The following is a 72089-nucleotide window of genomic DNA, read 5'->3' on the forward strand; positions in this document are numbered from 1 at the left end:
AGGTGCTGTAAGTCTCAACATCTGCTGGTCATATAAAACAAAAGAGCTAATGGACAGTGTGAAAATGTAAATACACCAGTTATTTTGTTACTCCCCCTGGCATTGGTCATATCAGGGTCAGGTGCTTTCCCTATTGTTTTATTTTTATTTTAAGCAAAAATATTTTAATAAATAGAATAGTCAGATCAACTATCATCCTAAGTTTAACATAATAATATTGAGAAATCATAATATAGAATGCCCTACACCAGGGCACATATCAAACACAGTAGTTTTGGTAAAACCGATGGGATTCATCTGCCAGTGAAAGATTTAGAGAAATAAGCAAACCACTTACACTGATCCAGTCAACACTTGAAGGGAAACAAGATGACAAATATCCACTGCCTTTTGACTGTAGAGAAGTCCAGTGTAACAGTTAAAGATTCAGGCTTTTAAGTCAGTAAGATCCGAGCTCAAGTCTCCAGTCAGTTGTTTACCAAGTGTTTAACTTTTCTGAGATTCAGCTCCTCTCCTATACAAAATGGGAATAAAAATGCCTTCCTCACAGAACTGTGGGCAGAATAAAGAGTTTTGTTAAGGACTTAGAACAGACTAAAATAAAGTGAGCATTTAATAAGTGGTACCTTATTAGTATTATTGTTGTTATTCTTGTTAATATTGATAATTATTTTATTTATACCCTAATTTGTCCAAAAATAGATTTAAGATGGTTTATAAAGATAAATAAAACAGAAAACTTACACAAGTCAGTAGATAAATAGATAAAGAAAAATAAGGGAAAAATAAGGAGTATTTTTTTCATTAAAAATGCATTTTTGACTTTGTGGTTCAATAAGATTCAAATTTGTATTTCTTCTTCATGAACCACATATCAAATGCACAGCAACTAAAACTAAGGCACAACTTAGCAACACTAAAAGGACGCCTGGGAAGGCTAAAAACTTAATTTTTATTTCACTTCAGGTCACAGGCTTTTGCTCTTGTTCCCATGAAAACACTAGTTACCAGGCAATAGGCTACTATAAACTTTAGTGGTTGGGGCACAAGTACCAAGAAGCAGAATAATGTGGCCTCCAGCGATTATGGCCTAAAAGATCCATCCGAACTTCTCTTTTACTCTTCCCTTAGGTTTTTCCACTCCCACCCCCTTCACTGATTTCCAGTCTTATCAGGACATGTAACACTACACTGTTATTTAGTAAGACCTCATAAAATAAGATCCTATAATAAATTTTATTTTAGAAAAGATATACCAAATTGCTTTCAATATCAGATCTCTAGGGAGGTGAAGCATCTTGGCATGTAAATTTACTCATCTACTTTTGAATATTAATTGTGTATCACACTACCTCCTCACATAATTATTTCTGCTATAAATTTTGCTACAGCGAGCTGTAGGATTAGCATTTTAAAGACTTACTGGAGATGTGAGTTCAATCCATAAATAAAAACACTGTTGGCCTCCTGATGAGATACACTTTAATGTGTAACATTCAAGCCCTGTTTATTCCAACAGGCTGAGAATTAGGAAGACTGCATCACAAATATGGTAAGAAAACAGGTTTCCTCTTGAATGCAAAGTCCAGTTGGAAGGCTGTGGTTCTCTGCAGCCCTGTGTTGAGAAATACCTCGGAGCAGGGTGTAAGCTCAATGGGGAAGAATTCTGCAACCAACTAATAGCACCTATCATGGGAAAAAGAAGGAGGAGGTGAGGATATGATGGCGGGTATTAGCCTTTCTTGCTATGTCCTTGGGCCTGCAAACCACATCTATCAATTTAAAGCCATGGAAATTTGCTTGGTAGAATTTTAAATGCTAACCCAACCCACGGGCCTCTTGTAACTCTTTCAAGCTGCCATACCCAGTGAAGATTACTCAGATGAATCCTAAACTGGGGCTCAGCCAAAGGAGTCAGTTGGAAATACTGTTGTGTTGAGCAGAGGAAGTCACCCTAGGAAAGCACGAAAAGGTTAAGAGGGGAAGAGGTTGTTACTACAGCTTACTTAAATGTGATTTCTCCTATAAAGCCAAGAGTATTGCAAAACATGCCTTTGGCAACTGAAGCAAAAAGGATATCTGATTCAGACTGGTCACATATAATTGGTCCTGAAGAGCGATGCTTCCTTTTCAGGAACTCTGCACTTCCACTCCCACCCACATCAATCTGGGCTAGCCTGACAATGGGCTGTGCCTATAATCACCACTAGAGAACGTTACCACTTCCCTCTCCCACTGGCTACTATCTTTTTTTTTCCCAGTGACTTTTTACAGTATAATTTACTCACTTGTTCAACAAATATTTGAGTGCCTAGAGGACAATTTTCAACTTATGTGTCATGGCAGGCACACTGGCATGCCACAAGAATTTTAAAAACGTGCAATACTTGACTATTTAGTCAGGGGCACAAACTGCTTTTCTCTTAAATTGTCGAATAAAAAAGTGACAACAGCCAACACAACAATAGCTATCTGTTGCAGATGAAACAAAATTATACCTACTTTTTTGTCAGATTGGCAAAAAATATATTTTTTGGTGTGCCATAGAATTTTAGGAATTAGTTTATGTGTGCCATGAGATAAAAAAGGTTGAAAATCACTGGCCTAGAAGGTGCAAAGCCCTGGGATCTAATGACAAACTAGATTATCTTACTTATTTAGATGCATAACATTTCCTATAATTTTCTTTTAGCAGAGCACAAATTAATATTTTTAGGAACTTTTTTATTTTTTTCACATTTTTTATTGTTGTTCAAGTACAGTTGTTTCCATTTTCCCCCTACTGGTCCCTCTCATCCAGCCATCCCCACTTCCCACCCTTGATTCCACTCCCACTTTGGTTTGGTCCATGTGCCCTTTATATGTGTTCCTGAAAACCCTTTCCCCTTTCCCCCCATTATCCCCTTCCACCCTCCCCTCTGGTTACTGTCAGTTTGTTCTTTATTTCAATGTCTCTGGTTGTATTTCACTTGCTTGTTTGTTGTGTTGATTAGGTTCCACTTATATGTGAGATAATATGGTGTTTGTCTTTCACTGAATAACTTATTTTACTTAGCATAATGCCCTCAAGTTCCATCCATGCTGTCCCAAAGTGTAGGAGCTCCTTCTAATTTTTTAAAATAAATTAAATATATTTATTTAGTCCCCTTATATCCACCCCCCAGCAATCACCACATCGTTGTCAATGTCCATGAGTCCTTTTCCCTTTTTGCTTAATCCTTCCACTCCCTAACCTGCTCCTCTGTAATGTCCTCCTGGTCTCCATCTATGAGTCTGTCTTGCTTTTTCTTGTTAGTTCAATTTATTCAATATATTCCATATGTAAGTGAAGTCATATGGTATTTGTCTTTCTCTGGCTAGCTTATTTCACTTAGCATAATATTCTCCAGGTCTATTCATGCTATCGCAAAGGATAAAATTTTCATCTTTTTTATAGCCAAGTAGTATTCCATTGTGTAAATGTTCTGTAGTTGTTTTATCTACTCACGTACCGATGGACGCTTGGACTGCTTCCATATTTTGGCAATTGTAGAAAATGCTGCAGTGAACATAGGGGTGCTTTTATCTTTTTGAATTAGTGTTTTGGGTTCTTTTGGATATATTCCCAAAAGTGGGATTGCTGGGTCAAAAGGCAGTTTCATTTTTAATTTTTGAGGTATCTCCACACTGCTTTCCACAGTGGCTATACTAATCCACATTCCCACCAACATGCAAAATGCCTACCCTTTCTCCATATCCTCTCCAGCAGTTGTTATTTGTTGATTTATTGATGGTAGTCATTCTGACAAGTGTGAGATGATAGGTCATTGTGGTTTTAATTTGCATTTCTTTGATGATTAGTGATGCTGAGTATCTTTTTGTATTTCTCTTGGCCATCTGTATGTCCTCTTTGGAAAAGTGTCTGTTCTGTTTTTTTTCCCTTTTTTCAATTGGGTTCTCTAATTTATTGGTGTTGAGTTTTATAAATTCTTCATAAATTTTGAATATTAACTCTTTATCAAAAATATTGGCAAATATGTTCTCCCACTTTGTGGATTGTCTTTTTATTTTATGGATGATTTCCTTTGCTGTGCAGAAAGTTTCCAGTTTGATTTAGTACCATTTGTTTACTTTTCATTTTGTTTGCATTGTCTGTGATATATATATCATAAAATATTGCTACAAGAAACATCCAAGATTTTGCTGCCTACGTATTCCTCTATTCTTGTGGTTTTGAGTCTAATATTTAAGTCTTTGACCCATTTTAAATTCTTTCTTGTGTACAGTGTAAGAAGGTGGTCTAGTTTCATTTTTTGCATAAATCTGCCCAATTCTTCCAACAGCATTTGTTGATTAAACTATCAACAAGCCCATTGTATGTGGTTGCTTCCTCTGTACAATATTAATTGATATAAAGGTGTGGGTTTATTTCTGGGCTCTCTATTCTGTTCCATTGATCTATGTGTCTGTTTTTATGCCAGTACCATGCTGTTTTGATTTCTATGGCCTTATAGTATAGTTTTTTATTATGTAGGGTCACTCCTCCAATTTTGTCCTTCTTTCTCAGGATAACTGTTGCTATGTAGGCCTTTTTGTGGTTCCATGTAAATTTTGGGAATATTTGTCCTAGTTCTGTGAAATATGCCACTGGAATCTATGTAGAAAGATTTATTTCAGTAGCATGGACATTTTAATGATGTTAATTCTTCTGATCCATGAACACAATATGTACTTCCACTTATTTGTATCTTCTATTTTTATCTTCAATGTCTTATAATTTTCCTAGTACAAGTGTTTTACATCCTTGGTTAGGTTTATTCCTATATTTTTTTCTAGGAATTGTGAATGAGATTGTTTTCTCAATTTCACTTTCTGTTAGTTCATTACTGGCATGTAAAGGTGGAACTAATATCTAGATATTTTGTATCCTACTCCTTTGATGAATTCATCGATCATTTCTAGTAGTTTCTTAGTGGAATCTTTGAGGTTCTCTACATACAGTATCCTGTCGTCTGCAAATAATGACAGTTTTACTTCTTTTCCAATTTGGATGCATTTTATTTCTTCTTCTTGCCTGATTGCTGTGGCTAGGAGCTTCCATACTGTGTAGAATAAGAGAAGTGAAAGCAGGCATCCCTGTCTTTTTCCCAGTCTCCAAGGGACACTTGCAGTTTTTGACCATTGACTACAATGATGTCAGTGAGTTTGTCATATATCACCTTCACTATGATTAAATATGCTCCCTCTAATCCCACTTTGCTGAGAGTTTTTATCATAAATGGGTGCTGGGTTTCATCAAATGCTTTTTGCTATCTCTATTGATATGATCATGTGGTTTTTATTCCTCATTTTACTGATGTAGTGAATCACATTTATTGACTTGCAAATGTTATACCAACCTTGCCTCCTAAGATAAATCACACTTGTCACGGTGTATGGTCTTTTTGATGTGTTGGCAAGTATTCTGCTGTATTCAGCTGTTCAGCTGTATTCAGCTTGCCAATATTTTTTGAGGATTTTAGTGCCTTTGTTTATTAGGGATATTGGACTATAACTTTCTTCGTAGTGTCTTTATCTGGTTTTGGAATTAGGATAATGCTGGTCTCATAAAATGAATTTGGGAGCCTTCCCTTCTCTTGAATTTTATGAAATAGTTTCAGAAGGAGAGGGGTTAGTTCTCAGAATGTTTGATAAAATTCACCTGTGAAGACATCAGGTCCAGGGCTTTTGTTTGTTGGAAGTTTTTTTTTTTTAATTACTTCTTCAATTTCATTAGGTATAATCTGTCTATACAGATTCTCTGATCTTCCTTATTTAGTTTTGGAAGATTTTATGTTTCTAGGAATTTATCTATTTTGTCTAGTTGTCCATTTTGTTGCCATAGAGTTGTTTGTAACATTTTCTTACAATCATTTGCATTTCTTTGGTGTCAATTGTTATTCCTACTCTTCATTTCTGATTTTATTTATTCAAATCCTCTCTCTTTTTTTCTTGATGAGTCTTGTTAAAGGTTTGTCAATGTTGTTTATCTTTTCAAAGAACCAGCTCTTGGATTCGTTGATCTTTTGTAATCATTTGTTTAGACTCAATTTTCTTTAATATTCTAATTCCTTTAACTGTGAAGTTAGCTTGTTTATTTGAGCTTTTTCTTATTTTTTGAGATAGGCCTGTTATGCTATGAATTCCCCTCTTGGGATTGCTTCCTCAGTGTCCCACATATTTCAGATGTTGAGTCCTCAAGTTCTTTTGTTTCAAGGTATTTTTTGGTTTCCTCTTTGATCTCGTTGTTAACCCATTCATTGTTTAAAAACATGTTATTTAGCTTCCATGTATTTTTGTTTTCAGTGTTCTCATGATTGATTTCTAGTTTCATAGCATGGTGGTTAGGGAAAACACTGATGCAATCTCACTCTTCTTAAATTTCTTGAGACTTGTTTTGTGTCCTAATGTGGTCTATCTTAGAAACCATTCCATGTGCACTTAAAAAGTGCATAAATTCTGCCTCATTTGGGGTGAAATCCTCTGAATATATTAATTAAATTCCTGTGATCTAATGTGTCATTTAAGACCGCTGGCTCCTTATTGACTTTCCATCTGGAAGATCTATCCATTGAAGCATTGAAATCAATAGGGTGTTAAAATTCCTGGCTATGACTATATTTCTGTTGCTCTCTCCCTTTATATCCATCAAGATTTGCTTCACATAGTTAGATGTTCTGTTGTGTGTATAAATGCTTACTAGGGTTATATCCACTTCTTGGATTGTTCCTTAACCATTATGTAGTTTACTTCTTTGTTTCTTGCTGTAACCTTGGTTTTAAAGTCTGTTTTATTGGATATAAATACTATCCAGATTTTTTTCATTTCCATTTGCATGAAATATCTTTTCCATACCTTTACCTTTAATATGTGTGTATCTTTTGATCTGAGATTGGGCTCTTAGACACAGCACATATCTGGATCTTGTTTTCTTATCCATTCAACAACCCAATGTCTTTTGGTTGGAGCATTTAAGCCATTTACATTTAAGATGATTATTGATAGATACATATTTAGTGCCATTTTATTGTTATTTTCTTCTGCTTTTTTTCTTTCTCGTTTTCTTCTTCTTTTTAATAAAACAAGCCCTTAGCATATGTTGTGATACTGGTTTGGTGTTATCAAACTCCTTTAGCTTTACTTGTCTGGGAAGCTCTTTATTTCTCTTTTGATTTTAAATGATAGTCTTGCTAGGTAAAGTAGCCTTGGTTATAGGTCTTTGCTTTTCATCACTTTGAATATTTCACACCACTCCCTTCTGGCCTGGAATGTTCCTGTTGAGGATCAGGTACTAATCTAATAGGTGCTTCCTTGTATGTAACTACCTGCTTTTCTCTTGCAGCTTTTAGTATTTTCTATTGTGTTTTAGCCTTGAAATTTAGTTATGATGTACCTTTGTGTGGACCTCTTTGGGTCCAAATTGTTTGAGACTCTCTGAGTTCCTGGACTTGTGTGACTTGTGTGTCTTTTTTCTTTCACCAGATTAAGAAGTTTTTGGTCATAATTTCTTTGAATAGATTCTTGATACCTTGCTCACTCTCTTCTCCTTCTGGTATTCCCATGATGCATATGTTGTTAGACTGATGTTGCCTAAAATATTTCTTAAGTTCTTATATTTTTAAATTCTTTTTTTCTTTTTACTGACATACCTGTGTGTTTTTTCCACCTTTTCTTCCAAACCACTGATTTAATTCTGTGCTTTATCTAACCTCCTGTTTATTCCTTCCAGTGTATTTCTTTCGGATACTGCATTCTTTATTTCTGATTGGTCCTTTTTTATGGTTTCTGTATCTTTTTTCATGCTGTTGAGAATCCTTATAATCATTCCTCTATCTGACAAATTGCTTGCCTGTCTTTCATTTAATTCTTCTGAAGGATTCTCTCGTTCTTTCATTTGGAGCCTGTTTCTTTGCCCTCCCATTTTGGCTATCTCTTTGTAATTTTTGCTATGTGTTAGGTAATTCTGCAAAGACTGGTATAGCACTTTGTGAGATGCTGCCTGTTACTGGCCCTGGGCAACCTGTCTGGAGCTATCAGTCATCCACAGCGTATGGCCCCCTCTGCTGGTCCTGACTCTGTGCAGAAAGAACCAGGCTCCCCACCAAAGCTGACTTTTATTTTTTTAATCTATCTTGATTTTTAAAAAGATTTTATTTATTTATCTTTAGAGGGAAAGGGGAGGAGAGAGGGAGGGAAATATCAAAGTATGGTTACCTCTGGTGTGTCCCCTCCTGGGGACTGTCCTGCAAACTGATTGGGAATCGAACCATGATCCTTTGGTTCACAGGCCCGCGCTCAATCTACTGAGCTATACCAGGCAGGGTAAAGCTGACTTTTAATAGCACTAGGCCCAGGGGAGGCTCAGCTAAATTATCAGAGTTCCCAGTGATCCACTTCTGCCTGCAGGCTTTCTGTTGAGCTTAAACACTGAAATTGCCTCCAACTATACTCCTCTGCAGCTCAGCTTAAGCTCCACATGGTGAGTCATAAGAGATTCCTCAAAGGGGAGGGGGGTGGCTATTGCTTCCCCTTAAGCTGATACTGCTTGGAGGAGAGTGCTCTGCCCCAGAAAGATGTTTTCTGCAGAATGGGGAATGACTGAGCACAGGGATCCTGTGGCTGTTCTCTCCCCAGAGCCACTAGCCCCAGCCTCTCCTCATTTGTCTCTAGTCCACTCTGTCCTCCCTCTTCTGGAGCCTATTGTAAATGGTTCCGTGTAAAATTCTGTGTGTTGATCCTTTAAGAGTCTCTCTGCATTTGTAGCAATCTCTCCTTCATGGACAGAAACCCTGCTGCTTTTAATTGCTAGATGTTACTTGTATGCCTTTCCTGGTTTTGGTGCTTAGGGCTGAGGAGACTATTTTGGGTTTGTACCCCACACTTCTCAAAGGGAACCCCTCTGATTGCTGAAACATCCCTCCACAATTTCAGCTGTCATGTGTGGGAGCCCAGCCAGCCCTCTCATGCCTACTCTGCACTCCCTACCAGTCTCGTGGTAAGGTAGTTTTTTCTGTTTGTCCTTGGTTATAAGGTTTCTCTCTAGCTAGTTAGAGTTCAATTGGTTATTCAGTATAATTTTTATATAATTTAGTTCTAATTTCAGTCTTGTGGGTGAAAGTTCTATCTATTTACCAGTATCTTCTCCCTTTCTCCAATCAGTATTAACCTTTTTTGTTTGTTTGTTTGTTTGTTTGTTTGTGGTTTTTTTTGGTTTTGGTCAATCTTACCCTCCATGTCTACTTTTTTCAGCAGTTATTTTTTTGTGTGTGCTGCTTTCAACGTGGTCTTTGTGATCATTTTTTTCACTTTTTTTCCTGAGGTCTGTCACTCATGTTCTTGTTTTTATTTTCTTTTTCAATATCTTCCTTGATTTATTGTATTTCTGTATTGAGCTCTTCTTTATATAGGTAATCATGTTATTAATTTTTTTAATTTAGAGCAATATATTTGGTTACAACTTTTATAACATCTAAGATCACTTTTTTGTGTGTTTCTATGTTAGTATGCATTTTAAAAATATCTTTCTTCCAGATGAGATATAACAACAAATACCACATAAATACAAAGAATTATAAGAAATTACTATGGACAACTAGACACTAAGAAATTGGACAATGTGGGTGAAATGGATACATTTCTAGAAATATATAACCTTCCAAATATGAACCAGGAAGAAGGGAAAACCCAAATAGACTGTTAACAAGTAGCAAAACTGAAGCAGGAAATGAAAAACTCCCAGTGCACTGGATCCAAGTTAGTGGCAGAGTAGCTGGCAGCTCTGTCCACTTGCTCCCAAATGCAGTCTGGACTTGCAGTCAAAACACAGCAAAGAATGAGTGAGAGCATCTGTGAATGAGTGTGTATGTGGACAACAGCATGGGGAGTGCACAACAATGGGCAAGAACTAGCCTGTCTGCAGGACACCTGTGAGCCAACAGCCTGGACTTTCTAAGTGAAGCTGCCATGGCTACCTAGCCCAGCCCAGCACTTCTTGCTGCACAGAGTCTGGGCAGCAGTGAATCTGCTCAGTGGCTGCAAATTACCAGAGTGGAGAGAGAAGGCCTAGGAGGCACAGGCTGCAGAAACAGCATGACAGGAGCAGGCCTGCCTGAGGCTAAATATCTCTGGAGGGAGCAAGGTCAGCACTTCACCACCACCCTGTGTTATAGCATAGTTGAGAGGCTTTTCCCAGCACCATCTTGGAAAGACCTAGAAAAAAACTTTATCTAAAACTAGCAGAGGCTCTGAAAGGAGGTGGCCAGCCCTGACCATGATACTGTGTGACTTTGGGGGAGAAAAGTCTGTGGAGAACGGGTCCCCCCAAGGACTAGTGCTACAGCATGAAGGCTACACAGAAACTATTTTAAAGAGGGAGCTGAAGACCTATGGCATCCATTCCTGTGTGTGCATCTGTGCATGTGGGCACGGCAATTCTGCTAACCAAAAACTCAGAGGGATAGCATACACTGGAAGAACAGTAGAACCCAACCCAAACAGCTTGCAAACAGAAGGCAGTCCAAAGTGGCAAAATTGGGTCAAACCTCTTGTGAGAGAACAGCAGGTGTGAGACTGAAAGGCAGGAGCTGAATGCCTGAGACTTGCTGTAGACAGCCAGATCCCCTCACAGACAGGTGAGCCCAATCCTCACCTGCGGAATTACAGACTTTGTAGAATAGTAAGGCCAGGCTCAGGAGTTTTCTGCTGGGTACATTTCTGCAGGGGGAAAAAAGAAAAGGCTCTGAAGGAGCCCTTCAACAGAACCTTTTAGCTACACAGTGCCTGATCTACTAATGCCAGCAGAGCAGAGAGAATAGAGACAAATAAAACAAGGTGCTATCTTCTCTTCTGCATAGCTGTTTAGCATTCATTTCTCACCCTTCAAGTTTTGGCCTAATATGTTACCAGCTTTTATATTATAGTTTATTTCAAATCCCATATTGTTCTCTTCCCTTCTCCTACTCCATTTCACCTTCTATCTTCTACTTCTTATTTTTGTTTTAAATTCTATTTACTCTCTTGCCACAAATTTTTTCTATTCTGCATTCTTACTATTTCTCCCCACCTAGCCTCTCAAAATCATTTGTAATTGTCATTAGTAATCACACATTCTTTTTTGCCTTTTTAAAACACCCTTATTCTCTCTCCACCTTTATCAGTCTTTGCTCATTGGCTGTGTACAGGATGGTTGTTGTTGCATTTTCTCACTCTTATTTCTAGATAGTCATTATTTTTTAATATCAAATCTCAAATTTTACCTTTCCCTTCTCATACTACATTTCACCTTCCTTTTGCCCTTGCTTTTTTGCTTTAAAAGTTATTTAATTTTTCCTTGTCTTAACCTGCATTCATTCCTCACTCTTAGCATTCCTTTTCCCTCTAGCCTATCAAAATGACTCTCTTTCCTCTAGACATCTCATATGCTTTTCTTTCTATCCTTTTTCCCTCTTATTCCCATTCCACCTATATAAATCTTAGCTCATTTGTTGTCGATATTGCTCTGGTGGATCTTTTATTCCAACTAGGTCCTTAATTTTTTATATGTATTATTTTTTGTTGTTGTTATTGTTTTTCTCTCACTATATATATACACATATATACGTGTGTGATATATATATATACATATTTCTCCACTATATACATATAGTGGAGAAATATGTATATATATATTCACACTATATATATATTCACACTATATATATATATAGTGAGAGAAAAACAATTTACACATGTAGGAATTTATATATATAAATTCAGCTTAAATCGAATACTTCTAATACAGCTTCCCTTCTTTTACTTCATTTCATCCTCCTCCCTTTTTGATTTATCATGTAAATCATATTTTTATCTTTTTGCATTGTCTCTATTACCTACTTTTTTTAAAGATTTTTTTAAAGTTTATTTTTAGACAGAGGGGAAATGAGGGAGAAAAAGAAGGAGATAAACGTCAATGTGTGATTGCCTCTCATGCACGCCCACTGGGAACATGGCCATGTGCCCTGACTGAGGATCGAACCAGTGACCCTTTGAATCACAGGCCAGCACTCAATCCACTGAGCCACATCAGCCAGGGCTATTCCCTTTTCTTATTGCTCCTTCCTCTACCCTCACAAAATCACTTTTCACACAGTTAGTCATCTCATATTCATTTTTCCTTTCTTATAATAGTCTTAATCTCTTTACACCTTTATTGACTCATCTGATGTTGATAGTGCAGTTCTGGGTTGGGGTTATTTTTGCAGGCATGGATTTGTTTCTTGGGCTGTTTGGTTTGTTCCAGCAGCACCTGTACAATAACATACAAAATGTGGTCAATGGAATGACTCAGTCACACAGCCAGAGGGAAGGACCCACCAAAGAATCACCCCAAAACAACTAAAGCCCAGTTACAACCAGAGAGCTGACATGAACAACATAAAAAGCAGCACAAAAGCATCAAGCTCAGGTGATGAAGGAGATGATACCACTGAGTCCCATATGTCTCCAACCACAGAAGGCACACTTTGAAGACAGGGAGTCAAAGCAGATAAATCTAAGAAGCAGAAACAAACAAGAAGAGTCACTTAAGATGGGGAGATAAAGAAATAACCCCAAATTGAAAAATAAAAAGAAATTCCCAGAAAAAAAGTGCTAAATGAAATAGAGGCAAGCAAATCATCAAACATCAAGTTCTAAGTAATAGGTATAAGGACACTCAAGGTACTCAGTGAGAACTACTAAGAACTCCAGAGAAGTTACAAGGAACTTACTATGAACTACACCATCATGGAAAAGAACATAGAAACTATCAATAAAATCCAGGAGGAAATGAGAAAATGAAATATTTGAAATGTACAACACAATGGAAGGAACTAGATCACATTAGATAAAGCAGAGGAAAAATCAGCAAGCAGGAGGACAAGGTAAAGAAAAAATCCCATACATAGCAACAAAATGAAATAAGACTCAAAAGCACAAAGAGAGCTTAAGGGAGCTTCAAGAAAACATTAAACATAATAGTATCTGTATAATAGGGATACCAGAAAGAAAAGAAGAGGAACAAGACATAGAAAACCAGGTTAAAAAAGTAATGATGGCAAACTTCCCTAACTTGATGACAGAAAAAGCTACACAAGTCCAGGAAGCACAGAAGGTCCCAATCAAGATGAACCCAACGAGGCCCACTTCAAGATACATCATAATTAAAATGGCAAAATTCCAAGACAAAGAGAGAATCATAAAGGTAGCAAGGGAGAAACAGTAACATACAAGGGATCTCCAGTAATGCCAGCAGCTGACTTCTCAACAGAAACACTACAAGACAAAAGGAAATGGCAAGAAGTATCCCAGTAATGAAAAGCAAAGGCCTACAAACAAGACTACCAGTAAAACTCCCACTTAAAATGGAAGGTGAAAGAGGCTTCCCAAGCCAAAATTTTAAAAAAGGCTAAGAGAACACATGTTCAACAAAACAGCACTACAACAGATGTAAAAGGAAGTACTTTAAGACAATGAAGGAGAAAGAGAGAGAGAGAGAGAGAGAGAGAGGAGCACAGGCACAAAGGAAGAAAATGGCAATGATTAAGTACCTATCAACAATAAACTTAAATGTAAATGGATTAAGTACTCCAATCAAAAACATAGAGTAGCTGAATAAATAAGAAAACATGACCCACATATATGCTGTCTACACGAAATCCAACTCAGAAGAAAATATCTACACGCATTGAAAGTGAAGGGATGGGAAAAAGTTCCAAGCCAATGGACATTAAAAAAAGCCAAGGTAGCAAAACTTTTATCAGACAAAATAAATTTCAAAACAAAGTCCATGAAAAGATACAGAAAATTATACTTCATAATACTTAAGGTAAGAATCTATCAAGAAGATATAACTCTTGTAAACATATATGCACCCAACATAGGTCCACCTAAATATAAAAGGAAAACCTTGGAAGGCTTCAGTAAAGATATATACAGGAACATACTTATAGTAGAGGATTTTAAGATCCTATTGTCAACAATGGATAGATCTGCCAAACAAAGAATCATTAATGATATTGTGGCACCACATGACACTCTAGATCCTAGGGACTTAACTTATATATTTACAGAATCTTTCACCCCAGAGAAGGAAAATATACATTCTTTACAAATGCACATGGAATATATTCAAAGATAGACTACATAGTAGGACACAAAACAAGCCTCAACAAATTCAAAAAAAATGGTCACATCAAACATTTTCTCTGATCACAATGACTTGAAACAAGAAACCAACCTCAAGGAAAAAACTCAAAAACTCTTTGTTCAAGGAGATTGAACAAAGAAGAAATCAAAAACTTTCTGGAAACAAATGAAAATGAGGAAACAACAGCCCCAAACCTATGGGACACGGTGAAAGCCGTTCTGAGAGGAAAGTTTATAGCAATACATGCCTACCTAAAAAAGATAGAAACATTTCAAATAAACAACCTAATTCTACATCTACAAGAACTATAGGAACAACAAAAAACAAAGATGGAGCAAGTAGAAGAAAGAAAATAATTAAGATCAGAGCAGAATTAAATGACATAGACACTGAAAGAGCAATTCAACGGATCGATAAATTCAGAAGCTGGTTCTTTGAGAAGATAAACAAAATGAACAAGCCTTTAACCAGACACATCTGGTTAAATCAGAAATCAGAAATGAAAGAAGAAAATTACAACCAATACCACAGAAATATAAAGGACTGTCAGAAATTACTATAAACAAGTATATGCCAAGAAAATTGACAACTTGGGTGAAATGAAAACATTTCTAGAAACATATAATCTTTTAAAATAGAATCAAGAAGAGGAAGAAAGCCTACATAAACCAATAACAGCTAGTGATATTGAAGCAGTAATCAAAAAATTCCCAGCACAGAAAAGCCCTGGACTGGATGGTTTCACAGGAGAATTTTATCAAACATTTAGGGAAGAGCTAACTCTTACACTTCTCAAACTCTTCCAAAAAATTCTTGAAGTGGGAAAACTCCCAAATACTTTTTGAGGCCAGTAGGGTCCTAATTCCAAAACCAGGTAAAGACACATCAAAGAAAGAAAACCACAGGCCAATATCACTGATGAATATAGATAGTAAAATCCTCAATAAAATATTGGCAATCCAGATCCAGCAATCTATTAAAAAGAACATACACCAGAATCAATTGGGATTCATTCCAGGGATGCAAGGATGGTACAATATTAACAAATCAATGAACATAATACATCATGCTAAAAAAATGAAAGACAAAAATCACATGATCATGTAAATAGATGCAGAAAAAGTATATGATAAGATACAGCACCCATTTGAAACACTCAGCAAAATGGGAGTAGAGGGATCATACCTCAACATAATAAAGGCCATATATGAGAAACCTACAGCCAACATCATACTCAATGGGAAAAAATTAACAGCTTTCCCCCTAAGATCAGGAATAAGACAAGGTGTCCGCTTTTACCACTTTATTTAAAATAGTACTGGAAGTTCTAGCTACAGCAATCATACAAGAAAAAGAATTTTAAAAGTCATCCAAGTCTGAAAGGAGGAGGTAAAACTATTATTGTTTGCAGATGATATGATGGTGTACCTAAAAAACCCTATAGGTTCCACCAAAAAACTACTTGCCCTCATAAGTGAATTTGCCAAAATACCAAGGTACAAAATCAATATTCAAAAACTGAACTCATTTTTATACATCAACAATGAAATATTAAAAACAAAAACTAGGGGAAAAATCCCATTCACCATAATAACAAACAAAATTAAGTACCTAGGAATAAACTTAACCGAGGAGGTAAAAAACCTGTACTTAGAAAACTACAGAATACAGAAAAAAGAAATTGAGGAAGACACAAATAAATGGAAGCATATACCGTGTTAATGGATTGCAAGAATTAACATCATTAAAATGTCCATATTACCCAAAGCATTCTATAGATTCAGTGCAATTCCTATTAAAATACCTATGACATATTTCACAGACATAAAACAAATATTTCAAAAATCTATGTAGAATAATGACCCCAGATAAATTCAGCAATTTTGAGAAAGAAGAACAAAGTAGGACAGGTCACAATACTTGATATCGAACTGTATTGCAAGGCCACTGTAATCAAACAGTCTGGTACAGGCATAAGAACAGACACATAGATCAATGGAACAGAATAGAGAGCCCCGTAATACACCCATGTCTCTATGGTGAATTAATATTTGACAAAAGGGATGGAAGCATACGATAGTGTAAAAATAGCCTCTTCAGCAAATGGTGTTGGGGGTTCTGGAAGGGTACATGCAAAAAAATGAAACTAGACCAACAGCTTACACCATACATAGAAATAAACTCAAGATGTATAAAGACCTAAATGTAAGTCATAATACCATAAAACTCCTAGAGGAAAACACAGGCAGAAAAAATTTCAGATATCCCATGTAGCTATATTTTCACCAATATATCCTCTAGGGCAAGGGATATAAAAGGAAAATAAATAAATTGAACTATATCAATTAAAAACCTTCTGCACTGCTAAAGAAACCATCATTGAAATGAAAAGGGAACTGACTGTATGGGAGGACCCATTTGCCAATGATACATTGGACAAAGGTTAATCTCCAAAATATATAAAGAACTCATATGACTCAACACTAGGAAAACAAACAATCCAATTAAAATACAAGTCAAGAACCTGAATAGGTACTTCTCCAAGTAAGACATACAGATGGCTTATGGACATATGAAAAAATGTTCAACATCACTAGACATCAGAGAGAAGCAAATTAAAACCACAGTGAGATACCATTTCACACCAGCCAACAATGACTCTCAAAAAACAAGTGCTGAGGAGAAGGTGGAAAAAGGAACCCTAGTGCATTGTTGGTGGGAGTGCATACTGTGGAAAGCAGAATGGGATTTTCTAAAAATATTAAAAATGGAGCTGCCTTTGACCCAGAGATTCCTTTGGTGAGAATATACCCTAAGAACCCTGAAATGCAAATTCAAGACTTATGCCACATTTGTTCCCAGAATCACCATTTACAATATTCAAGATTTGGAAACAACCTAAGTGCCCATCAGTAGATGAGTGGATGAAAAAATGTGGTACATTGACACAATGGAAAATCTCCCAGCAGAAAGAAACAAGGAATTCCTACCTTTCATGACAGCCTGGATGGAGCTGGAAACTATCATGCTAAATGAAATAAGCCAGTTGGTGAGAGGCAAATACCATATAATCTCACTTATGAGAGAAATCTAGTGAACAAAATTAATAATCAGCTAAATAAACCCATAGGCATAGAATCACAGAATACACTGACAGCAGTAAAAATGGAAAAGGAATGGGGGGACTGTTTAATAGAAGGTGAAGGGATTAGCCAAGGAACATAAATAAAGGACCCATGGATGTGGACAACAGGGTGGTGATTGACTATGGAAGAAGGGTTGGGCTTGGTGCAGGGGAAAAATTGGAGGCTACTGTAATATTATAAATAATATATCACTAATAAAAATAAATGCAAATAGTTTATTTAAAGAAAAAATTAAAATGTTTTCTTTTTTGTACTATTTTTGCATATATCCTATGCTGATGAGTTTCCTTCTCCTCCTCCTCCTCCTTCTTCTTTTTCTTCATCTTTTTTTTTGAAACACTAATTGCAGGAGTTTTGAATGGAGGATAGACCAGTACAGTATTCCTGACTTGATATGTAGAGTTGTATGACTTCTTCCAGACTTCATTGCTCCCCAGCTAATAAAGACTGATAGCTGTCCATCTATTTACAACAGCCTCTCTACCATCTTTCTGGCTGACATACTGCTTTCAGCAAATGTCTGTAGTTGTGTAATTTCTTGTCTAGTCCCTTTCTACCTGTTTATGCTTCTTATTAAGAAATGTTTGCGCCACCAGTCTTCACTTCCTATTTCTATTGATCTAAACAAGGGAATGTTAATTTTTCCTATGCATGCAAGCTGTTTAGTAGGGTATTGTTTGAGATTTATAGCCACATGCATTTTTTCTCATCTTCATTCATCATCCCTAAGATTCCTTGCTTTTAACACCCATTCTCGTGTATTATGGTTCATGGTCACAGATTTTTCCTAGTTTTATAGAAAGTGGCTTTCACCTTTTTGGTTTTTATTGTCCTACTTTTGTGGTGTTTTATAAATTTTTTTTAAATTACATTTAAGATTCATAATACTCTCTATGGTGTAAGAGTGATACATTATGTAGTCTGATAATAAAAACTAGAAATAAAACTAGCTATAAGATACATGTGCTAAAATTTGTCATAGATATTAAAAAATATTTGTCTTAGACTATAATAGAATTTGGGGAATGGTGAGAATCTTACATTTATATTCTCTTCTTTTTTTCCTCTTTTCTTTAAGACTTAAGATGTTCAGAATTGAATTGATCAGACTTCTCATTTTGTTGCACACTGCGACACTCTTTTTTGTTTTATTTCACAATTTCCCTTTTGACTCATGATCCTCTTTTCAATTCTTTTTCCTTGTTCTATGAGTACTTACTCTATATATCTAATCAACTACCCTAATTAACTTTAGTAATCTGTATATTTCTAAAATATATGGTATTGTTTTGTGGGTATTTATTAATTTATTTTAATGCTAGTGATTTCATTTTGTTTAAATAAATTTAAACTATATATTTCATTTTGTTTAAATAAATTTCATTTATTCATCTACTTTAACCAAAGATTTAAATTTTTAGGTATATTTATGTTGCCCCATTCATAATCTCTAACTTCTGACTGTTGCCAATATCCATTGTATGCATTTACTTAATTTTACTTATACATTCCTCTAGCAATGAATAATTAGTTTTCCTTTAACTCTTTGCTGTTATATACAATAATCTAATGAGTGTGTTTGTATTTGTCTTTGTTTAAGACTGGAATATAATATATTCAAGATGCTGTAAGTCATTTAGCTTGGCTGTAAGTATATTTTTAGGATAATATGTGTATAATAAAAACAGAGTAGGCACTTGATAAATAGCAGTGATTCTTACTGTTTTAAAATTATCTTTTAAATGAGGAGACTAGACCTTATCTGGAAGTTATAATTCTGTGCTATGAGTCTTTTGCCTTGAGACATGGTAACTGAAGTCACTTCGGCATAAGTATTTTTTACACATATTCATATACATTTACTTTCAGGCAGGATCATCTCCATATCAAGAGAAAATCTGACCCTCCTGTAAGTAATGAATGGCTGGGGTTTTGGATCCCCCCCCCCAAGAGAAGTGCATGGTTCTTCATTATTTTATTTATCTATTTACTTACTTTAGTTTTTTAAAAATTGTGGTTTAAGTACAGTTGTCTCCATTTTCCCTCTCCACTACCCCTCACCTCAGCCATCTCCATTTCCTCTCCTTGATCCTACCTACCCTGCTTTGGTTTTGTCCATGTGTCCTTTATACATGTTTCTGAAAGCCTTCCCCCTTAAATCTGATTTGTTATTCAATTGAGATTAAGATAATAGCATATAGTGCTAGTACTTGAAGAGCTTTCTAAGTCCCTGTTTTATTTTGGAAATAGAATAATACATTAATGCTAATGTCCTAGTACAAAAAAAAATACCATCTCTTTTCTATTTTAGAAAATGTGCATTATATGAAATGCATACATTTAGAATATATTGCATATAAATACATGGATTTTATTTTCTACCTTTCAGTAAAGGAAATGGCTTAGAGCATTTTTAATTAGTTAGGACATTTGTTCTGGCAGCTGAACTTCCAGGCATTGCCAGTGCCTGATGGATTCAGAACATTCATTTTTTGCAGATCTTAGCTGAGTTGATGTAAAAGGAGAAAAAACATTAGGCTTAAAGTCAGAAAACTAATATTTAAGTCCTGGCTTTGCTATTAACTAGCTATGTGATAATGGGATGACTCACTTAAATTCTTAGAACCTCCATTTTCCTCATCTGTAAAATGTAGTATTCTTGATAATCTCAAGGTGAGTCGGGCTCAAGCAAATCATCCAAGTCTTTGAACCTCATTTTTTTGCAATTAAATTTTTTTGACTTTATACTTTATTGTTTCCATTACCATTTACCCCCTTGTACCTCCCTCATAATCATCACAATGTTGTCCATTTCCATGAGTCCTTTTTCCTTTTTGCTTGGTCCCTCAACCCCCTAACCACCACCATCCCAGATCTGTCAGCTTGCTCTCTGTGTCTGTCTCCATTTTGTTAGTTCAGTTTATTCATTATATTCCACATATGAATGAAATCATATGGTATTTTTTTTCTCTGACTGGTTTATTTCACTTAGCATAATGTTCTCCAGGTCCATCCATGTTAACGCAAAGGGTAAAATCTTCTTCTTTTTATGGCTGAGTAGTATTCCATTATGTAAATGTCCCATAATTGTTTTACCCACTCATCTACTGATGGATGCTTGGGCTACTTCCATATCTTGGTGATTGTAAATAATGCTGCAATGAGCATAGGGATGCTTATGTTCTTTTGAATTAGTGTTTTGGGTTTCTTCAGATAAATTCCCAGAAGTGGAATTTCTGGGTCATAAGGCAGTTTCACTTTTAATTTTTTGAGGTATTGCCATACTGCTTTCCCCAGTGGCTGCACCAATCTACATTCCCACCAACGATGCAAAAGATTTCCCCTTTCTCCACATCCTTGCCAGCACTTCTTGTTCATTGATTAATTGACTATAACCATTCTGACTGGTGTGAGGTAATATCTCATTGTGGTTTTAATTTATATCTCTCTGAAAATTAGTGACACTGAGCATCCTTTTATATATCTCTGATGATTAGTGATGTTGAGCATTTTTTCATATATTAGCCATTTGTATGTCCTCTTTGGAGAAGTGTCTATTCATGTCCTTTGCCAATTTTTAATTGGACTGCTCAGGGAGCTTTGGTGTTAAATTTAATATGTTCTTTATAAATTTTGGATATTAGCCCCTTATCAGATGTATTTTTGAAGTTCAAAGAAGCTTGGTTTAATCTTTCAAAGTTTAGCTAAAAGTTCTGGAAATGACATTATCTCTGAGAAGATGTATATGACAAAGTAATTGCTAACCAAAAAAATGCTACACAAAAGGGATATAGTAATAAACATTAAGGTCTTCAAGGCACGTTTAGTTCCCTTTACCCTTTGTTATATTATTCATACTACTGCAGCACAAAGCACAAATCTAATAATCAGATATCCAGATTGCTCAAAGTGCTGGATACACTGGGAAAAGCCCTGATGATGACTAAGGGAAGGCTTTTATTCACTTATAAATCCTTTCATGTTGCTAATATTTTGGTTTTATATCTGGTATTGCTATGAATCTTCCCTGAGCTGCCCTCATGTTTTTTGCTTTCTATATTCTAAACAATCATAAAAGTTAATTGTAGCAGACATTCAACAAATATGTATAAGTAGAACTGGTATGAATTTCTTTTGACTCATTGAAACTTTGAGTAGCCCCACTTTGAGATTTATTGGTATAAAATGTGCAATGTATGTGTGCAGCTTGATCATCATAATTATGTTTTAACCATCATTTAGTCATTCATTTAACACTGATTGAGGACTTACCATGTACAAGCACTATGTGAAGTTTTGTGTATTCTGTGATGAATAAGAAAAAAAACTTAGCCTGTTCCCGAAGCTCACAGGCAAATGGGGGGACACATATATATGCACAGTACAGTATATTAATTGTTATAATACACTTATGTATGATAGTGAAAGCATCCAGTGGAGGAGCAGTTAGAGTCTGAGAAAGCCAGGGAAAGCTTCCAAGTAGAGATAGTCTATGTGTGCACTGAGAGTTAAATTTGAGTGTAGCCAAAAGAATGGTGGAAGGACAATCTGGTTAGAACCTTGCATGTCCTTCTGGAAGAGCATAACCAAGGTCATGGAGTAGTTAAGTAACTTAGCACGTAGACTTATTGATTATTTATTTGGGCTGTAACAGATGGTGCAAGTGAGGCAATGGTCATGAAATATAGAACATAGGTCCGAGGGTTAGTAGTCAGGGTTTGACTCCCACCTCTGTCACTTTCTAGACACATGAACCTCGGAAGTAGTTCAGTCTCTCTGTGCTTCAATTTTGTAGTCTGAGAAGGAGAAAATAACTTGTATATACTTTTTAGTTGCAGAGTGAAGTTTATTTGAGATTTAGAGAGCTTAGAATAGTGTCTTACTTATAGTAAGTATTAGATATTATTATTATTATGAAGAGATAATGGGAAATGAAGTTGGAAAAGCAGTTAGGAGCAAGAGACACGAGACTTTCGGATTTTATTTCACAGGTAGTGGTGCAATTTTAAAGGAATTTAAGTAGAGAAAATATATACTCAGACTTGTATTTTGGGAAGGATTCTAGCTTTAGTTTGTAGCATGGACCAGAGGTAATGAGACTGTGGTCCAGCTTGTTCACTCATTTACCACTTCATTCAACAGTGAGTTGACTGAGTATCAACTTTGTGGCAGGTACTGCTGCTGCTCAGTTATCCATGTAAAAGACAACAGTGTCCTGAATGGCACAGAAGAATATGAGGATAGAGAAGGTAGAATTTGAGAGACATTTAGAAGACATTCTAAAACTTGATGCCTGATTGCATGTACAGAGGAAGATGTTGAGACTCACTTCTGTTTATTGGTTGAGTTTTGTGTATAGGAAATATCTATCTGGATATCTGGAAATATGTGTGATGGGAGCCAGAAATATGAAGGAAGAAATTGAGTTTAGTCTTGAACAGAGTCCAACTGAATATGGAGTTGATAAAGCCCATAGGAGGTGATAAGACTACCCAATGGGTACAGTACACAAGGAGCACAGCTATTTAAGCTATTGTAGAGAAAAGGGGGTTAGAAAAGGGAATAGAGAAAGAATTATTTTAGGAGGAGAATGAAGGAGAGAGTGATAGCTAGGATGACTGTGTATAGTCTACATGATCAAATGTGTGAGGAAATCACACATTTGACCTTGGATGTCATAAGAGATATAAAAAACTACAATTTCAGTGAAGGGGTAGTAGTGGAAGCAAGGTTGCAGCGAATTAAGGAATAAAAAGAGGGTAGAGTTAAAGGAAACTACTGTTTCAGGCAGAAGCTCTTAATCAGGCATTGGTATTGGTCCTGTAGTAAGTCGCGCTTCCTACCCTGCTTTCCACATTAACCCTGTGGCCCACCTGATCAAAGAGCCCATCACCACTTCTGGTCTGATAGAAGAAGGACCACACAATAATAGCCTAATTTCTCTCAGAGTGTGGGGGCAAGTCAGCAGAATGATGAGAGAGGGGGGCTGGGGTAAGTGTTCAAAATAGCCTTTGAGGGGAATGTGAGGGTGAACTGACTCAGGACAGGTGGGAAAATGATGTCAAGAATTCAGCTGAGATCAGAAAACATAAATCTTCACTGGCACCCATTTGTAGGGTTGTGTGATTCTCTCCAGCTATGCTTAGCTGTCTCATTGTAGGTATATAGAAGACGGATTGGTGGAGAAATCTGACGTTGGCAGGGAGTATGTAGCTAATGCAAAGGGTTGAGGATATTGAAGGTGATGACAAGAGAGAGGTTGAAGTGATGCACCATGGGGTTCTGGATTAGTAGTGGAGGAGATGAAGCCAGAGGGGGTTGATAGGTTAGTGGAGAACGGAGGGACCAAGGGAACAGAGGTCTTGTTGAGGTCAAAATGGGGGTAAAAAAATTGGAATAGGTTGTGAGAGCACTGGATTGCCTTCTGTTCATCCCAGTTCCTACAGGACTGTAATTAGTTAGTGCTGCTGTCATGGATCTCCCTAGTGCACATTTTAATGACTAAAAACATTATTACAAATGGGCACTGAATGTGCCATTAAAATAGTTCTGCTCTACATTTGAGTATACTCAATGAAATGTGACAGACTCAATTGACTATTGAAATGAGAAAGAAAGGAGAACCATAGGGAGTCAGCCAAAAAATAAAAAAAAACTGTTATTTTTTGTAAATTGCTTAAAACTATTAAATAAATTAATCTGCTGTGGGGTATATGCACACATTTCATGGAGTTCCAACTTAGCAATTACTGTTCCTACAGCAAAATCGATAAAATATGCATCCAAAGTCATACAGAGAAAACAAGTCCAAGGGACTTCAATATTTGGTCTTGATTCAGAATATATTGTTAAATAAGGTCGATTAATAAAAATACATCATCAGATTTAGCACTGGACTGTAGTTGGTAAAAACTTTTATGGTACTTTTATTTTTTAATGGACTGCAATGCATAGTTCAAAAATCAAAATGATGTCAAAGGCATATTTTGAAAAGTGTCAGTCCCAACTTATCCCTATCCACCCTGTTCCCTTTGATTCTGTTTTTATTATTCTAGTATTTCCTTATGCCAATCCAAGCAGATATGCATATTTATATTTTTATTCCCTTGCCCTCTGGCACAGAGATTTGAATAACAAAATGCTGTAAGGCATCTGATTCTGTTTTCCATTTCATAATATGTCCAGAGATATTTCCCTATCAATTTATAGACTTTTTTGACAGTTGCATAGTATGCCATGGTGTTGATATACCATAATTTATTTAACTAATTCTGCCTGATGGTTACCAACCTTTTTCTAATATTTCCTGAAATGAGTTACTTTGCATGAATCCAAGTATATCTGTAGAGAAAATCTCAGAGGTATGACTGTGAGTTAAAGGATTAATGCATTTTAATTTGTGTAGCTCTTGCCAGATTCCTCTCCAAAAGGATTTGCAGGCCCCTAGTTCCCATTAGCATAAAATGGGAAATATTGTTAGGGGAAATATTTTATATTGGGTTTTTCTACTAACAACACAGTCTGAAGGCAAAGTCAGGTGATTTTTGAGGGTTGTCAGATGTTATGAAAATAATGAACACAATGCATAAGAGTAGGGCCTGTACTAGCATTTCATCTTGAACTAAATCTATGAAGCTTCTTGTGATGACTGGTGTAGGCAAGGCTGTCACCAACTCCAATATTTTTAGAGTGATGTTTAATTTACAAAGTGCTCTGGCATTTATCTATTTAATATTAAATTTTTAAAGCACCTACTATATGCTTACCAAATGAGGAATATGAGTATTGCTTCTTTCTTTCCTTTATCTATGAAGTAGTCTTCAAAATACACTCACACATGCCCATTAAGGAAATTTTAAAAATGTATCATCCTTTTATACATTTAAGTGTAAATAGAATGATTCACAGAATGTGTTTTCATTATATTGTAAATATTAACCTTTTAAATAAGATATTGGAAATATTGAATTTATATATAAAATTGTTACATTACCCTTTAAAATATATCCAATGGTTTCTAAGTAGTGATTTGATATTCACCATCATCATTTAAAAATATGCAAATAAACTCTCCTTCAACAAGCTACATGTTGAGATCATTTTTTTGAACTCATATTTCCATTTCACTTCCCCAAAATGTTACTTTTATGTAATATATTTTACGCTTGAATGTCACAGACAACTGTATCATAATTCTCTGCTATAAAATATGTATCTATAGTAATACTTTAATTAATTTTTGCCACTAGCCATCAAGCTGCAAATGTTAAAATATTATTAACTAAATTATAATTATTTGTAGTACATACTTCATCAAAAACATAAATATATTTTATTTTCATAAGTTAAACAAACTTTTATTGCAAATACAATTATTGTAAGATGGCTGGGACTGTATTTTTTAATTTGTTCAATTAAATTTTAGTTTAATTGAATTGTGGCTGTCTCATATCAGTGTTGATATAATGAGACAGGGTTTAGCATCATTTCTACTTCTAGTTTTCATTTTTATAAATGAAAACACTGAAAAAATTGCTTAGTAAATGACAGGATGAAAGGGAGCTATTTTGTTATAGCAACATTTCTCACTTGTCTGAAATCTGATCTATACTCAATTTAATAATTCAGAAAGTATTTTTAACAATTTATTAGCTGGAAATTCAATTAGATGTTCCATCCCTGTGGTTGAAAGAACAGAATTAGAAACTATGAGAGACACAAATATTTCCACATACCTGGTGTTTTTCTGAGCACCCTGAGATCTTTATGTTCTAGGGCCATGCATCTTCAGTAAGACTGTAAAAAAGAAAAGCATATCTTCTTCTTTCTTTCTTCCTTTAGTAAAAAGGGATAAATGAAAAATGAAGCAAGAAGCACTTGTTAAGATGAGAGTGAGGAAGAGGAGCTATGCCAGTCCAGAAGAAAGACCTCAAGGAATTTCAGTGTGACAATTGCAGGTTTGTTATGCGGTCCAACCTCAGTCATGCCAAGGTGAGTGAGGCTTGTTTAAAACACCTGGAATAAAACATAAAATCACCTGAAAATGTGTTTTACCAAGTCTGCTTAGTACATTACATCACGGTCATTATTTACATGTCTAATATATATGTTAGTATCTGAGCTGGCCAAGAATAAGAAATTGTACCCTGGTTACAAACATAAGCTTTAGAGGCAGAGTGCTTTGCCTTGAACCCTGATTCCAACTAGTTTATGAATTCAGGCAAGTTACTTAACTGTCCTAAGTATTACTTTTTTGTGTGTGCTAATAATTATACCTGACCCATGTGGGTTTTGTGAGAATTAAATAAAATAATCTAAGTAAAGCTAAGAGTAGAGTGCCAGGTCATTCAATTTTTATTTAACCAAGAATATCACTTTAGTATATACTAACTAATAGGGGAAGACAGCTCTGCAAACATGTAAGGACGATAAAATGTTATACAAGAGATGTGTGACAGATATTATTAATCCCATTTTACAGATGCAAAAGTGAAGGTACAAACTTGATTCAGAATGTTGGACCCCAAATAGCTTCTTCAAGTGTTTAGTGGTAGCCCCTGTTGGGTCCTGCAGTCTAAAGTATTCCCCTGTCACTCCAGCTGACAGGATGGTACTGGATGCTCACTCAGCACTGACTGCCTGCAGCTAAGCCTTTTGGTCTTTGCTCTGTGACTGTCTCACCATCTCTGGAGGCCAAGAAGATCATCCTCCTATGCATAAAGTGCATTCCAAGGTCAACAAAGAGCTTTGAGATCCATAAAGAAAGCAGCTATAAAAATGGGGTTCTTGTTAAGATAATAAAGCTCAAAAGGCCACTTTTAAAGAGGGAGGTCACCTGGAGGGTCACCAGGAGAAGCCAGATGCCCCAGATGTGCTATTTAACCTCCAGTTTTCATAAAATATACACATACTATAGAGATATATCTTTAATTATTTTACTTTTAGAAAATGATGACTCTAACATTGTTTAAATAAATTAAGTCAGTTTTTATTCTTAGAAGCAAAGTGTCTTGTACTTTAGAGGTGCTGAGGCTGGTAAGAATGACTTAACCAGAGGCTCATTAAACCTATCACCACTGTTGGTCAAACGTATAAACTCTTTGGAGTATGATACGGTCCCAGCCGTCTGCTGTTGTGCATTCATAGTGCCTAAGTATATTTCCCTGTTTTGAATAAATTGTGGTATTAAATTCACAGCCTTCCTTCATCAGAAAGGGAAAATGATTTGACCTTCACATTCCTCAGAGCTGAACTCGAACTTTGGAGACACACTTCAAAGCTCTGTAAATAATATGAGTAACACTTTGGACTCCATTGAGGTGGGAGGGAAATTCCCTTTCTGAAGAACACCCAAGTCTTTAAAAAGAAATGGTCAGGTTTAAATATCTCACTGTTTTTCTTGTTTTAGGCTCCATGCTGAGGATTTTATTTTCCTTTGCAAAGCTTATGCTGCCCTAGCCCTTTTCTCAGAGGCCGGCTGGTGTTGCTGCTCCAGCCCGCGTGCAGGTTCGCTGGGGCAAGTTTATTTGTAGTGTGGCCGGGGGTGGGGGTGGGGTGGGTTGAAGATTCCATTATGATGGGGGAGGCTCCTCAAGTTTGGAATATCAATGGCACTTCAAAGGGCTAGAGCTGCGAATTAGCAGTCAGTCTTCTTCTCAAGCCCCAAAATAGAATAAAATAACCCACCTAGAGATGTGTTCCAAGATAGGAACTGGGGAGAACTTTCTTCAAGCACCCTAACTGTGAAGTAGGGACTCTAGGTCTACAAAGACGTCCTGGTATCTCACTGGGCATAGGAGACTTTCATGGATTTTGCCAGTCCCTCAAGACTTCCAGAATGAAATTGTAAACATAGTACCGGATGCCTCTCCAATCTGCCAGATCTCCTCAAATCCATTAATATTATCCCCTACTGAAAAAAAAAATAGTCTTGGAGAAAGGGTAACTCACAACTGTTTGATCTAACTTATTTATTTCTAAGAGGTCAAGTACCATATTAAGTTTAACGTGTCTGATGTATTCTTTTTCTCTAAAATACACCCTTGTGTTTCTCCACCTCTGCCTGGCCCATATCAAAAAAAGAAAAGGAAAGTTTGGGCTTTTTTTTCTCAAGTTTTTAATATAAGTCCACATCAGTCTAGCTACAGTCAGCTAAGAAAAACAAAACAAAATAGTGAGCTCTCTCATCATTTTGCTACAACATTCTGTTTAAATAGCTCTAGAATGACAATCCAACTCAGAATATTAAGGTTTTACAGCTCTTGAAATTATCACCACTGTGTCTGTACCTCTCTCTCCAACTGTATTTAAAAGAAAATGGGGAATAGAGGGAACAATCAATGGAATCTCAGCTCAAATGAAGGCCAAAAATTATAGAGGACATTGTAAAATGGACAGTGAGGAGATTGCACTGGGATGCTAAGGTCCCTGGAATCTGCACATGGACCTATGCTGCTATTTCCCCCCACCCAGTGCCTGCCAAAGGATACTTAAAGGAGAGTTAGATCACCAGCTCCCTCCCTTACCAGAGCAGGGAGGGCAGCCTGGCACCAGGAGGGACCTGAATGATGAAAGTTGCTGGAAGGAATAGGGATGAAGTGGGAGACACACAGAGGCAGTACACATCCACTGGGACTGTGGATGCCGGCTAGGTCATTACCAGAGAAATTGGGGAGCCGGGAGACACCTGGAGAAAGGAGAAGAGTTGGGCCATGTTGGACCCTGACTGGGAGGGTCTCCAGTCTGGTTATAAAGTTGGGCTGTGTGAAAAGCCAGGTGCTTGTTAAGGAACTTCGGGCTTAAACAAGAGGCCTTTACTCAAGGAAGAAAAAAAAAAGGCTTGCAGCTGTTTTGTAAGGCACTCTCGCACAGCAGCTGGCTCACCCCAAGGGTGATTTGAGCTGTGCACCCAAACTTGGCTCCGGATGCTTGCCAGACAGCAGATTAGAACTGAGAACCCGGGCTTGACTCAGGCAGCTTGCTGGGCAGCTGATTAGCCCCACTCACTCTGAGGCTGAATGAAGCCGCTTGCCTACACTTGACTCCAGCTGCTAGCTCTGCAGCTGAGTCATGCCACTCTCCTGGAGGCTGACTGGCACCACTCGCCCTATGGCTGATCCTGGCTGCTCACAGCACCACTGCCCCAATGCTGATTTGAGCCTCAGCCAGAACCTGATTCACACTGCTCACCCAGACAGAGGTTGAGTAGTGCCACTAGCCTGGTAGCTGACTGGCCCTGCTTGCCCAGGAGTGGGCTTGGCCACAGTGGGCTCCCAAAGAGTAAGGAAGAGGCACAGACCTGTCCCAGATGGACAGTGGGGGCCCGGCATGGGCTACAGGCTGGGTAACTGTGAATACTGCGGCACAAACCTGGCCTCCATCCTCAAAAACCAAAGAAACGGAGAAAAGTGAAGCCCAGCCCCCTCATCCTGTGGCATCCAGGAAGACCAGAGGAACTCATTCAAGGTGGGGAGCACTGCTGGGGGGTGGACTTGGATGGGAGTAAGAGACAGAAAACTGTACTTGAACAACAATTACAATAATTTTTTTTCAAAATGAAAAAAGGAGTGGGTTTACAGTTAGCAAGAGGCTGATTTTTTAAACTCTCTTTTTTTTTCTTCCCCAAGTGAGACTATAAGACCTGGAGTTATGAAAGGTCCAGAGACAGATCTAAAGGAGGAGCACAGGCCTAACCCCCAAAACAGAGAAACAGACAAATTTCACTTTGCTACCCCATAAAAACTGGCATTTTATTATTTGCATTATTATTATTATTATTTCATTATTTTTCTTTTTTATTAGTATTTTCTTATTTCTCTTCTTTCTGTTTAGTTTTCTTTGTCTTATTTCTCTAACTGCATTGTTTGACTGGTATTCCTTATTCTCTCTTTCATACTGTATTTTAATTTTCCTTCTTTCACTTTAATCATGTTCCAATAACACACTACGCTCGATTCTGCACTTCCTATTCTTATTATCGAAGTCATGTATTTCTTGTCATATTATTATTGTTCTGGTACTATTGTAAATAATTAGTGTTCCATATAATTGTAAATACTACACAACACCTCTCCCTGATCTTAGCCCATTTCACTTTATTCCAAACCTTTATTATTGTTGTGGTAAACTCTATTCTCTTGCACACTAGACCTACTTTCTATCCTTTGCCCTCACTATACCTCATTATCTAACCTGGCATAAGTTTTCTGAATTCAGCTCCCAGTCCTCCTCCCCTCCAACAAGAGTTTTATCTCTCTTTCACCTTTTATAAAAAGTGGCTAGTCAGGTGAAATATCATAGTAAACACTATAATTATCCAAACTATCACATATCTCTTCTCTAGTTCTTGGTACTTTAAATCCCATAGAATATTCTCCCACTTTTTAAATCCATTTTGCCTACCCTCTGCCACTGATCACATACAAGAGTAGGTAGGAGATTCAAACATCAGCATACCTGCTGGAGGAGAAAAATTGCCAACAAAGGAATCACCAAAAGGTAAAAAAACAAGTACAAGAACAGAGCCTACACAGACAGAAGAAAGGGCAAACCTAGAGCATCCAGACAGGGAGACCACACCACTGAACCTCATAGAATTCCTACCACAGAAGTTCACCCTACAAAGGTAGCCAGCAAAGCAAAATATCAGGAAGTACAGAAACAAACAAAAAGAATCACCAAAGATGGGGAGACAAAAAAAGAACCTGCAATCAAAGGGAATGGAAGACTCCCCACTAAAAGAGCTAAATAAAATGGAGGTAAGCAAACTATGAGATATAGAATTCAAAATAATGGTTATAAAGATGCTCAAGGAACTCACAGACAACTACAAGGAACTTAGTGAGAATTACAAAAGTATGGAAAAAGAAACAGAAATTATAAACAAAAACCAGGAAAAATGAACAATAAAATTTTGGAAATAAAAAACACACTAGAAGGAATTACAGTAGGCTGGATAAAACAGAGGACTGAATTGGTGAGCTGGAAAAGAAGGTAGAAAGAAACACCCAGGTAGAGCAGCTGTACAATAAAAGACTGTAAAAATATGAAGATAGTTTAAGAGAACTCCAAGATAACATGAAACACAACAACATTTGAATCATAGGAATACCAGAAGGAGAAGAAAAGGAACAAGGGATAGAAACCCTATTTGAAAACATAATGACAGAAAACTTTCCAAACCTGTACAGGAAAAAAACATGCAAGTTCAGGAAGCACAGAGTCTGAATCAAGATGAACCCAAAGAGGCCTACTCTAAGTATTAAAATGCCAAGTATTAAAGGCAAAGAAAGAATCTTAAAAGCAGCAAGGGTGAAACAAGAAGTAACATACAAAGGGTCCCTGATAAGGCTAGCAGCTAATTTCTCAACAGAAACACTACAAATCAGGAGAGAATGGCAGGAGATATGCCACATAATGAAAAACTAAAGCCTGCAACAAAGATTACTCTACCTAGCGAGTCTCTCAATTAAAACGGAAGACAAAATAAGGATTTTCCCAGATGAAAGAAGACTAAAAGAATACATCTCCACCAAACCAACCCTACAAGATTTACTAAAAGGACTACTATAAGAAGATAAGGGAAAGGAGTGAAAGAGAGAAGAACACAGATACAAATGGGGGGAAATGAACAAATACCTATCAATAATAAACTTAAATGTTAATGGATTAAAAGCTCCAATCAAAAGACATAAAATAGCTGAATGGATAAGAAAACATGACCCAACATTTGCTGCCTACAAGAGACCCACCTCAGTACAAAACACATGAAGACTGAAAGTGCAGGCTTGGAAAAAAATTCCAGGTAAATGGACAGGAAAAAAAGCTGGGGTATCAATACTTATATTAGACAAAACAGAATTCGAAACAAGGGCCATAAAAAGAGACTCAGACGGACTCTTCAAATATTCAAGGTGGAAGACTCCCAAACTCTTTTTATGAAGCCAGCATCATCCTAATCCCAAAACCAGATAAAGGCACAACAAAGAAAGAAAACTTCAGGCCAGTATCACTGATGAACATAGATGCTAAAATCCTCAATAAAATATTGGCAACCGCATCCAACAATACATTAAAAGGATCATACATCATGACCAAGTGCAATTAATCCCAGTGATGCAAGGATGGTTCAATATTCACAAATCAGTAAATGTAATACATCATTAAAAAAAGGCAAAGACAAAAATCACATGATCATATCAATAGATGTGGAAAAAGCATTTGATAAGGTACAACACCCATTTATGATAAAAACATTCAGCAAAGTGGGAATAGGGGGAGCATTCCTCAATATAATAAAGGCCATATATGAGAGACCTACAGCCAATATCATACTCAATGGGCGAAAACTAAAATCCTTTCCACTAAGATCAGGAACAAGACAAGGTTGTCCATTTCCACCACTTCTATTCAAGATAGTATTGGAAGTCCTAGCCACAACAATCAGACAAGAAAAAAAATAAAAGGCATACAAATTGGAAAGGAGGAAACAAACCTGTCATTATTTGCAGATGACATGATAGTTCACATAGAGAATTCTATAGACTCCACCAAAAAATTGCTTGACCTAGTAAATAAATTTGGCAAAACAGCAGGATACAAAGTCAATATCCAGAAATCAAACCTATTTTTGTATACCAAAAATGAAATATCAGAAACAGAAATCAGGAGAAAATCTCATTTGATATAGCAACAAGAAAAATAAAGGACCTAGGAATAAACCTAACCAAGAAGGTAAAAGACCTGTACTCAGAAAGCTACACAACATTGAAGAAAGAAATTCAGAAAGGCACAAACAAATGGAAACATATACCATGTTCATGGATCAGAAGAATTAAGATCATCAAAATGTCCATATTACCCCAAGAAAGTTATAGATTCAAAAGTTATAGATTCAAAGTTATAGAAATATGCCATAAGTTACCAATGGCATATTTCACAGACATAGAACAAATGTTTCAAAAATTATATGGAATCATAAAGGACCCTGAATAGCTGTAGCAATTTTGAGAAAGAAGAACAAAGTAGGAGGAATCACAATACCTGATATTAAACTGTATTACAAGGCCACTGTAATCACAATAGCCTGATATCTGCATTAGAACCCACACACAGACCAATGGAACAGAACAGAAAGTCCAGAAATAAATCCTAGTTCCTATTGCCAATTAATATTTGAAAAGGGGGGAAGAATCATAAAAATGGCCTCTTCAGCAAATAATGTTGGTAGATCTGGACAGCTACATACAAAAAATGAAACTAGACTGCCTGCCAACTTACACCATACACAAAAATAAATTCAAGCTGGATAAAAGGCTTAAATATAAGTCATGACACCATAAAAGTCCTTCAGAAGAAAATAGGCAGGAAAATCTCAGATATTCCACATAGCAATATTTTCACTAATATGTTCCCTAGATCAAGAGACAGAAATGAAAGAATAAACAAATGGCATCTTGTCAAATAAGAAGCTTCTACATGACTAAAGAAAATGACATTAAAATGAAAAGAGAACCAACCACATGGGAAAACATATTTGCCAATGAGACCTCAGGCAAGGGTTTGATCTCCAAACTGTATAAAGAACACACAGAACTCCACTCCAGGAAGACAAAAAAAAAATTTTTAATAGGCAAAGGACTGAAACAGACACTTCTCCAAGGAGGACATAGAGAGGGCCCAGAGACATATGAAAAGATGCTCAGCATCACTAGCCATCAGAGAGATGCAAATTAAAACCACAATGATATACCACTTCACACCAGGCAGAATAGCCATCATAAACAAAGCAACAAACAAGTGTTGGAGAGGATGTGGCAAAAGAGGAACTTCGGTGTACTACTGGTGAGATCGCAGACTGGTGCAGCTACTATGGAAAGTGATGTGGGATTTCTTCATAAAACTAAAAATTAAACTTCCTTTTGACCTAGCAATTCCACTGCTAAGAGTATATCCTAAGAACTCTGAAACACCAATGCAAAAGAACCTATGCACCCCAATGTTCAAAGCAGCACAATTTACAATAGCCAAGTACTGTAAGCAACCTAAGTGCCCATCAGTAAATGAATGGATCAAAAAATTATGGTACATTTACACAATAGAACACTACACAGAAGAAAGAAGGAGCTCTTACCCTTTCCAGCATGGGTGGAACTGGAGAGCATTATGCTAAGTGAAATGGCAGTGAGGGACAAATACCATATGATCTCACCTTAATTGGAACATAATCAACAAAACAAAAAAAAAGAAGCAAAATATAACCAGTGACATAGAAATTAAGAACAAACTAACAGTAACCAGAGGGGAGAAAGAAGGGGATAATGTGGAGAAAAGGGTGAAGGGTTTTCAGGAACAGCTATAAAGGACATGTGGACAAAACCAAGGAGAGGTGGAACCAGGAGAGGGAGTGGGGAAGGCTGAGGTGGTGGGGAGAGATGGGGGGGAGGCAGACAACCGTACTTGAACAAAGATAAAATAAAATTTTAAAAAATAAAATGAAAAGTATGCACAATTGGGAGGGTCTAGATGGCATGATGACACCTATTAATCTATGCCTGTCTAGTGGACATGGTCATGGTTATCTCCCTACCCCTGGTATATTTTTATGCCTTGAACACAGTTTTGGCTGCCACCATCCTCCCCTTTACAAAGGTATTACACCCTCAAAGGCAGTACAGGATAATTAACGTGCCCTGGACACATACTCATCTACAACTCAACATCCTTGGTTCCTGATAGTCTTCCTACATGGCTTTCTGTTGTCTGGAGTTGAGTGGCAGTGCCCCATACTGGGCAGTCTCCTTTAAATGGGGCTGCATCCCATTTTCATTCATTTATCTATCTGTTTGGCTCCTAGGCATTTTGATTTGCAAGCTCTAGCCCACACTCTTACCTTTAGGCCTTCACACTGCTGGTTTTACCTGGAATGTTCTTTCTCTTTACATGGCTGACTCTGAATGAAGTCCTCCATGTCTGAATCTTTAAGGAACCCAAAGAGGCCCACTTCAAGACACATCATCATTAAAATGGCAAAATTCAAAGACAAGAGAGAATCTTACAGGCACCAAGGGAGAAAAACAAAGTAACATACAAGGAAGCCCCAATAAGATTAGCTGCTGACTTCTCAATGGAAATGCTCCAAGCAAGAAGAATAAAGGCAAGAAATATCCCAAGTAGTGAGAACCACAGGCCTACAACCAGGGCTACTTTACCCAGCAAGGCTCTCAATCAAGATAGAAAACCAAATGAAGAGCATCCAAGACAAAAGAAGTCTAAAAGACTACACCTCCACTAATCAAGCTCTGAAAGACATGCTAAAAGGACTGCTTTAAGGAAAGGAAGGAAAAGAGAGAGAGAGAGAAACACAGGTGCAAAAATGGCAATGAATAAGTACCTATCAATAATAACCTTAAATGTAAATGGATTACATGCTCCAATCCAAAGACATAGAATAGCTAAGTGGATAAGAAAGCATGACACACACATATGCTGCCTACAAGAGACCTACCTCAGGAAAAAAGATCTACACACACTGAAAGTGAAGAGCTGGAAACAAATTTTCGAAGCAAAAGGTAAAGGAAAAAAGCCAGGGTAGCAACACTCATGTCAGACAAAATAGACTTCAAAAAAAGGGCCACAATGAGAGACCCAGAAGGTCACTTCATAATACTTAAGGGAAGAATCCACCAAGAAGACATAAACATGATAAATATATATATGCACTCAACATAGGAGCACCCAAATACATAACAAAAATCTTAGAGAACTTCAAGAAAGACATTGATAGAAACACAATTATAGTAGGAGATATTAACACCCCACTGTCAAAAATGGACAGATCTGCCCTGGCTGGGGTAGCTCAGTGGATTGAGCCTGGGCCTGTGAACCACATGATCATGGTTCGGTTCCCAGGCAGGGCAAGTGCCTGGGTTGCAGGCCAGTTCCCAGCAAGGGACGCACAAGAGGCAACCACACACTGATATTTCTCTCCTTCTCTCCTTCCCTTTCCCTCTAAAGATAAATAAATAAAATCTTTTTAAAAAATAAGCATATCTTCCAAATAAAATATCAAAAAAGATATTGTGGCATTGAACAATGCCATAGATGAAATGGACTTAGCTGATATATAGAGAGCTCTTCATCCCAAAGAAGCTAAACACACATTCTTTTCAAATGCACATGGACCATTTTCAAAGACAGACCATATGATAGGACACAAATCCAGCTTCACTGAATTCAAAAAAATTGAAATCATACCAAGCATTTTCTCTGACCACAAGGGACTGAAACTGGAAACCAACTTCAAATAAAATAAAATAAAAAACACACCCCAAATCATGAACATTGAATAGCATGCAATTAAACAGCAAATGGGTCAAGAATGAAATTACAAAAGAAATAAAAAAGTTTCTGGAAACAAATGGAAATGAACTCACAACACCCAAAATTATGCGAAACAGGGAAGGCAGTCCTGAGAGGGAAGTTCATAGCAATACAGGCCCAAAAAAAGATAGAAACATTTCAAACAAACAACCTAAGACTACACCTACAAGAACTAGAGGAACAAGAACTGTAGGAACAACAACAAAGACAGCCCAGAGCAAGTAGAAACAAGGACATAATCAAGATCAGAGCAGAATTAAATGACATAGAGACTAAAGGCACAATTCTAAGGATCAATGAATCCAGGAACTGGTTCTTTGAAAATATAAAAAAATTGACAAGCCTTTAAGTAGACTCATCAAGAAAAGATGAGAGAGGATACAAATAAACATAATCAGAAATGAAAGAGGACAGATTACAACTGACACCACAGAAATATAACAGATTGTAAGAAATTACTAGGAAGAACTGTATGCCAAGAAATTTGAAACCTTAGGTGATATGGACAAATTTCTAGAAAAATATAATCTTCCAAAACTCAATGAAGAAGAAGCAGAAAGCCTGAACAGACCAATAACAGCAGATGAAATTGAAGCAGTAATCAAAAAACTCCCATCACACAAAAGCCCTGGACCAAATGGTTTCACAAATGAATTCTACAAAGCATTTAAGGAAGAGCTAACCCCTATTCTTCACAGACTATTCCAACATATGCAAAATGGTGGAAGACTCCCAAACTCTTTTAATGAAGCCAGCATCATCCTAATCCCAAAACTAGATAAAGGCACAACAAAGTAAGAAAACTTCAGGCGAACATAGATGCTAAAATCCTCCACAAAATATTGGCAAACTGCATCCAATAATACACTAAAAAGATTATACACCATGACCAAGTGGGATTTACTCCAGTGATGCAAGGATGGTTCAATCTTCACAAATCAGTAAATGTAATACATTACATAAACAAAGCAAAGATTAAAATCACGTGATCATATCAATAGATGTGGAAAAAGCGTTTGATAAAGTACAACACCCATTCATGATAAAAACATTCAGCAAAGTAAGAATACAGGGAGCATTCCTTAATATAATAAAGGCCATATATGAGAGACCTATAGCCAACATCATACTCAATAGGAAAAAACTAATTATCAGGAACAAGACAAGGTTGTCCACTTTCACCACTTCTATTCAATATAGTATTGGAAGTTTTAGCCACAGTGATCAGACAAGAAAAGGAAACAAAAGGCATCCAAATCAGAAAGAAGAAAACAAAACTGTCATTGTTTGCAGATGACATGATAGTGTACACAGAAAATTCTATACACTCTACCTGAAAACTTCTCAACCTAATAAATGAATCTGGCAAAACAGCAGGATACAAAGTCAATATCCAGAAATCAAAGGTAACAATGAATCAGCAGAAGCAGAAATCAAAAAAAAATCCCATTTAATATAGCAAAAAGAAAAATAAAATATCTGGGAATAAACCTAACCAAGGAGGTAAAAGACCTGTATACAGAAAACTACACAACACTGAAGAAGGAAATCAAGGAAGACACAAACAAACGGAAACATATACCATGTTCATGGATTGGAAGAATTAACATCATCAAAATGTCTATTCACCCAAAGCAATTATAGATTCAACTCAATCCCTATTAAAATACCAATGACATATGGCACAGATACAGAAGAAACATTTCAAAAATTTATATGGAACCTTAAATGATCCTCAATAGCCACAGAATTTTTGAAAAAGAAGAACAAAGTAGGAGGGATCACAATACCTGACATCAAGGCCACAGTAATCAAAACAGTTTGGTACTGGCATGAGAACACACATAGATCAATAGAACAGAACAGAGAGTCCAGAAATAAACCCAGGTCTCTATGGCCAATTAATATTTGACAAAGGGGGCAGCAATATAAAATGGAGTAAAAATAGTCTTCAATAAATGGTGTTGGAGATCTGGACAGATATACTGGAAAAAATGAAAGTTGAACACCAACTTACACCATATACAAAAATAACCTTAAGCCCTAGCTGGTGTAGTTCAGTGGATTGAGCACGGGCCTGCGAACCACATGATTATGGTTCGATCCCCAGTCAGGGCACATGCCTGGGTTGTGGGCCAGGACCCAGCAGGGGACTCAAGAGAGGCAACCATACATTGATATATCTCTCCTTCTCTTCTCCTCTAAAGATAAATAAATAAAATTTTAAAAAAATAAATTTTATATGGATAAAAGACTTAAACATAAATCACAACACAATAGAAGTCTGAGAGGAGAACACAGGCAGGAAAATCTCAGATATTCTTCACAGCAATATTTTCACCTATATGTCCCCTAGAGCAAGGGACATAAAGAAAAGAATAAACAAATGGGATCTCATAAAAATGAAAAGCTTCTGCATGGCTAGAGAAAACAATATTAAGGTAAAAAGAGAACCAATTGTATGGGAAAACATATTTGGCAATGATACCTCAGACAAGGATTTAATCTCCAAAATATACAAAGAACTTTCATGACTCCACTCTAAGGAGACGAGCAACCCAATTTAAAAATGGACAAAGCACTCTAACAGATACTTCTCCAAGGAGGACAGACAGAGGATCCAGAGACACATGAAAAGATGCTCAATATCACTAGCTATCAGAGAGATGCAAATTAAAACCACAATGAGATACCACTTTTCACCAGTCAGAATGGCTATCATAAATAAAGCAACAATAAATGTTGGAGAGGTTGTGAGGAAAAGGGGACCCTAGTTCACTGTTGGTGGGATTGTAGATTGGTACAACCACTATTGAAAACAGTATGAAATTTTCTCAGAAAACTAAAAATGGATCTGCCTTTTGACCTAGCAATTCCACTGCTAGGATTATATCCTAAGAACCCTGAAACACCAATCCAGAAGAACTTATGCACCCCAATGTTCACAGCAGCACAATTTACAATAGCCAAGAGCTGGAAGCAACCTAAGTGCCCATCGGTAAATGAGTGCATAAAAAAACTGTGGTACATTTACTCAATGGAATACTACACGGCAGAAAGAAAGGAAGAAGGAGCTCCTACCCTTTGCGACAGCATGGATGGAAATGGAAAGCCTTATGCTGAGTGAAATAAGCCAGGCAGTGAAAGACAAATACCATATGATCTCACCTTTAAGAGGAACCTAAACAACAAAACAAACAAGCAAGCAAAATATAACCAAAGACACTGAAATAGAGAACAGGTTGACAGTGACCAGAGGGAAGAGGAGAGGGAATTTCAGGCAGAAATGGGAAGGATTTACAGGAACTAGTATAAAGGACACATGGACAAAAACTAAGGGGGTTGGAAATGGAAGGGAGGTGGGGAGCACTGGGTGGGAGGGCTGGGATGGGAGTAAAAGAGAAAACTGTACTTGAACAATAATTAAATAAATAAAATTTTAAAAGGGACAAAAAATTAAAACTAAAAAGTTTATACAAAAGATTAATGAAACTAAGAGCTGGTTCTTTGAAAAGATAAACTATCTTGACTCTTTTAACCAAACTCATCAATGAAAAATAAAGAGAGAGGACCCAAATAAATAAAATCAGAAATGAAAGAGGAGAAATAAAAACTGACACCAAAGAAATGCAAAAGATTTTTTAAAATACTATTAAGAAATTTATGGCAACAAATTGGACAACCTGGATGGAATGGATAAATTCCTACCAAGAGTCAGTCTTCCAAAATTAAGTCAAGAAGAGTCAGATAATCTCAACGGACAGATTAAAATTGTAAAATTGTAAGAGGTAATCAAAATACTCCCGACAAGCCAAAAGCCTTGGACCAGAAAGCCTCACAGGTGAATTTTACCAAACATTCTGAGTTAGACTGACACCTGGTCTTCTCAAATTATTCTAAGATATTCAAAAAGAAGGCAAAATCCTAAGCTCATTTTACAGGGCCTGCATTATCCTTATTCAAATACCACATAAAAGAAAGAAAATTATGAGAAAACTATAGGGCAATAACCCTGATGAATCTTCACAAAATATTAGCAAACAGTATACACCAATACATCAAAAAAATCAGAAACCATGTTCAAGTGGGATTTTTTCCCAGGAATGCGAGGTTGGTACAACATTTTCAAATCAATAAATATGGTACACCACATAAATAAAATGAATGATAAAAAACACATGATCGTGTCAATACATGCAGAAAAAGCATCTAAAAAAATCCAGTACCCATTTATGATAAAAACAACTCCCAGCAAAGTTGGAATAGAGGAAACATACCTAAACATAATAAATGTCCTATATCAAAACCCAGTGCCAACATCATACTAAATGGGGAATAACTACAAGTGCTCCCCTTAAGATTGGGAACAAGACAAGATGTGGACCTTCATCTCTCTTATCAACATATTAGTTGAAGCACTAGGGATAGTAACCAGACAAGAAGAAATAAAAAGCATCCAAATTGGAAAAGAAGAACTAAAACTGTCTTTAGTTGCAGACATGATTATGTATATAGAGAACCCCAAAGATTTATTAAAGAAACTACTAGAACTGAAAAATGAATTCTAAAAAGTAGCAGGATACAAAATTAATACCCAGAAATCAATTTTATTTTATATGCCATAAAAAATAATCAAAAAGGGAAATTAAGATAACAATCCTATTTGCAATTGCTTCAGAAAGATTAAAAAACTAGGAATAAATCTAACCAAGGATGTAAAATACCCATACTTATAACTTCATAAGACACAGAAAAAGAAATGGAAGAACATACAAATAAGTGGAAGCATGCACCATTTCACAGATAGGAAGAATTAACATTATTAAAATGTCTATGCTACCCAAAGCAACCTATAGTTTCAATGCAATTCTTATCAAGAATCCAATGTCATATTTCACAGAACTGGAACAAATATTTAAAAATGTATGTGGAACCACAAAAGGCCCCGCATGTCAACAGTGATTCTGAAAATGAAGAACAAAGTTGAAGTAAACACACTATCTAATATCAAATATACTTAAGACCATAGCACTCAAACCAACATGGTAATGGCATAAAAAGAACACATAGATCACTGTAACAGAATAGAGAGCCCAGAGTAAACCCCAACTTTACAGTTAATTAATACTCAACAGAGGAAGCATGCACATATAATGGAGTAAGTCAACACTAAAAAACAAGCAATCCAATTAAAAATGGGCAAAGGACCTGCATAGGCACTTTTCCAATGAAAACATACACATGGCCAACAGACATATGAAATGATGCTCAGTATTACTAATCATCAGAGAAATGCACACTAAAACCATAATGAGGTATCATCTCATGCCAGTCCAGATGGCTATCATCAATAATTCAACAAACAAGTAACGACAAAGATGTGGAGAAAGGGGAACTCTTTTGCACTGTTGGTGGGAATACCAATTGGTGCAGCCACTGTGGAAAGCAGTATGGAGACACCTCAAAAAATTTAAAATGGATCTTCCTTTTGGTCCTAGATCCCACTTCTTGGGATATATCTGAAGCAACCCAAAACACTAATTTGAAAGAACATAAGTACCTCTATGTGTGTTGCATCATTATTTACAATCACCAAGGTATGAAGACAGCGTGGGTATCCATTGAAGGATAAAACAACTATAGGACACTTACACAGTGGAATACTACTCAGCCATTAAAAAAACATGAAAATTTGCCCTTTTTGACAGCATGGATGGACCTGTAGAGCATTATGGCAAGTAAAGTAAGCCAGTCAGAGGACACTATATAATTTCATTCATATGTGGAATCTAATGAACAAACTAAACTAACAAGAAAAATAGATACAGACTCACAGATACGGAGCTGGTTGACAGATATGGGGGATGGGTTAGAAGGTGGAAGGATAGAGCAAAGATTAAAGGATTCATAGTCATGGATAACAGTTCGGTGATTACAGGGGGAGGAGGTTAGAAGGGGGATAAATGGTAATGGAAAAATACAATAAAATGTATTTATTTGAATAAAACTGATTAGAAAGAAAAAGTTATAAAAATAATATATATCAAAGGAAACCTCAGGAATAACACTTGAATCTACAGACTAGAGAAGCACACCATATACCAGGAAAATACTACAAGCATAATTATATCAGACAGGTTCAACTTCAGATAACACCATATGTTCTAGCTCTTTTAAGAAGAATCTAATACACAGGAATTACATGCTTACACAAAAGTTGGAATGACTAGAGGAATAGGCTCTAGGTTGAACTTTCAGGGATAAGTTCCAGAATACCATCACAAACTGGCCCATCAGTGAGGCTGCAACTTCTACCATGTTTAAGAAATTGGAAAATCAAAAAGAAGCTGCCTTGAGCCCTGGCTGGTGTGGCTCAGTGGATTGAGTGCCACCTTGCAAACCAAAGGGTCACCAGTTCTATTCCCAGTCAGGGCGCATGCCTTAGTTGCAGGCCAGGTACCCAGTTGGGGGCAAATGAAAGGCAACCACACATTGATATTTACCCCCCTCTCCTTCTCCCACCTTTCCCCTCTCTCTAAAAAATAAAGTCTTTCCCAAAAAAAGATGACTTGGGTGCAGATACCAGTATTCTTTCTACCTTTGCCAAGATACAGAGATTGGAACATGTCTTAGTCTGGGTTGCCATAACAAAAATTTTATAGACTAGTTGGCTTGGATAACAAACATATATTTCTTATAATTGTGGAGACTCAGAAGTCCCAAATCAAGGTACCAGCAGATTCCAATTCTGATGGGGCTTGCTTTCTAGTTCCTAGAAAATAGTCTTTCTGCTATCTCCTCACATGGGAAAGGATCAAGGAACTCTCTAGGGTCTGTTCTATAAGAACACTATTCCATTCATGAGGGATTCACCCTAATGATGTAATCACCTCTCAAAAGTCCCACCTTAAAATACTATCATATCAGGGATTAGATTTCAATATACAAATTTAGGGGCACACCAAAATTTGGTCCATAACAAGAAGTCAGTTGCTGGTTCTATTATCATAGAATCAGCCATAATCCATGCCAGTCACATGGTTACTTCATCCACAGTGTCTTGACATCTACAAATATAGGGACCAGACACTAATATTTGGTACTGCTGCTGCAGTATAAAGCAAATGACAGCACTATTGGGTTTTCCAGCAAAAACAGCAGTACAAAAATAAAATAAAAACTTTGCTTTTGGCCCTCTTTCACCTTTCAAGTCTTAGTTGATTTCTTAAAGGCAGCTAAATCATATGCAGAACCTGAGCTTCAAGAATTCTAGGGCATACAATGTTTAGTAGATAGAATACTTTAAAGGAGTTATGATGGAGTTGAATAAAACAGTCTACAACATCTGCCTCATTGATTAACATGATAAATATCCTAGTGAAATTACTGAATGTCAAAGTTTAATAAAAATAAAAAAGACTCTGTTAAGCAACCAAGATACAGATCAAGTCACCTAAAAAAAGAAAAATATCAGGTTGTCCAAAAACAACGACAACAACATTAAAAGGTAAAAGGTGGAGGAGTAATGCCTTTAAATTCTTTGAGAAAAGATCATGTGACCCAAGTATTTTATTCCTAGCCTAACTTTGGTTCAAGTAAAAGGCAATGGGTAAACATTTTTAACATGGAAGAACTCAAGAAATATAGTTCTCATGAGTCCCTCTTAAAGAAAGCACTACAAAAAGAAGTTCAGCCAATCAAAAGATGGAGAAACAATAATAAAAACCATTGGCAATAAAAATTGATCCATTTAGCTGTAGATCAAGAATAAAACAATTGTGAGAATTATGATTTCAGAACAGAATATAAATACTTTAAACTTTGATAATGTCAAAAATATATAATTAGTATAAATTAGGAAGTAAAAAAGATGGAAAGTAATGCAAGTATACTACTTTCCTAATTTTTTGATTAGCAGGGATCAAAAGATAAAAATTATGCTTTAGCCAGGTAGCTCAATTTATGGGTTCCATACCTGGTCAGAGCACATACAAGAAGCAACCAATGAATTCATAAATGAAACAAAAAATAGATGTTTCTTTCTCCCTCTCTCTTGCTCTTCCTCTTCTGCTCTAATGTCAAAAATTAAAATTTTTAAAAGATAAAAATTAAAGCTGGAAAATCAACTAGTCATGGCAAAAGCATATTTAAAAGTGTAAAGGAAAAACTATTAAAATAATATGTTTGACAAAAAACAAGTATTAGAAGAGAGAAAGGAGGATATAGAAATGGTAATGTACTAACTTTGTAATTAATCTTAGTAAGGAGTCCATAGATACTATCAAAAGAAAGAGAGAATTAAATATAACTAGTTACAAAAGTAGCCATTAGGAAAACAACAACTAAAAAATTTTTCCACAGAATTCTTAACATCAATAGTTAGTGGTGTAAGAAGTGAACAAATAATAAAAACTTTATGTAACTCTTTGCAAAGCACATATCTAAGACATATAGAGAAAAGAAAAACTTAAAAGATGAAAAAGGATGCATACCAGACAAAAGAAAAGGATGCATACTACTCAAAAGAAAACTGATAAAAAATGGAAAGAAAGTAAAATCTGGACAATATTATGCAAGTTAGTACAGAAAGTTATCAACTTAAGGGTTTTGTTTTTTCTGCCCATTTCATTGCGGATCATGTCACAGACCAAAAAAACATTCAAAACAGTCATCAGTATGGTCGGTTGCACTGATAATTTCTGTAGTCCTTTCTTTCTTCCATTTGCCACCCTCTCAGTCTCCATCATAGTCACCTCCTCCATTGCTAACTTCTCAGTCTCCTCCATAACGACTTCTACCACTTCTGTCTCCACCATAGCCAATTCTACTTATGATGAGCAGTCAACTTAAAGTATTTTAAAGCACTTGTACTGTTTATTAAAATGATAAACATAGCCCTGGCTGGCGTAGCTCAGTGGATTGAGCGCGGGCCTGCGAACCAGACAATCGTGGTTCGATTCCCAGTCAGGGCACATGCCTGGGTTGCAGGCTGGTTCCTTGCAGGCTAACTACCAGCAGGGGATGCACAAAAGGCAACCATACATTGATGTTTCTCTCCCTCTCCTTCCCCTCTAAAGATAAATAAATAAATAAAATCTTTTAAAAAAATAAAATAAAATATTAAAAATTTAAAAAAATGATAAACATATTGACTACCTGTTTATAGACATCTTATTTGCCCTGCTTGGGCTCTGATAACCCTCTCTGGCTCTTTTGGACTCTCTTCAGCTAGCATAATGCCTACTTCACCATTCCCCAACTCATAGCTTTCAGGACCAAAATGGGTGGAAAGTAAAAGATCTATTCCATAGTTGATTACAAAGGGGAAATGTAACTACAGTAAAAAAACCTGGCAGACACTACCTTAGTCAAATGAACATCATCTTTAATAATGGGACAAATCAAAATGTGTCCACTAAAGGAGCTCAACAATAATACAGACTGTTTCTTAGTATTCTGCCAAAGATACATAACCTAAATCTCATCATAGGGAAATATCAGACAAATTTAAATTAAGGGACATTCTATAATCTGCAAGGTGTCCAGGTGATTGAGAATAAGAGAAGACCAAAGGATTTTTCCAAACTAAAGAAGACATAAGTAGCACGACAATCAAAGACAACATTTTTTAAACTTTATTTTAATTGTTGTTCAAGTATAGTTTTTTTGTCTTTTACTCCCATCCAAGCCAAGCCACTTATCCCTCCCATTTCCACACCCCTTAGTTTTTGTCCATGTGTCCTTCATATTTGTTCCTGTAAACCTATCCCTTTTCCCCTGAAATTCCCTCCCCTCTCCCTTCTAGTTACTGTCAGCCTGTTCTCTATTTCACTGTCTTGGGTTATATTTTCCTTGTTTGTTTTGTTGTTTAGGTTCCTCTTAAAGGTGAGATCATATGGTATTTGTCTTTCACTGCCTAGCTTATTTCACTTAACATAATGCTTTCCAGTTCCATCTCTGTTATTGCAAAGGGTAAGAGCTCCTTCTTTCTTTCTGCTGCATAAAATGCCATTGGGTAAATATACCATAGTTTTTTGATCCATTCATTTACTGATGGGCATCTAGGTTGCTTCCAACTCTTGGCTATTGTAAATTGTGCTGCTATGAACATAGGGGTGCATAGGTTCTTTTGGATTGGTGTTTCGGGGTTCTTAGGATCTGATCTTAGCAATGGAATTGCTGGGTCAAAAGGCAGATCTATTTTTAGTTTTCCGAGAAGATTTCATACTGTTTTCCATAGTGGTTGTAACAGTCTGTAATACCACCAACAGTGCACCAGGGTCCCCTTTTGCCCACAACCTCTCCAACACTTGTTGTTTGTTGCTTTGTTTATGATGGCCATTTTGACTGGTGTAAAGTGGTATCTCATTGTGGTTTTAATTTGCATCTCTCTGATAGCTAGTGATATTGAGCATCTTTTCATATGTCTCTGGATCCTCTGTATGTCCTCCCTGAAGGAGTGTCTGCTCAAGTCCTTTGCCCACTTTTAATTGGGTTGCTTGTTTTGTTAGAGTGGAGTAGTGGGACTTCTTTATATACTTTGGAGATTAAACCCTTGTCTGAAGTAATACTGGCAACTACTTTTCCCCATACACTTGGTTGTCTTTTTATTTTAATACTGCTTTCTTTAGCCATGCAGAAGCTTTTTATTTTGATGAGATCCCATTTGTTTATCTTTTCTTTTATGTCCCTTGCTCTAGGGGATGTATTAGTAAAAATGTTGCTACATGAAATATCTGAGATTTTCTTGCCAGTGTTCTCCTCTAGGACTTTAATGTTGTCACAGCTTATATTTAAATCTTCTATCCGCCTTGACTTTACTTTTGTGTATGGTGTAAGTTGGTGCTTGAATTTTTTTTTTTTTTTTTTTTCACATAGCTGTAAAGTTCTCCCAACACAATTTGTTGAAGAGGCTATTTTTACTCCATTTTATGGTGCTGCCCCCTTTGTCAAATATTAGTTGGCCATAGAGAATGGGTTTATTTCTGAGCTCTCTGTTCTGTTCCATTGGTGTATGTGCCTGTTCTTATGCCAGTACCAGGCAATTTTGATTACAGTGCCCGTGTAATACAGTTTGGTATCAGGTATTGTGAACCCTCCTGCTTTGCTCTTCTTTCTCAAAATTGCAGCAGCTATTCAGGATCATTTATGGTTCCATATAAATTTTTGAAGTGTTTGTTCTATGTCTGTAAAATATGCCATTGGTACTTTAATAAGTATTGCATTGAATCTGTAGATTGCTTTCAATAGTATGGACATTTTGATTATCATAATTCTTCCAATCTATGAATACAGTATATGTTTCTATTTGTTTGTCTCTTCCTTGATTTCTCTCCTCAGTACTGTGTAGTTTTCTGAACACAGGTCTCTTACCTCTTTGGTTGGGTTTATTCCAAGGTATTTTATTTTTCTTTTTGCTATATCAAAAATTTTTTCTTGATTTCTACTACTGCTGTTTTATTGTTAGTATAAAACACTGCCTTTGATTTCTGGATATTGACTTTCTTCTTTTTTATTATTTTTTCCAATTTTCTTTATTTCATTATTTTTCAAGTACAGTTTTCTGTCTATTACTCTCATCCCATCCCACTCCCTTGTGCTCCTCCCTCCCTCTCATTTCCACCCTTCTCAGTTGTTGTCCATGTATCCTTTATATATGTTCCTCTAAATCCCTCCCCTATTTCCCTTGAAATTCCCTCCCCTCTTCCCTCTGGTCACTATCAGCCTGTTCTCTACTTCAGTGTCTTTGGTTATATTTTGCTTGCTTGTTTGTTTTGTTGTTTAGCTTCCTGTTAAAGGTGAGATCATATGGTATTTGTCCTTCAACACCTGGCTTATTTCACTCAGCATAATGCTTTCCAGTTCCATCCATGTTGTTGCAAAAGGTAGGAGCTCCTTCTTTCTTTCTGCAGCATAAAATTCCATTGTGTATATGTACCATAGTTTTTTGATCCATTCATTTACTGACGGGCACCTAGGTTGCTTCCAACTCTTGGCTATTGTAAATTGTGCTGCTATGAACATTGGGGTGCATAGGTTCTTTGGGATTGGTGTTTTAGGGTTCTTAGGATACAATCCCAGCAGTGGAATTGCTGGGTCAAAAGGCAAGTCCAATTTTAGTTTTCTGAGAAAATTCCATACTGTTTTCCATAATGGTTGTACCAGTCTGCAATCCCACCAACAGTGGACCAGAGTCCCCTTTTCCCCACACCCTCTCCAACATTTGTTGTTTATTGCTTTGTTTATGATAGCCATTCTCACCGGTGTAAAGTGGTATCTCATTGTAGTTTTAATTTGCATCTCTCTGATAGCTAGTGATATTGAGCATCTTTTCATGTGTCTCTGGATCCTCTGTATGTCCTCCTTGCAGAAGTGTCTGTTCAAGTCCTTTCCCCATTTTTTAATTGGGTTAGTTGTCTTCTTAGAGTGAAGTCGTGTGAGTTCTTTGTATATTTTGGAGATTAAACCTTTGTCTGAGGTATCATTGGCAAATATGTTTTCCCATACAGTTGGTTGTCTTTTTATTTTAATGCTGTTTTCTTTAGCTGCGCAGAAGCTTTTTATTTTGATGAGATCCCATTTGTTTATTCTTTCCTTTATAGTCCTTGCTCTAGGGGACATATCAGTAAAAATGTTGCTGCGTGAAATATCTGAGATTTTCCTGCCAATGTTCTCCTCTAGGACTTTAATGGTGTCATGGCTTATATTTAAGTCTTTTATCCACCTTGAATTTATTTTGGTGTATGATGTAAGTTGGTGCTCGAGTTTCATTTTTTTGCATGTAGCTGTCCAGTTCTCCCAACACCATTTGTTGAAGAGGCTATCTTTACCCCATTTTATGATACTGCCCCCTTTGTCGAATATTAATTGACTGTAGAGATTTGGGTTTATTTCTGGGTTCTCTATTCTGTTCCATTGGTCTATGTGCCTGTTTTTATGCCAGTACCAGGCTGTTTTGATTACAGTGGCCTTGTAATACAGTTTGATATCAGGTATTGTGATCCCTCCTACTTTGTTCTTCTTTCTTAACATTGCAGCTGCTATTCGGGGTCTTTTATGGTTCCATATAAATTTTTGAAGTGTTTGTTCTATGTCTGTGAAATATGCCATTGGTACTTTAATAGGTATTGCATTGAATCTGTAAATTGCTTTGGGTAGTATGGACATTTTGATGATGTTAATTCTTCCAATCCATGAACACGGTATACGTCTCCATTTGTTTGTGTCTTCCTTGATTTCTGTCTTCAGTGTTGTGTAATTTTCTGCATACAGGTCTTTAACCTCCTTGGTTAGATTTATTCCCAGATATTTTATTTTTCTTTTTGCTATATCGAATGGGATTTTTTTCTTGATTTCTGCTTCTGCTGATTCATTGTTAGTATACAGAAATGCCTTTGATTTCTGGATATTGACTTTGTATCCCGCTGTTTTGCCAAATTCATTTATTAGTTCCAGCAGTTTTTTGGTAGAGTCTATAGGATTTTCCATGTACACTATCATGTCATCTGCAAACAGTGACAGTTTTGTTTCCTCCTTTCCGATTTGGATGCCTTTTATTTCCTTTTCTTGTCTGATTGCTGTGGCTAGAACTTCCAATACTATATTAAATAGAAGTGGTGAAAGTGGACAACCTTGTCTTGTTCCTGATCTTAGTGGAAAAGCTTTCAGTTTTTGCCCATTCAGTATGATGTTGGCTGTAGGTCTTTCATATATGGCCTTTATTATATTGAGGAATGCTCCCTCTATTCCCACTTTGCTGAGTACTTTTGATTTCTGGATATTGACTTTCTATTCTGCTGTTTTGCCAAGTTCATTTATTAGGTTGAGCAGTTTTTTGGTCTAGTCTATAGAATTTTCTATGTACACTATCATGTCATCTGCAAACAATGAGTTTTGTTTCCTCCTTTTTGATTTGGATGTCTTTTTTTTCTTGTCTGATTGCTGTGGCTAGGACTTCTAATACTATGTTGAATAGAAGTGGTGAAAGTGGACAACCTTGTCTTGTTCCTGATCTTAGTGGAAAAGCTTTTAGGTTTTGTCCATTGAGTATGATGTTGGTTGTAGGTCTCTCATATATGGCCTTTGTTAAATTGAGGAATGCTTTTTCTACTCCCTTTTCTGAGTGTTTTTATCATAAATGGATGTTGTACCTTATCAAATGCTTTTTTCACATCTATTGGTATGATCATGTGAAATTTTTGATTACTGCTTCAATTTCATCTGCTGATATTGGTCTGTTCAGGCTTTCTGCTTCTTCTTCATTGAGTTTTGGAGGATTGTGTTTTTTAGAAATTTATCTATTTCACCTAGGTATTAAAATTTCTTGGCACATAGTTATTCATAGTAATTTCTTACAATCCTTTGTATTTCTGTTGTATCAGTTGTAATTTCTCATCTTTCATTTCTAATTATGTTAATTTGGGTCCTCTCTCTTGTTTTCTTGATAAGCCTGCTTAAAGGCTTGTCAATTTCATTTATAACTTCAAAGAACCAGCTCCTGAATTCATTGATCCTTGGAATTGTGCTTTTAGTCTCTGGGTCATTTCATTCTGTTCTGATCTTGGTTATTTTCTTCCTCCTACTTGCTCTGGGCTGTCTTTGTTGTTGTTCTTCAAGTTCTTGTAGATATAGGGTTAGGTCATTTGTGTAAAGTGTTTCTATCTTTTTAAGGTAGGCCTGTATCACTGTGAACTTCCCTCTCAGGACTGCCTTCCCTGTGTCCCATAAGTTTTGAGTTGTTGTGAGTTCATTTTTATTTGTTTCCCAAAACTTTTTTATTTCCTTCCTAATTTCATTCTTGAACCATTCATTGTTTAATATCATGCCATTCAATCTCCATTATTTTGCGTGTTTTCATTTTGGGGAAGGGGGGTTGGTTTCTAGTTTTAGTCAATTGTGGTCAGAGAAAATGCTTGATATGATTTTAATTTTCTTGAATTTGTTGAGGTTTGTTTGATGTCCTAATATGTGGTCTATTTTTTAAAATGTTTCACGTGCATTTGAAAAGAATGTGTATTTAGCTTCTTTGGGATGGAGAGCTCTGCATGTATGCATTAAGTCCATTTCATCTAGGGCATTGTTCAATGCCACAATATCTTTGTTAATATTTTGTTTGGAAGATCTGTCCCTTTTTGTCAGTGGGTTGTTAAAATCCCCTACTGTATTTGTGTTGCTGTCAATATCTTTCTTGAAGTCCTCTAAGATTTTCTTTATATATTTGGGTGCTCCTATGTTGGGTGTATATATATTTACAATGTTTATGTCTTCTTGTGAATTCTTCCCTTGAGTATTATGAAGTGACCTTCTGGGTCTCTCTTTATGGCCCTTTTTTTGAAGTCCATTTTGTCTGATATTAGAATTGCTATCCTGCCTTTTTTTTCTTGACCATTTGATTGGAATTTTTTTTTCCATCCTTTCACTTTTAGTCTGTGATGGTCTTTTGTCCTGAGGTGGATCTCCTGTAGGCAGCATATGTGTGGGTCATGCTTTCTTATCCATTCAGCTATTCTATGTTTTTTGATTGGAGCATTTAATCCATTTATGTTTAAGGTTATTATTGATAGGTACTTATTCATTGCCATTTTCATGCCTGTGTTCCTCTCTCTCTCTCTTTTCCTTCCTTTCCTTAAAGCAGTCCCTTTAGCATGTCTTGCAGAGATGGTTTGTTGGAGGTGTATTCTTTTAGATTTCTTTTGTCTGGGAAGCTCCTTATTTGGCTTTCTATCTTGATTGAGAGCCTTGCTGGGTAAGGTATCCTTGTTTGCAGGCCTTTGGCTTTCATTATTTGCAATATTTCTTGCCATTCTCTCTGGCTTGGAGCGTTTCCATTGAGAAGTCTGTTTCTAACTTTATTGGGGCTTCCTTGTATGTTACTTCCTTTTTCTCTCTTGCTGCCTTTAAGATTCTCTTTTTGCCTTGGAATTTTTCCATTTTAATGATGATGTATCTTGAAGTGGGCCTCTTTGGGTTACTCTTGATTGAAACTTTCTGTGTTTCCTGGATTTGTGTGACATTTTCTTTCACCAAATTAGGGAAGCTTTCCATCATTACTTTTTCAAATGGGTTTTCTATCCCTTCCTCTTCTTCTTCTCCTTCTAGTATACCAGTTATATGGATATTTTTACATTTCATTTCATGTTGTCTTGCATTTTTCTTAATCCCTCTTTATTTTTTCTGAGCCTCTTTTCCTTTTCTTACTCTTTCTGTGTGTGTTTTTGTACTCTGTCCTTCAGCTCACTGATACAATCCTTTCCTTCATGTAGCCTGCTTTTGATTCCTTCTACTGTGTTCTTCTGTTCAGATATTGTGTTCTTCATTTCCTCTTGGCCCCTGTTGATAGTTTCTATTTCCTTTTTTATGTTGATGTAGCTTGCAGTGAGTTCATTGTAGTTTCCCTGTAGTTTCTGGTAATTTTCTGTGACCTCATTGAGCTTCCTGATATCCATTACTTTCAACTCAGTAATTGATAGTTGAGTTGCTCTGTTTCATCTAGCACTTTTTCTGAGGCTTCCTCCTTTCTCTTCATTTGGGGATTGTTTCTTCATCTTTTCATTGTTTTTGAGTCTCTTCTAGTTAGCTTCAGATTTTTAAATTGATCTGTTCTGCCTTTTTGAGTTTATGGTGTGAATTTCTGTGATAGAATACCTGTGAGATTCTGTGTTGCAGTCTCCTTCGGGTATCCTGGTGTTCACAGCTTCTACCTATTCTTTTTTTGTGTGATCAGTTGGAGGGGTAAGGCAAAATGGTTTAAGACATGAGAGTATTCTATGCTATTTACAGTAGCATACAATAGAGTAGAAATAGAAAATCCTTTGGCTATGTATAGTGTTAACCATGATATTCCACCCAACTAGACACTTTTTAGAAATGATAAAAAGAAGATAAGAGTCCTATTGAAGAGAGAAAGATTCTGAGTTGGACCTAGAAACCAATGAGGTTGTGGGAGGTCAGATTCTGAGGTAAGGGAAGAGTAAAGAATAGTAAATATGTGTAATATGTGAGAGAATAGAGTTAACCACTACAGTAATAGATTTCTGGAAACTGTGAAGTGGATCAATATCTGGGAGGGGTGTTTTGTAGTATTTACAATAGTATGTAATAGCTATTATTTACAATAATATTAGAGCAACAATCATATGACAGAATCTATTAACTCTAAATAACAAGAATAGAGAGTATAGGCCCTTGAGTAGTGTGCTAATAGAATACAAGTGAAATGAAGGACAGTAAATTAGCGATATACTGTGAATGAGATAACAGGGGAAACCTGTCAAACAATACAATATAGCCAGCCAAGCAAAGAAGGTGGTGAAGAAGAGGAATACATAAAATACTATTAAAATAAAAGATGTAAGAATAGTAGAAAATAATATTATAAATATGCAATAACTTGCAGGTTCTCTGTAGTAGCAAAGTGAAATTTGTCTCACTGTCTCAGCTGTTGGGATGCCTCCTCTTTGGGTCCAACTCTGGTCTTTTCACAGTTCTGGGGTCTTTTGTCTCACTTGTGAGTATTTAAAAGGAAAAAAGAAAAAGAAAAAAAGGCAGAAAAAGGAAGGAGGAAGAGATAAAATTGAAAAGAAAGAAATAAGGAATAAAACTAGAAAGTAAGAAAGAGAAGCAAAAGGAATTGAAAGATATAAAAATAATAAGAATTATAAAATAAAAAAACTACTTTAAAAATTCAAACAAAAAAAACTCTTACTGGTTTCAAACTGGCCAAACCAGATTTTCTGCTCTTGCTGGTTGCAGCAGACTGAGGAGCGATTGGTATTGCTTTTCTTTCTTCCTGTTCATTCATCCTCTCAGGGCTAGCTGTGCATTCTCCCCAGAGCTAGCCTGGCACTTCTCCACAGGTCCTTGGGTGTGGTATCCAGGCATGCGCTTATGCCAGGTTTATGGTTGTGGGCTCTGGACCCCCTGTGGAGCACGTGCTTTCCCTGGTTTTATGGTTATCGGCTCTGGGCCTTCTGCATTGCACATGTTCACCCCAGGTTTCAATCCCGGGCACACAGCCAGAGGCACAGTCTTGGACATGCACTCTTCCCAGGGCTATGTGTGTGTGCTCTCAGCCCCTGTGTGTTTGCCACTTAGTCCTCATTCCTCTCTCTGCGACTTCAAGCAACCAGGCATCTCAAACCTTGCTTGGCCAGGGAGGGAGCGGCTGACCCAGCTCTCTCCCAAGAGCCCTGTGGCAGACCCATCCAGCACTAGGCCTGGGATTGCAGCTTCCCTGGTCCCCGTGCTGATCCCTGGGCCATTGTTGTCCTGAAGTACTCTCCTTACCATCTGGTTTCTCAAGGTCTGCTACAATTTTTTATCTATTTTCATATATGGTGTAGTGCTGTTGGCTGTTTGCTCTGTTCCTCCATAGATCAGCTAGGTTTTACTCCCGTGTGTAGGGGGAAATGGAATCTGCTCCCTCCTACCATGCCACCATCTTCCCTCTACAACATGTAATTTTAAGCTGGATCATTTTCATCCTTTGGGGGATATCTGGTGAAATTTGAATGTGGTCTAAGAATTAGATGGCAGTAATATATCAATGTTAATTTTCTGGTTTGGGGTGATTGTATCATAATTATGTAGAAAAATTTTTGTTTATAGAAAATACACAGAAAAAATTAAGGTGAATTCAGACATCAAATCAGGAGTATATTATTAAATGTAGAGGGAAAAAGTTCAATTGATACAGAGCGAGATATTTCTTAACTAATAGGAGGTGAGAATATGTGAAGGAGAAAAAAACATACTATTCAAAAGGTAATTAAAAGGGTAAAACAAATTTTAAAATACAGGAGAATTGTAACAAACAGGACATAAAATTAAGTAATGAAAAATGAATTTAAATACATCTACAAATAAATTAAACCCTCTGTTAAAATGAAGATTGTTAGACTAGATTTAAAGAAAAATATAAACTTAAATGTTTTTTAAAGAAAAAATATTAACTTATTTCCTTTTTTAAAAAAGATTTATTTTACTTATTTTTAGAAGGATGGGAAGTGATGGAGAAAGAGAGGCAGAGAAACATTGATGCAAGAGAGTATCATCGGTTGCCTCTGGCACCTGCCTCAATCAAGGACCAAACCCACAACCCAGGAATGTGCCTGACTGGGAATAAAACTAGTAATCTTTCACTTTGTGAGACAATGCCCAACCAACATAGCCACACTGGTCAGGGATAACCTATGTGCTTTTTAACATGCATACAGCCAAACCCAAGGATATAGATAGAATAGATTGTCAGTAAAATTTTAGAAAAAATATACTAAGCAAATACTAACCAAAGAAAATATTTTATTATATTGCAAAACACTTAGAAATCCATAACAAAAATATAACTAGAAAAAAACTTGTATGTTTGGAAATTCTAAAAGACCAAATACAAACAACTTTTGGTAAGAAAAGATATTCTAATGAAAATTAAAAAATATTTACAATTGTGCAGTAAAGAGAATATTTCATATTCAAATTATGACAATGCAGAAATTATAGAGTAATTAAAAGTCTTGAGAAATTATATTAGAAAAGAAAAATGTAAAAATTCATTATCTAAATAATAAATTAAAAAATTTACAGAGTACAGAATAAATCAAAGGCAAGTAAAATAAGAAATTATAGAGATAATAAAAGAAATTAGCCTTGGCTGGTGTGGCTCAGTGAATTGAGTGCCAGCCTGTGAACCAAAGGGTCAGTGGTTCAATTCCCAGTCAGGGCACATGCCTGAGTTGTAAGCCAGGTCTCTAGTGCAGGGCACATGAGAGGCAACAAAACGTTGATGTTTCTCTCCCTCTCTTTCTCCCTCTACCCCCTCTCTAAAAATAAATTAATTAAACCTTTAAAAATAGATTATAAAATAAAACTTTAAAAAGTAAAAAATATTAGAGGGGTACAAGATGTTGGATGAGTGAATGGAACTAACCTCCTCCCAGAACAAATCTGGAATTACAACTAAATTCTGGAGAAATCACCCAGAATAAACAACTGAACAATAGAGAGAAAGAAGCCTTATAACCTCAGATAGACAGAATAACCAGCTTCAGCACAACCTGTCTGGTAAGAAGTGCAATGGAAACTCCAGAAGGCTGGCTGTACACCCACAGGCAGCAGTGCAGGAAGGATAATTAAGCAGCCAGTTGGATCCCCCTAAGAATAGTGGAGTCTTTACCCTAAGCCAGCACCACAAGCCTAGAGCTCTAGAGCCTGATAAGAACACAGATATCAACCAGCAGAAAAAAGTGACAAGGTTGCTCTCTGCCAGAGATGGACAACTCAAGAATCAAAGAGCTGTTTAAAGGGCCAATGCACAAATTTTCATTTGCAGCCACTGATCCTGGGCTCTAGCAAAGGCATGGGCAGAGTAGGCTTGAAACGCCTGAGGAGAGACTGGGGACAAAGGATTTGCGTAGAGAACTGAGAATAGCCACCAGGATCCTGGTGCTGAGTCATCCTTACATGGCACCAGCCATTGGGCTCAGGCAGACCACTCCCCTGAGTGGCAGCAGCCTGAGGAGAAACAATATCCGCACCCCCAGGAGCCTGACTACTGAATGCAGAGTAACTAGATTAACAACTGAAGAAGACAGCCACAGACAATAGATTCCTGGAAGTCTTGAACAGGCTGCCTAATGTCAGACACAGTCAATATCTGACACCACCAGAGGTGGATCTAGTAAGAAAAAACAGTGATAGATACTAGAGGCTACAGAGTTAAAATCCACTGTGGTGTTCTTCATGATCTGTGATATTTTCTTTCCTGCATAGCTTTTTAACATTCATTTTTTATCCATCATGTTTGTGAATATCACATTGCTAGATTATATACTATAGTGTATTTCAATTCACATATTTTGCTCCTCCCTTCTCTTACCCCATTTTTCCTTCTTCTTTCTTCTCATTATTTTCATTTTAAATTTTATTTTCTCTCTTGCTACAACTTGTTTCCATTTTTCACTCATAATTTCTTCCCTGTCCAGCCTCACAAAACCAATTTTCTTGTCAAAGGTCATCTCACATCCTTTACCCCCACTCTTAAAATACCTGCATTCTCTCTCCACCTTTACCAATCTTTTCAAGTTGGTTATGGATAGGATAATTTTTCTTGCATTTTTTTCAAATTTATCTCTAGATATTCACTAATTTTGTATTTCAAATCTCAAATTTTACTGGACCCTCTCCTAATCTTTTTTATCTCAAATTTTAAAAATTTCCCCATCTTAGCCACTTTTAATTATTTTTTCATTTCCTCTTTTTCTCTTCCATCGTGCCCATTTACTTTTATTTTTCCTTTTCCTTTACATCTTAAATATGAATTTTTCTCTGTCTTAGGCTGGTTCTTGTTCCTCACTCTCAGTATTCCCTCTCCCTTAATCATTTCAAAATAATTTTCTTTCCTCTAGACTCTCTTAAGCTTTTATTTCTTTCTTTTTTCCCTCTTATTCCCACACCACCTATATTAATTTTAGTTAATTTGTTTTTTTCAGTGCTGTGGTGGTTATTTCTCTCCAATTTAGCTCCTATACTCTTTTTTTTATGTTTATTATTTATTTATTTATCTTTAGAGGGGAAGGAGAGAGGGAGAGAGACATCAATGTATGGTTGCCTTTCGCCCATCCCCTGCTGGGAGTTGGCCTGCAGGGAACTGGCCTGCAACCCAGGCATGTGCCCTGACTGGGAATTGAACCTCGATCCTCTGGTTCGCAGGCCTGTGCTCAATCCACTGAGCTACACCAGCCAGGGCCAGCTCCTATATTCTTATTATTTATTTATTCTTTGCTTCTTTTTTCTTTCTCTCACTCAATTTATTTTATTTACTTTATTTTATTTTATTCTATTTTATGTTTAAACCAAATACTACATGCTTCCCTTATACTCCATTCCACCTTCTTCATTTCCTTTTTTCATAATGTAAATTTTACTTTCTCTCTTCACATTGCTCCTACTCCCAACTCTTCTTAGTGTTCCTCCCTCTACCACTTCAAAATCATTTTTCTTTCAGTTGATTGTGTCTAATTCACTCTCCTTTCTTACAATAGTCTTAATCTTTTTAAAATCTTATCAATGCTGATTCTTTTGCTGTTGATAGTGGAATTTGAGGGGATATTTTTACAGGTTTGAGTTTGTTTCCTGGGCTTCATGGTTTTGTTCTGGCAGCACCTTCACAACAGCATAGAACATGCGGTGGGCAGAGTGGCCCTTAGTTAAGCACTTGGGGGTAAGGACCCAGCAAAGAAGGACCCAACAACAATCAAAACCTAGTGACATCTAGAGAGCCAACATGAATGGCCTACAGGGCATCTCAAGAGCATCAAGTTCAGGAGATCAAGGAGACTGTACCATTGACTCTCACAGGTCTCCTACCATAGAAATTCACACCACAAAGTCAGGAAGTCAAAAAAGATCAATTTAAGAAGTATAAACAAACAAGAAGAGTCTCAAAAATAATGGGAAGACAAAGAAATGATCCTCAATCAGAATGAAGGAAGAATCCTAAGAAAGAGTGCTAACTGAAATACAGGGAAGTCAACTCTCAAATATTGAGTTCTAAACAATGGTTATAAGGAAGCTCAATTACCTCTGTGAGAATTACCAAAAGCTACAGGAAAGCAATGAGGAATTTAGGGGAAAACTATATCTGCATGAAAAATCACATAGAAACTATAAACAAGAGCCAAGAGGAAATGAAGAATACAATTGATGAATTTAAGAGCACTGTAGAAGGGATTAAAAGTAGGTTAGATTAAGCATAGGATTGAATCAGCAAGCCAGAGGACAAGGGAGGGAAAAAAAAAACCTCCCAGAAAGACCAGGATAAGAATAAATGATTCCAAAACAATGAACACGGGTCAATGGAACTGCAAGACAACATGAACAACAAGGACACCACAAAAGGAAGGAGCAAAGGAAGAAAGTCTATGTGAAAAAGTAATGATGGAAAACTTCCCTGTTTTGATGAGAGAAAAAGTCTCACACATCCCATAAGCACAGAAGCTCCCAATCAAGAGGAACCCAAGGAGGCTCATTCCAAGACATGTCATAATTTCAAAGGTAAAATTCAAAGACAAAGGAAGATTCTTAATGGCATCAAAAGAGAAACAGAGAGTAACATACCAGGGAGCCCCGATAAGGCTAGCAGCTGACTTCTCATCAGAAACCCTATAAGCCAGAAGTGAATGGCAAGATATATTCCAAGTAATGAAAAGCTAAGTCCTGCAACCAAGACTACTGTACCCAGCAAGGCTCTCAATTAAAACAGAAGGCAAATAAGGAGTTTCCCAGATAAAACAAGGCAAAAGAATACACCACCAAACCAGTATTGCAGGGCATGCTAAAGGGGTTGCTTAGAGAAGATGAAAAAATATAGATAGAGGAATACAGGTACAAAGAAGAAAAATGTTGATGAATAAGTACCTATTAATAATAACCTTAAATATAAATGGATTAAATGCTCCAATCAAAAGACATAGGGTATCTGCCCTGGGTGGTGTGGCTCAGTGGATTGAGCTCCAGCCTTTGAACCAAAGGGTCGCTCATTCAGTTTCCAATCAGGGCACATGCCAGAGTTTCAGGCCAGGTCCCCAGAGGAGGGCATGTGAGAGACAACCATACACTGAGGTTTCTCTCCTTCTTTCTCCCTTCGCCTCTCTCTAAAAATAAATAAATACGTTTTTTTTTAAATACCTAGGGTATTTGAATGAATAAGAAAACATGACCAGCACATATGCTACCTACAAGAGACCCACCTCAGAACAAAAGACCTACACAGACTGAAAGTGAAGGGCTGGAAACAAATATTTCAATAAACAGACAGGAAGAAAAGCCAGGGTAGCAATACACATATGAGTATTTACACTTCAAAACAAGGGCCAGCCCTGGCTGGTATAGCTCAATGGATTGAGCGCGGACCTGTGAACTACACAATCACGGTTCGATTCCCAGTCAGGGCACCTGCCTGGGTTGCAGGCCAGTTCCCAGCAGGGGACTCATGAGAGGCAACCATACATTGATACTTCTCTCCCTCTCTCCTTCCCTTCCCCTCTAAAGATAAATAAATAAAATCTTTAAAAAAAAACAAAACAAGGGCCATAAAAAGAGACCCAGAAAAACATTTCATATACTCAAGGGAAGAATTCGTCAAGAAGACATAAACATTGTAAACATATAAGCACCCAACAAAGGAGCACCCAAACATATAAGGAAAATCTCAGAGGGTTTAAATAAAGATAAAGGTAGCAACACACTTATAACTAGGGGATTCTAACACCCCACTGTCAAAAATGGACAGATCTTCCAAATAAAACATCAAAAACAATATTGTTGCAATGAATGATGCATTAGTTCAAATGGACTTAACTAATATATATAGACCCTTTCACCCCACATAAACAACATACACATTCTTTCCAAATGCACATGGAATATTTTCAAAGATAGACCACATGATAGGACACAAAACAAGCCTCAAAAAATTCAAGAAAATTAAAATCATGTCAAGCATTTTCTCAGACCACAAGAGCTTAAAATGACAAATTAACATGAAGAAAAAACTTAAAACCATTCAAACATATGAAGACTGAATAGCATGCTATTAAATAACAAATGTGTTAATAATAAGATCCAGGAAGAAATCAAAAACTTTCTGGAAACAAATAGCCCAAAACTTACAATAGCCCCAAAATTGAACACACGGTAGCTTAAAACTTACAAAAAACAGCGAAGGCAGTCCTGAGAGGAAAGTCCATAGTGATACAGGCCTACCTAAAATAAATAGAAAGATTTCAAATAAACAACCAAACCATACATCTATAAGAACTGGAGAAACAACAACAAAGCCCAAACTGAGTAGAAGGAAGGAAACAATAAAGATTAGAGCAGAATTAAAATACATAAAGAATAAAAGAACAATGCTAAGGGTCAATAAACTCAAAAACTTGTTCCTTGCAAAGATAAACAAAATCAACAAGCCTTTACCAGACTCATCAAGGAAAAAAAAGGAGAGGGCCCAAATAAATAAAATCACAAATGAAAGGAGAGATTATAACTGTACCTCAAAAATACAAAGGATTATAAGAAGTTACTACAAACATCTATATGCCAAGAAATTTTAAAACCTGGATAATTGGACAAATTTCTAGAAAAATATAACCTTCCAAAACTGAATGAAGAAGCAGAATGCCAGAACAGACTAATATCAACTGATGAAATCAAAGCAATAATTTAAAAAGTCCTGGCACATGAAAGCCCTGGATTGATGGTTTCACAGAACAACTTTACAAAACACTTAAAGAAGAGCAACTCCTATTCTTCTCAGACTATTCCAAAAAACCCAAGAAGATGGAAGACTCCAAAAATCTTTTTATGAAGCCAACACCATCCTAATCCCAAAACCAGATAAAGACACAACAAAGAAAGAAAACCACAGGCCAAGATGAACATAGATACTAAAATCCTCAACAAAATATTGGCAAACTGCATCCAACAATGCATTAAAAATATCACACACCATGATCAAGTGGGATTCATTTCAGAGATGCAAGGATGGTACAATATTCACAAATCAATAAATATAATACATCACATAAACAAAAGGAAACACAAAAATCACATGATCATACCAATTGATGTGGAAAATGCATTTGATAAGGTATCCACCCATTTATGATAAAAACACTCAGCAAAATGGTATTAGAGGGAGAATACTTGAACATAATTAAGGCCATATATAAAAAACCTATATAAAAAAACCATATATAAACTCTGGATGCTCAGTTCAATTCTTTGTCCTGATAACCAAGAACCTGTTTACCTGTACCCACCTGTAATAAAAGTGCATAAAATCTCTTGGCTATGCATTTAAGGAGGTCCCCTAAGATATATACATACTGGTGCGTGTATATCTCACATATGATCCCATTATTCAAAAGTAGTTGAAGCTGAAGCACTCAGAAGTGCTAGAGATAACTCACCTGCATGCTGGGGATGCCAGGGATGCAGTGTACTTTAGCCAGGCTGTTGGGTGGTGCCTTGGTTCAGCTGGTGAGTCAGGTCCTTGGAGATCCTTTAAGAGAGACTCTACTATAAGTTGAGATCTGGAGTTCAGACCCCAAACACTGTGTTTACAGTGCCTAGAGATGGTATGTATGCAGGGAACAAGGGAACAATAAAGGTTTCTGTGTGATCTGGGGCTCTAGTGAGGTGGGTGTGCCCTGAAGGGTTTGGAAAAGGAGATAACTCTGAAATTTCAAAGGTGATGTTATCTTGGATGCAAAAAGACAATAAACAGGCTCACTTAAGATCACGATTGACCTTTGTCAAGGAAGCTATAGGCCTAGGACATGACCACCTGCCTTGACCCGCTTTTAGCTAAGAATTATGTTCAGGCTCTCCTATACGGTTGGTTACTTTTAGTCTCTGAGTTTGTAGGGCCCACTGTCCTAGCCTCCCCTGAGTTTGTCAGGTTTTGGATGTGGTAATAGGACAAAAGCCCCTTTCTCGTGCCCCCTTTCCCAGAGCTGGCTGGACCCCATACAGCATGACCGAGCCTGATTGTTTTATGAGCCTTTATCCTCAGGACTGGAAAATTACTGGAAGCGCCCTGAAGGCACCAAGACCCCAGGAACTTATGAAACGGGACATACCAGACCACAATGAGGGAGTGGACCTTGCACCCAAAGATAACATTGAGACGAGCTACAGCCCAGCTTAAACATCCTGCTCTATGAATGCCCCATCACCCGATGAAAACTCACAGCTGCTGCTCCTCAGGGCTGGTGCTGACACATTTCTCCACACCTAGCCCTCTCCTTCTCTTGGGAAAGTAAAAATAAAAAACTGCTTTTGGAAAAAAATAAAAAATGAAAAACCTATAGCCAACATCATGGGCAAGAACTAAACACTCAATGGGTGAAATCTGTGATCTTTCTCACTAAGATCAAGAATAAGACAAGGATGTCTGCTTCACCACTTCTATTCAACACACTATTAGAACCCACAGTAATCAGACGAGAAGGGGAAATGAAAGACATCAAATCAGAAAAGAAAATGTAAAATTGTCATTTTTTGCAGATGACATGATAGTGTACATAGAAAACCCTATAGACCACCAAAAAACTATTCAACCTAATAAGTAACTTTGGCAAAGCGGTGGATACAAAGTCAATATTCCAAAATCTAAAGCATTTTTGTACACCAACAATGAAATATCAGAAATAGATCAGGAAAAAAATCACCATTGCTATAGTAACAAGAAAACTAAAGTACCTAGAAATAATCCTAACCAAACAGGTAAAACACCTGTACTTGGAAAACTACACAACACTGAAGAAAGAAATCAAGGAAGACACAAACAAATCGAAACATACACCGTGTTCATGGATTGGAAGAATTAACATCATCAAAATGTCCGTACTACCCAAAGCAATTTATTGATCCAATGCACTACTTAATAAAGTACCAATGGCATATTTCACAGATATGGAACAAACACTTCAAAAATGTATATGGAACTATAAATGACCCCAAATATCTGCAGCAATTTTGATAAAGAAGAGCAAAGTAGGAATGATCACAAAACCCGATATCAAACTACATTACAAGGCCACTGTAATAAAAACAGTCTGATATTGGCATAAGAACAGATACATAGAGCCCAGAAAGAAGCCCATGTCTCTATGGTCAATTAATTTTTAACAAAGGGGACAGAAGCATAAAATGTAGTAGAAATAGCCTCTTCAACAAATGGTGTTGGGAGATCTAGAGATGCATATGCAAAAAAAATGAAACTTCATCTCTAACTTATACCATACACAAAGATAAACTCAAGATGTATAAAAAACTTAAATGTAAGTCACAACATCTTAAAAATCCTAGAGGAGAACATAAGCAGGAAAATCTCAGATATTCCGGACAGCAACATTTTCACTGATATGTACCCAAGAACAAGAGACATAAAAAAAAATGGGACTTCATCAAATTAAAAAGCTTCTGCAGAGATAAAAGAAAACATCAGTAAAATGAAAACATATTTGTCAATGACACCTCAGACAAGGGTTTGATCTCCAAAATTTAAAAAGAACACACATGACTCCACTTCAGGAAAACAAACAATTTAATCAATAAATGGGCAAAGGACCTGAACAGACACTCTTCAAGGAGGACATAGAGAGGGCCCAGAGACATATGAAAGGATGCTCAGCTCACTAGCCATCAGAGAGATGAAAATTAAAACCACAATGAGATACCACTTCATACCAGTCATTATGGCCAACATAAACACATCAAAAAACAGTAAGTGCTGGCAAGGTTGTGGAGAAAAGGGAACCCTAGTACATTGTTGGTGGGAATGCAGACTGATGTGGCCACTGTGGAAACCAGTATGGAATTTCCTTAAGAAATTAAAAATGGAATTGCCTTTTGATCCAGCAAGTCCACTTGCTGGGACTATATCCTAAGAGCACTGAAACACCCATTCAGAAGAACCAATGTTCATAACAAAACAATTTACAATAGCCAGGTGTTGGAAGGAACCTAAATTCCCATCAATAAATGAATGGATCAAAAAACTGGTATGTTTTCCAAACGGAATACTGTGCAGCAGAAAGAAAGCAAGAGCCCATACCCTTTGCAACAGCATGGATGGAACTGAAAGGCATTATGTCAAATGAAATAAACCAAGTGAAGAAAGAAAAATGCCATATGATCTCCACCTATAAGTGGAATCTATTCAACAAAACAAACAAGCAAGCAAAATAGAACCAGAGACACTGAAATTAAAAACAAACTCACACAGTAACCAGAGGGGAGGGGGAGGGGGATAATAGGGGAAGGAGAGGGAAGGGTCATCAAAGAACATGTATAAGGGACACATGGACAAAGCCAAAGGGGGAAAGGATTAAGGTGGGATGTGGAGGTGGATGGGTTTGGCAATAGTTGTGGTGGAAAAAGACAACTGTACTTGAACAACAAGAAAAAAAATGCAAAGAAAATTAAATTTAAAAAGAAGAAAGAAAATTTATAAAAATAAAATTATCAAATCAAGAATAATATTATCAAATGTAGAGGGAAAATAGTTCAATTGATAAAGAGTGAGAAGTTTCAGAAGTAATAGAAGGTGCAAAGATACAAATATAAAGACTAATTGAACAAAAATATATCTTGAAGACCTAGTATGAGTCAGGTGCTACTCAAGGTGGGGCTTAGGGAAGTAGTAATAATAAAATTAAGTGAAAATTCCTGTTCTCAGGTAGTTTGTATTGTAATGCCTTGAAATACATGAAGAGGAGACAATTTTAGATTTACAAGAAAGGTGCAAACATGGTAGGGACAGTTCCTGTATACATATTTCTCAGCGAGTTTCCCCAGTTTTTAACATCCACATTACCACAGTGCATTTGTCAAAGCTAAGAAACTGTTACTTACATATTACTGTTTATACACCATAGATATTATTTAGAATTCAGGTAATTCTTCCATTACTGTACTTTGTTAGTTTATTTATCATAGATTCTAGTGCTCTCTTGAAATATAACACCTATTTCTCTATTTCTTGAGTGTATAAATCATAGCTATTTAAAAAGTCTATTTCTAATAATTCCAATTTCTGGGTCATATCTGAGTCTGCTTTTACTCTTTATTTATTCTCTTGGTTTTCAATTATTTGATCTTGTCTCTTGACATTCTTGGTAATGTCTTATTGTGTATCATCTATTGCATATAAAAATGTTTAGGTTACAGATCATGTTATCCATCAACATAAAGTTTTTCATTTCTTCTTACACGCAGAGTAAAGGCATATTCCAATCAAATCTAGGAATCTGTCATTATGAGGGCTGGTCTACATCATCATTAAGTTACCTAAGATTAAAGATAAAGAGAGTAGCAGAAGAAAGGAGAAAGTTGCCTACAAAGGTGTTCCCATAAGACTATCAGCTAATTTCTCAAAAGAGAAATTAGGCAAGAAATACAGGCAAGAAGGGGATGGAGAGAAGTATTCCAAGTCATGAAAAGCAAGGACCTACATCCAAGATTACTCTATTCAGCAAAGCTATCATTTAGAATGGAAGGGCAGATAAAGTGCTTCCCAGAGAAGGTCGGTTTGAAGGAGTTCATCATTACCAAGCCCTTATTATATGAAATGTTAAATGGACTTATCTAAGAAATAGAAAAACATTAAAAAAACTATGAACACTAAAATGTCAACAAACTCACAACAATCAACAACTGAACCTAAAAAAACAAAAACAAAAACCAAGCAACCAACTAGAACAAGAACAGAACCAGAGAAATGGATAGCACGTGGAGGGTTTTCAGTGGGGATGGGGAGGTGAAGAATTGGGAGAAAGGTACAGGGAATAAGGAGCATAATTGATAGGCATAAAATAGACAAGGAAATGTTAAGAATGGTATAGAAAACAGAGAAGTCAAAGAACTTATATGTACAACCCACAGACATGAACTAAGGCAGGGAATGCTGGAAGCTTTAGGGGTGCTGGGTAGAGAGGGAATAAAGAGGAGGGAAAAAAGGAAAACAAATCACATGGTATTTGCCTTTCTTTGACTATTTCACTTTTAGCATAATGTTCTCCGGGTCCATCCATGCTTTCAAAAAGGGTAAATTTTTCTTCTTTTTCATGGCTGAGTAGTATCCAATTGTGTAAATGCCCCATAGCTGTTTTATCCACTCATCTACAAATGGGCACTTGAGATGCTTCCATGTCTTGGAAGTTGTAAGTAATGCTGCAATGAACATAGGGGTGTTTATGTTCTTTTGAATTTGTATTCTGAGTTTCTTTAGATATGTTCCCAGAAGTGGGACTGCAGGGTCAAAAGGCAGATCCATTTTTAATTTTTTGAGCTATCTCCATACTGATTTCCAAAGTGGTTACACCAATCTGAATTCCCACTAACATGCAAAAGCGCTCCTTTTTATTCACATCATTGTCAGTACTTGTTTTTTGATTTATTGATGATAGCCATTCTGACAAATGTAAGGAGATATCTCATTGTGGTTTTAATTTGCATTTCTCTGATGATTAGTGATGTTTAGCATCATTTCATATTGTCTATTGAGCATATGTATGTCCTCTTCAGAAAAGTATCTATGCAGATCCTTTTCCCATTTTTAATTGGATTGTTTGGGGGGCAGTGGTTTGGTGAGAGTTTTGTAAATTCTTTATAAATTGTGGATATTAACTCCTTATAGGATCTATTGGCAAATATGTTCCGCCAGTATGTAGGTTGTCTTATGGTCCTTATTTTGTTGATGGTCCTTTAGTGTGGAAAACTTTTTAATTTGATGTAGTCCCATTTGTTTATTTTTACTTTTGATTCCCTTGCCTGGGGATATATATCAGATAAAATATGGCTATGAACAGTGTCCAAGATTTTACTGCCTATATATATTCTTCTAGGATTTTCATGGTTTCAGGTCTAATATTAAGTCTTTACTCCATTTTAAATTTATTCTTGTGTGGCATAAGAAGGTCATCTAGTTTCATTTTTCTGTATGTATCTGTCCAATATTCCTAAAAATATTCAATAAATTATCTTTAGACCATTGCAAATGCTTGCTTCCTCTGTTGGTGATTAATTGACTATAAAGGTGAGGGTTTATTTCTGGGCTCTCTATTTTGCTCCATTGATCTATGTGTCTTTTTTTATGACAATATCATGTTGTTTTGATTACTTTGGCCTTATAGTATAGCTTGACATTAGGTAGCATGGTTACTTCAACTTTATTCTTCTTTCTCAAGATCACTGTTGCTATGTGGGGCCTTTTATGCTTCCATAAAATGTTTGAATATTTGTTCTAGTTCTGTGAAATATGACATTAAAATCTTGATACAATTTGCATTTAACTGTAGATTGCTTTGGGTAGCAGAACACTTTAATGTTGCTAATTCTTCCTATCTATGAACAAAGTATGATTCCACTTTTTTGTATGTTCTTTTGGGGTTTTTTTTTCTTCAGCATCTTATGAAGTTTTGGGTCCAGGTTTTTTACATCCTTGTTTGGATTTATTACTAGGCTTTTTATCTTTTGAAGCAATTGTCAGTGGTATTCTTTTCTTAATTTCTCTTTCTGATATGTTAATATTGGCAAATAAAATGAAACTGATTTCTGGATGTTAATTTTGTATCCTGCTATACTGCTGAATTCATTTATCATCTCTAGTCATCAGTGAAAACTTTGGGGTTCTCTATGTGCAATATCATGTCATCTGCATATACTGATTTAATTCTAACTTTCTGATTTGGTTGCCTTATATTTTTCTTCTTATCTAATTGCTCTGGTTATGACTTCCAGTATTATATTAAATAAGAGAGGTGAAAGTTGACATCCCTGTGTTGTTTCTGATTTATGGAGATCACTTGTTTTGCCTGTTGAATATGATGCCGGCAATGGGTTTGTCAAAAATGGCTTTTATTGTTTTATTACTTAGTATATTACCTCAATTTTCACTCTGATAACAATGTTTTATCATATATGGATGCTTTTTATCAAATGCTTTTTCTGCATTTATTGATATGATCAGATGGTTTTTATCATTTATTCTTTTACGTGTTGTATCTTGTCTATCATTTACAAATGTTACCTACCTTGCTCCTATAAAAAGTTGCACTTGATCATGGTGTATAATATTTTTGATGTAATGTTATATTCAGTTTACTAACATTTTGTGGAGAATTTAGCATCTATGTTCATCATGGTTATTGCCCTAAATTTTTCTTATAATTTTTCTTTTTGTGGTGTTTTTACCTAGTATTGAAATAAGGATATTGCTGGCTTCATAGAATGAGCTTAGGATTCTTCCATCATCATAGGTTGTTTTGGAATATATTAAGAAGGAGAGATGTTAGTTCTCAGAGTGATTCGTAAAATTCACCTGTGAAGCCATCTGGTTCAGAACTTTTTTGTTGTTTTTTTTTTTTATTACTGCTTCAGTTTCATTTAGGTGTAATTCATCTATTCAGATTCTCTGACTCTTTCTGATTTAGTTTTGGAAGATTGAATGTTTCTAGGAATTTATCCATTTTGTTCAGGTCGTCCAATTTATTGGCACATAGTTGTTCATAATGTTTTCTTACAATCATTTGTATTTCTTTGGTGTCAGTTGTTATTTCTCCTCTTTTATTTCTGAATTTATTCATTTTGGTTCTTTCTTTTTTTTCTTGATGAGTCTGGCTAAATGTTTTTCAATCATGTTTATCTTTTCAAAGAACTAGTTCTTAGATTCATTAATTTTTGTATCATTTTTAGACTATTTTATTTATTTCTGATCTTGTCTTTATTATTTCCTTCCTTCTAGTCACTTTAGAATTCTTTTGTTGTACTTTTTCAAGTTCCTTTCAGTGTGAAGTTAGATTGTTTATTTGAGCATTTTCCTGTTTTGTTTTTGTTTTTCTTTTTGTTTTTTTGAGAGAGAGCCCTGTAATGCTATGAATTTCTCATTTAAGACTGCTTTCTCTATGTGCCACCAACTTTTGTACTGTTGTGTTCTCATTTTCATTTGTTTCAAGGTATCTTGTGATTTCTACCTTGATATCATCATTGTTTAATAACAGGTTATTTTGCTTCCAATTCTTTGTATATTCTATGTTCTTCTTATGATTTATTGCTAGTTTCATAGCACTATGGTCAGAGAAAATGCTTGATATGATTTCAATATTCTTAAGTTTATTGAGATGGTTTGTGTCCTAACATGTGGTCTATCTTAGGAAATGTTCCATGTCCACTTGAAAAGAATATACATTTTGCTTCTCTGGGTTAAAATATCTGAAGATAACAATTAATTAATTTGATCTGATGTGTTATCTAAGGCCACTGTCTCCTTATTGATTTTCTGTCTGGAAGATCATTCAATTGTTGTCAACGAAGTGTTAAAATCCCCTACTATGACTGTATTTCTGTAAATATCTCCTTTTATATTCATCAAGATTTGCTTTACATATTTAAGTGCTCCTATGTTGTGTGCATAAATGTTTACTATGGTTATATCCTCTTGTTGGATTGTTTCCTTTATCATTATGTAGTGTTTTTCTGTGTCTCTTATGTAGCCTTGGATTAAAAGTCTATTTTGTCTGATATAAGTACTGCTACCTCAGCTTTTTTTTCTTTCATTTGCATGAAATATCTTTTTCCATACCTTTACTCTTAGTCTGTGTGTATCTTTTGATCTGAGATGGGTCTTTTGGAAGCAATATTTTTTATACATTCAGATACTCTCTGTATTTTAGATGGAGCATTTACCCATTTACATTTAAGTTGATTATTGTTAGACATGTATTTATTGGCATTTTATTTTTAAACTATTTTCCTCTCTTCTTTTTTGTTCCTTTTTTACAGCAACCCTTCACATTTGTTGCACTACTGGTTTGGTATTAACAAACTCTTTTAGCTTTTTCTGGTCTTGGAATCCCTTTATTTCTCTTTCAGTTTTAAGCAAAAGCCTTGCTAGGTAGAGTTGCATTGGTTTTAGGTCTTTGCTTTTCATCACCTTGAATTTTTCATGCCCATTTCTCCTCACCTGAAATGTTTCTGATGAGAAATCAGATGACAGTCTAATGGGAGCTTCCATTAGATATTCTGATATTTTCTTGTGGACTTTAGAATTCTGTCCTTGTTTTAAGTTTTGCCATTTTATTTATGATGTGTCTTGGTGTGAGCCTTTTTGGACTCATCTACTTTGAGAATCTCTGCACTTCCTGGATTTGCTTACTCTCTTCTTTTTCTGGTTTCTCCATCATGTGGATGATGTTATGCTCCATGTTGTCCCAAAGCCTTCTTAAACTTTTCTCATTCTTTTAATTCTCTCATTTTGCTGCTCTGATTGGGTGTTTTTTTCTACCTTTTCTTCAGTTCACTGATTTAATTCTCTGCTTCATCAAACCTACTATTTATTCCTTCTGGTGTATTATTTACTTCAGATAGTGCATTCTTTATTTCTGATTGGTCCCTTTTTATTGTTTCCGGGGATTTTTTTTTCACATCGTTGAATAACTTTATAATCATTACTATATGCTGATAACTGCTTACCTCCCTTTCATTTAGTTCTTTGGGGGGATTCTATTATTCTTTCTTTTCTGGCCTGTTTATTTGTATTTCAATTTTAGCTGTCTCTTTGTAATTTTTTCTATGTATTCAGTAGATCTGCAAAGATTCTGGTGCACACCTTTGTCAGAAGCTGCTTGATAGTGGCCCTGAGCAACATGTCTGGAGCTATCAGGCCATTAACTACATGTGGCTCCCTCTACTGGGCCTGGGGTTGGTTGGTTGGTTGATTGGTTGGTTGATTGGTTGGTTGGTTGGTTGGTTGGTTGGTTTTTGCATAAGGAACCAGGTTGCACACAAAGACCAGCTTTTATCAGCCTAGAGCTCAGAGA

The 72089-nt window shown here is 36.4% G+C and overlaps 1 long non-coding RNA gene across 1 annotated transcript; it reads left to right on the forward strand.

The window, feature by feature from the left end:
- The first annotated feature begins 8554 nt into the window (after positions 1 to 8554).
- LOC118976526 (uncharacterized) lies at positions 8555 to 30584 on the forward strand. Its single transcript, XR_005064296.1, has 3 exons — positions 8555 to 8633; positions 20499 to 20508; positions 30573 to 30584. It is a non-coding gene; the product is annotated as an uncharacterized LOC118976526 (long non-coding RNA).
- Positions 30585 to 72089: the final 41505 nt, after the last annotated feature.

This window comes from Sturnira hondurensis, unplaced genomic scaffold, assembly GCF_014824575.4.
Source record: "Sturnira hondurensis isolate 20B ecotype Veracruz unplaced genomic scaffold, ASM1482457v3 Scaffold0001721, whole genome shotgun sequence".
In the NCBI taxonomy this organism is placed as follows: Eukaryota; Metazoa; Chordata; class Mammalia; order Chiroptera; family Phyllostomidae; genus Sturnira; species Sturnira hondurensis.